Consider the following 72,089-nt stretch of genomic DNA (forward strand, 5'->3'; position numbering starts at 1 on the left):
GGATGAATATTTCTGGAGATTCTGAGCGGGATAACTTTTATCGACCACAGATCCAGTGCACCTACAGCTTTGGATGATATATGAAGCTTTCGTATGCCAGACGGGCTCTGCAATTACCCCAAACTGTACCCTACGTCTCGTACTTAAGGTCCTATTAGAAAATATGGGGGCCCGAAATATGCCGGGGAATACAATGTAGCAGTCTTCGATGCGTGCACCTGCAGGCAGCGCACTTCTCGACTTCTGCTGAGCACGGTTGCGCGGCTGCACGGCTGCATGATAGAGTAAGGAATCTATGCTTCAGTTCCTTCTGGTGACAGGGTGATCATGAAGCCTATGACAATATTTAGAATTACCGTTTGGATTGACACTGGATTATTGCATTGATTCATATGCACTAAAGGTTTCTTTTTTCTGAGAGTGGCGACGGTCTGGCATTGACGAAAGATTGAGGTGCTCCACCCAAAGGAGAGCATGCTTTGCGACTCCTTTTCAGGAGTCAATACAACCTTCGAACAATACTAACAGCTTCAGTAGGCTTCGAGTAGGTGGCGCTTTCAGATGTTTCGCTCCAGAAAGTCGAAATATTTTGCTGTAGCTCAACATGTAAGCAACCTATTTCACTGTATTGGTGGGCATGAGGACGCGGTTCTGACCGGTGCAGCCAAGCTCAGGTAGTAAATAGAGGGTTTAGGTTGGTCAGTCATCACTCGAATGAGTACAATTTCTCTGAGGAACATGACTAGTTCGCCGTAGTATGAGGGGCGAAATCGTCAGTCACAGCTTTACACAGATAACTATGACACGAGCGGCAATACTACAGTTTTAGTAACGCGGTAATTAGAACCTCAATACTGAAATTTTGCCACAGTACACCTCGACATTTGTATTAGTTTTTAAAGGACTTAGGGCATCACTCTAGTTGCTACGGACTCAAAATCATGGCAAACATTGAAATGAGATTGGATATTTTGCTGATGCTTCCACAAAATGAAAGCGTCAACAATGACTATAGATGCGCAAAAGCAGAAGGTACTTGGACAATGCATTCATTTTTATGTCATGGCAGCCAGCTGCTCATTACGGCAAAATTGTCTCTGTATTCACCTAAGGTAAGACATGCTTTAAATACATTTTCTTGCCAATATATTCACATTGTATGCGGAAGAAGCGTCCGCATGGTTTTAAATGGGTAGATGATCAATTTTAACAGAGAGCCGCATTTCTTGCAGGCCTCCTCATGGTGGCATAAAGATCTCCTGGCTCTTAAGTTTAGTAGACCTCGGCCTTAGAGGAAGATCGCTAAGTTGAATATCGAAATTTTTATATTTCAGGAAATATTCATGCAGACGAGTTAACGAAGGAGCGCGGAATATAGCCTCACGCAGAGAGTGCCGCAGGGCAGCATGCTAAGCCTTCGACTGTGATGGCGAACTCGTCACGGACGCTGCCTTCTGGCTTACACTGTTCACTATAGGTCGATGATACCTGCGTTTGTGTCTCTGGCAAGATTACAAACTACATTCAGTATACATCGCAAGCTGGCATAGATGAGAACCCCAGTGGCTTTTGAAAGGTGCCGAGGAAACCTGCATAGGTTGGCTTCCATTCCTTCCTGCCATTGAAGAAAGGAGAACACAGATGGATGGCAGGTCGCGAAAAGCCTAAGTTCAAGTAAACTGCATGTATAGATATAAACTGTCTGCAGTGAACAATAAAAAATTCGAGGCCTAATATAACATTTTTAGGGCTACTGGGGAGGACCGTAAATAACGTAGGGATGTTGCGGCTGGCAATGCTAATTCGTGCAGTACACATACCAATAAAAGTAGCTGTGTTGCCGTCCTCAACACGGATGGTAGATGAGGTAGCGGATGTGAGGACATTTTTGAAGCGTCGGGGGAGCGAGGAACTGATGACAGAAATGTGGGCGCAGTGTCAGATGCCATTGGCTAATTTTTAAACGAGAGATAGATAATGCTCGCTCACATCAAAAAAGCCGCTTTGCGTTTCACTCGAAAGAATCTGACCGAGTTCCGACCATTCCTTAAGATCAACCTATTTTCAGCGTCTATTAAGCAGTACCATTTTCTGGGTGTAGTTCTTGGCCGACGACGCTCATGGCTCTCATGCACTCCTAATATAAAATCTATCGAAGACCAAATGAACACTGTTGTGAACATGATTCGCAGGCTTTCACCTACGTCTTGGGCGATTCTTCGCCATCTCTGATCACATTTTACAAAGCATTCAATGTAAAAGAATTGTGTTATCATCACCGTTTTTAGACTTTCTGTCACGAACTGCAGAGCAACACCCGAAACGATTGTTAGCTATGGGTCACAGTGTGTATTTGGGAGTTCCTCAAGCAACCTCCAGCGTTCTGGTAATTTCTGAGGCCAGGCTGGCTTTGTTTGATCTATTACAGAAAACAGAGACCTGCATGCATATGTTCCGTCTGATAACCCATCATGAAAGGCACCCATTAGCTTCCGCACTTCATGAACGAGATGGACGTCATATATATCAAGTGTTTCAACAACACTATCACCTTCTTCCAAGTCATGAATTTTGGAAAGAGAATATCCCCCACGACCTTTAGTTACCCCTACAGTACAGTTATGTGTTGAAGGAAAAATTGGCTTTTTCGGCAGTTGTGCCAATCATTTAGAAAGTTGTCCTCATAAATGCTTTTAAAAAGCCGGCACTTACAATCAGCCATGACTTTTTTATTGGAATGGTAAGTGCCCGTTTCCTTGATGAGGAATCAGGGCTCTGGGCTTGGTTCTTCGCAGAGGGAGCTGTGTGCATCAAGGATGTAATTCAGGCAATCTCTGTCCAATCTTATTTTAGTTTTACTCAGTTAGAGCAGGCTTCCTTAGAAAAGCACACCCATCTTCAAAATCAGCTTCGTTACTCAGTTTTATGCGTACAGCGTGGGAAGTACTCGGCGAGCGAACCTTCATTTGATCATTTACGATGTGCAGATATTTGTTCTCGTGAATCGTTTTGTAATACCATTAGCATGCATTAGAGCCTGCGAACTGTTCTCAGGTATGTAAACCTCTGCTTATAAGTTTTCCTCCTATAGTACAAGCAGTAGCGTAACCAACGTCTTTATTGACGAACAATTATTAAAATTTGCACACAGTACAACTGAGCCGGAGGCCCATTAAACGCTATATTCTCAACCAGCCTTATGTGTTGGTTTGGTTTATGGGGTTTAACGTCCCGAAGCGGCTCAGGCTATGAGAGACGCCGTAGTGGAGGGCTCTGGAAATTTCGACCCTCTGGGGGTTTTTAGCCAGCACTGATATCGCACAGCACACGTGAGCCTAGCTTTTCGCCTCCATGTTAAAGCGGCCGTCGCAGCCAGGATTCGATTCCGCATCCTAGGGCGCAATAGCCGAGTGCCGTAGACACTGCGCTACCCCGGCGGCGCTCAGTCAGCCTTATAAATTTATATGTGGTGCGGTTGCATTTTTGCCAGCCTGTGTCCGCCCTACGAAGCAAGGAACTCGCAGAAACCTCCAGACCAATGCCCAGAAGATCGTACACCTCTGATGACAGTAAACATGGTTTGATAAACCTGCCCTGCGTCCTGTGTCTCATCGCGCACAAGTGTCGGAATCAACTTCGTCAAAAACTCAACAAATACAGAAAGTAGCAGGTGGGTATCACTGTCCATTCAACGTTAAGCAACAAAAGAAAAGTAATGCAACGATGCCTTATTTACGTTGATGTGATGTTGGCGAAGTACGTCGCATCAATGCTTTGGGCATACGCTGCACGAACTTTGGACACAAACTGCTGACCAACGTTTCTGACGATACATCTGGACAAAATTTGTAAATAATTTATTAACTTGAGAAGTTCTTATGTTGGCTTTTCATTAAAAGAATGGTCCGAGATCATATTTTTTATGCAGGATGTGTCGTGTGTTCTTACCAGAGGCTCACACAAATTTAGCCTCATATCTTTTGTGGTCTCATCTTTCAGTCCACCGCATCAAAATCAAAACCACTTTGCCTAATCATCGTACTTGCGTTAATGATGTAATGATGCATAATAATAACAAGTTATTATATTAGCGACTTCTAAGCAAAGTTAGACTACTGTGCCCAAGGACGCGGGATCGAATCCCTGTTCCGGCGGCTGCATTTCGATGGAGGCGAAACGGAGTGGCGTCCGTGTGCTGGGCGATGTCAGTGTGCGTTAAAGAACCTCAAGTGGTTGAAATTTCCGGAGTCCTCCACTACGGCGTCTCTCATAGACTTAGTCGATTTGGGACGTTAAACCCACAAACCACAAACCAACCATATAATCAAAGTTAAGGATCGGCATTTTGGTTACTTATGCTTCTTTTTCGACAGAGTATTGAATTGCTTTGGAAGAGAATGAAGGCAGGTTTTTTGTATGGTATATATTTGTAACAAATCAGCGAACAAATTTAGAAACCAAAATATGCCTATGAAGCTGAATCATCATCGTTAGCCGGACTATACCCACTGAAGTTCGAAGGTTTGTTCGATGTCACTCCAATCAACCCGGCGCATGCCATTCCACGAATGCAGTAGCACTGAAATGAAGTTGAAAGATGTAGCAAATGGCAACGCTCATGTCACAGAAGTCCTTTTACCATGGACTCTAATTTCCACAAAATGTTTGATGAAAAGCAGCGCCGACTAAAGTCCTAAGTATTCTTTGATCAACCAAAACTAATTTTCTCGAGGAAGAAGTACACATATGATCTTGTAAGAAGAAGCGTTAATAAGACGCTCCGCAAGATTGCCATCCAGAACTAGCTACTGAAACAATTTATTTTCTTTATTATGAACCGATTTTCGTACCCTGCACTGTGAAAAAGACCCCCTTGCCTTATTTATTACACTAGCGCTACTGATGTCATTATCGGATGTAAAACACACTTAGCGTAAAACTTGACATGTTATAACTTCAAGCTTAGAATTTGATTTCTATGAGCCAGAGTAAAAATAGATAAAATGGAGGGTGGCTACATGATTGCTGTTAAAATACATGCAATATAGACGTATCGCTAAATGTGACCTAGCACAAACTCGTGATTTACATAGTAAATTGCCTTGTTATAAGCTGGGTGCGTTCTGAGCATTCAGATTAATCAACAAAATTCGATGTTAAGGTCAGTGATATATTAACCTATGTTGTGATCAAGCACTCAAACTCGTCTATTATCAGGGTTTTAAAAATCGGCTCACCCTCTCTTTCAGTTGCTTTTTGTCAGCACAGATATTACGCTCATTTGAGTGTTTTTGTGCACTCCTTACAATTGGCGCTGCTCGTTTTTGTCCCCTAGTGCTTATTCCATTTGTATTTAATTTTTAAGAGACATTCTGCAATCTGCTCTTAAATGTGCTGGCCTGTATTTGTAGCCATCGTGCTCTTCACTGCACGTTTAAGTCAGGTCAGCTCTATACCCAGTGTAAACTGAAGATTGTTGACTCTGACCTTTAAACATTGTTGTGGTGCATACACACGACAGAGACAGGTAATGATAAGATGCTTACAGTGCTCTTTGTGTACTTTTGTTCTTTGTCCCTGTCGTGGGTTTGCGTTCCAATAATTTTTTGATGTCGAAGGTGTCTGTTGAAAGTAAAATGCACAAGCTCGTCGACATTTAAGCGCTGAACGCAGGTATAATCCAGGCAGTGGAGTCAAATTTGAGCTCATTCGAAGCAACACCTCCATGCTCCCATGGGCTTTTAAAAATTTGCTTCGGCTTTCGGCTACTGTGGGCACAAACCACGATTTTAAAAGAGCATCCACCTGCTCGCGCGTTTGCACAGACAGTGGACGAATCTGTACTGTTTTGTTAAAGATATGTAAACGGCACTAAGGGTCGAAAAATATGTTGTTATTCTTTCTAGGCAGTTTATCCCACTCAAAGCCTTTGTAATAATCAGAATCAATCCAGTGAGATCTTGAAAATGTCGCATGCTAAACACGTTCTTAAATGATCTCGAGCTGGATTGAAGATACTGGCTCCTGTCTAAATCCATACGTTCAGAAGGGTTCGGGTCAATAATCTCAGGCGCACGCGCTCACGGGGTAGCTGGTATAAAAGTAGGTTCCTTCTGCTCCTTCTTTCGGCGCGCTTGTCAACCGGGGATTGCGGTTTATGCGTACACGCCTTAAAATTTTCTTCGTCACATAGATCGTCCGTGCTCTCCAGGTTGTTAGTGGTTTTCTTTTTTTTTTATCGGTTTATTTCACCAGTACAACTAGAGGGATCTCCGGAAAAAAAAATACTTCTGCTGCTTGACGGGGCCTGGAGAACCTTTACAGAGTGTTACACAAAGCAGTGGCATCGGCGTGTAACAGAATTACTACTGGAGAATGATGCATGTAAAAAACAGAGAAAAATACACACTACAGGATACATAAAAGAATACACCCAATAAATGCAATAATTTGATGTAAACTATGCTGGTTTTCGGGTCACCTACTACAAGAATTAGAAGTATGTGTAAAACCATGTAGAAAATTCACCCAGACATGCTGACTGTTCCCGTGTACAGATTAAACAGATGTACATTCATAACAAGAAAAATGGACATATCAAATAATACGACACAACTGAAACTTTATAGACAAATGCATAATATTTGCTATGTAAATAAGTGTGCACCTACAAGATCAGAAGCAAAAAAAAAAAAAACTGCTATAAAAACTGCTCTGCGGCGATACAATCTAGTTTAAGCGCTTTTTGATAGCTGTTAGCCGCCGCCGCTTTTATTAATATGGTGTACAGTTTTCACGAGTTCCCTGTACAGCGCGTGCTACGCACCCATTCACGCTCATATATATATATATATATATATATATATATATATATATATATATATATATATATATATATATATATATATATATATATATATATATATATATATAACTTAGATAATCGCCGCAGACTTCCGCAGCCGTCGGTTCCTGCAAGCGCTACAAAAAGTGTCGAGAGACATTTCCAGTTCCCTTCACGTGGAAAACCACCACAGCTATACTCTCAGAGTCGCGCAAGCACATCTGGTGCGACGTATTGAGGTGAAAGCGTCTAAGCTCAAAATCTCGCGTCGGTGAGATTTGTCTGCGAAATGTCACCGAGATTACGCGAGTGACAGTTACTATCTCTTTCCTTTCCTGCAAACCAAATATAGAACAACGGTGAACTTTGATGCGTTCACCGTTTGAAGGAGCGCGCGATACCGTATGCTGCAGCAACTCTCAGCCTTTCGCGTTTCTGAACTGCATTTTCTGCAGCACTCTTAGAATTTTTCTTCTGGTCAACAACAATACCATTCGCCACTTCGCTTCTGAAATGCTTTCAAGCCATGAGTGATTGATACCTAAAATAGGCTGGAGATTACTGAGGCAAGCGTTGTGGAATGCTAGTAATATATATTCTGTCCTCTTCATCAGATTAAGTATTTCTGATCGCGTTGTTTTGTTTAAGTATTTAATTAAATCTGCACTTTTAACGCATACCTGCGTGTTGAGAATTCAATTAAAAATAAATTGATGAAACAGTGATCGACGGGGTTTACTTATTCGGCGTTTCAACTAGTGAAACTTGGTTGGCCTCAATGGCCTCGTGAAACACACAGATATCAAAAACTATTTTATTGCCGTCTGCTCGCGAGGCACGTGTGCGCACAGTGCGAAGCACTCAGGTTGGAATACGATGAGCGGGGGAGGCTTGAAGCGATCAGAGGCCCCTCCGCCTATGGTTCTTCACCGATGCTTTATACGGGGCTAAAATCTACGCTCGGCCCGGCCCTTTCCGCAAACATGGGAAGCAAGTAGTGTAAAAGGATGTGGTTCCTCTGCGACGCGCTAAGGACCGAAGTAAAGGCGTGCAGGTTCAGGGGTTCATTGCATCGAGCCGGCCGCTTAGGAGATAGCGCCGCGTCGATGATCCTCTTTAGCCATATGTGGAATGTCCATATGCATTTATTTCTTTTCTTGTGTGCATGGTGTCCGCTTGGCAGCAGTTGGCTGAGTCATTTATGACATCAGGCTGACGTCATGTCTAAAACATTTCTTAGCTGCCTTGGGATGTAGTCTGCTTACAGTCTGCATATTGGAGTGGGCGATGGCCCGTTAATGGCCAACCTGGTACGCCACCGCGGGCAGAAAAATGATCGAGAAACCATGGCCGAAGAGATCGGCCTTAAGTGGTGCCCAAGGTGGGCACTGAGCGATACCCGACAGCCGCCAAACGTGGTAGATGGCCGATGATGATTCAGCCGAGTATCCATGGCCGACCATGTCGGCTGCCGACCTGAAGCCGATGGTCCGCAATTGGTCGCGAATGGGCCAATTTTGCCTGGACAACCTTTATTTCCACTGCAGACCTGAAGTTCCTCTCTAAAATGCCGACGTCACAGTTACGTGGCTGACCCTGTCACCGAGCAGAAGCACACGTGGACGCTCCAATCGCAGATATTCGAACATCCCGCACTTTTTGACGACACTGCATCCGCCTCACGCGCATTCCTGCAGCGCGCCTACGTACTTTATTGACAATAACCATGATACTGGGGCTAGTGTGAAGGCTAAATGCTTTACTGAGGGAAGCACAGAAAATCCAACCTAGTGAGAGATTAACCATTTTACTACTTGCGCCATCTTTTGTGGTATCACCGTACCATTGCCATACCAGCTAGATTTTCCAGTGACCACAGCCTGCTGCAGCTAAAATTGCGAACATTGGAGCGGAAATATACGTGCTACTCACTTGACTTTTATTTCTTATACTTAGTTTTTATACTGATAGAAATTATCATCCGCTGACAGTCGTAAAGCAATGCGTACACTGGAGACACCTGTGTTTTTGGAAACAATATTTGTGTGCTCGCCTCGAAAGCTGAAGGAACTGTGCGCGGTTATGTGGTTGGCTGAGACTATTTACTTCTTTGCTCTCCTTCGGATTCTCGCGTTACCACCACGACAATGCCGATGATGGCTTTTTTTGCCACCAGGTGTGCTTAAGGCTGGCGAGTTAAACATTTCCCAATATAAACCCCCTAATTTGGAAAGTTACTGTTATGCTTCGAAGGTACATTGGGTTGAGCTACAAGGAAGAGCAACAAGGCGACATCATCCTACTCGTGAAAAGACGTAAAAGTCAGTAGACAAGGCCAATCATCGCTAGGACATAACTGCTTTTTTACAAAGGTCATGTCATGTCGACACAGCGCTGGCTCTTGAAGCGAAAATGTCGACGCGACTACAATGGCGCCGCTAGTTTCGCTTAGCTCCTCTTTTATAAATTCATTAGCACGTACGGCTAATCACGCAACAAAAAACAGTAAATTGGAAGTCGCATTTGTAAATTGCGTGCACTATTCGCAATTGCATTGCTTGTTTGTTCCCGTAGCTTGGATCATAATTGCTAACACAAAATGGATATGCATATCACTTGAGAGTGAGCTGCAAAAATTACCCACATTTCGTTTCTCCGCATATTCGGGACCCGGTGAGGATCCCACTTCGCCTATATTACATGCCAGGGCACTAAGAGACAAAACAGCAGTGTATCATAGAACAGTAGCTAAAATAAGGGGAGATATTTGGAAAAGTGAGCATGAAAAAATAAAAACACTTAGGCAATCTTTAAAACAGTAATAAATCTAATTGGCAACATGGCAATACAAAGCTCATATACTTTTCACGGCTAAATAGAATATATAGCGAAAAGCTCGAGGCCAAATTAATGCATGATGACACGGTATATCTTGTTTTATATTCGTCGCTTGCTTCATTTTCCTTATCTGTTGTGAGAGCTGTAGTATAAAATGCGGCGCATTTTCTCTGCAATCGCGTTCAAGACGAAGCCTGAATAACTCGACAAACTCCGAGATAATGCGTGTCCTACGGGTCTGTCTTGCGATATTCGTTGCATTTGCGGCACTAGTATGTGAAAAAGGTGTGCTTGCAGGTATGTTTGAGTTTTTCGAGCTGCCATTTATTAGGGAAGCGGAGTCCGTTTTGTGACATAGCCGATCCTCTCTACTCATGCTCCAATTCGTTGCTGCCTTTCACAACTTGATACCTTGTCGTCTTTCGTCTAATCTCTTCTCACTTCCGCGCCGATCAACTTTATCTCTATACCTTGTGAAGTATGCTAGTGAAGTTCATATTGTAACGTCGACTTGCGTCGTCTTCGGCCGTCGAGTGACCACTCCACTGGATACAATGCTGCCCGTATACACCGACGACGAAGATGAGCTTGACCTGGACATCGCTAGTTTTACCCAGCGTGCGGAAGAAGCACGGCAGCTGGCAAGGCAGCGCATATACCTACAACAGCAACTAGACGCTGACCGTTACAACAAGGGACGGCGCTTCGCTGCCTACGAGCCTGGAGACTATGTCTGGATTTGGACGCCCGTTCGTCATCGTGGGCTGTCTGAAAAATTGCTGCGCCGGTACTTCGGCCCATATCGTGTCCTCCGCCGCCTCAGCGACGTTACTTACGAAGTTGAATCCGCGACCCAAGATCCCGCAAGCCGCAGACGACGCAAGTTCACTGATGTTGTACACGTCGTCCGGATGAAACCCTACCACGATCGCCCCGCTGACTATTCTTGAGACTGATGGTGCCCCGTTTTGTGTTGTGGTATCCCACACCAACCTAGCATAACATCTGTCAGCTCATCGCATCAAGCAGCATTTGCAGCATCGAGGCGATGCTGCCAAGAAGGGGGGCAATGACACATGCCATTCATAGACGACGAAGATTTCAACCGGCGATTCGGAGAAGACGACGAAGCGAAACAGTGCTCCGCTTTCGTGCTGCCCTGACTGGCTGTTGGTGTCCTTCGGTGTCAGAGTGCCAGAGCGCCTTCTGTGTAACGTTACGTTACAATATTATCATATGATTATATATTATAAGATCATATTGAGGATTTCGACGGCAAATCACCGGGTCCGGATGGTCTGAGTGCTGTCTTCTACAAGTAGTTCAAGAATGACATGGCTATAGCCTTACAAACGGTATTCTCAGAATGCTTTGAGTGCACGGCTCTGCCGCTGTCGTTCGCCCATGCCCACACAATTTTAATACCCAAAGCAAGGATGAAGTTAACCTGCGTAATGTTGCAGGATATAGGCCCATCACGTTGACAAATATCAATAACAAATTTCTCATGAAGGTGTTCTCAAGAAGACTCCAATCAGTAATTAAGGATTTAGTCTGGCCCCATCAGACGTGCGGGATCAAGGACCTGACTATATATACAAATATTCATGTCGCTAGAAGTGCATTAGAACTTTGTGACAGTAATTTCCTCGGGTTTACCATGCTTCAGATTATCAAAGGCCTTCGCCAAATCAGAGCGCCGCACGAATTGCTTTTCCTTTTGATGAAGCATGTAGGTTAGGGCTCCATCATATGCGAAGGAATCAAACTGGCTTATATTAATTGCACCACAAACCTGATCATAAATTTGAGTTACCGGGACGTATAAAAGTTCTCTCTTCTGTTCGTGAAGGTTGCCCCCTTTCACCGTTGCTCTTCGCGTTATTTTTTTTCTTTTTTTTTTTTTGGGGGGGGGGGGGCGAGCCACTGTGTCGACAGGTTTCGCCGAGCGATGAGGTAAGGGGCTTGGGCCTACAGGCATGCGATGTCCGAGTACTGGCCTACGCAGAAATTGTAGGCTTTTATTTTTCTTTTTGCACGGGACAGGGAACGCATCGCAGCGATACTAAAAATAACATAACAATACTGTTACAAAAGCGGCAGCATGCTGAATTTATCTAAGTGTGTGGAATTGTTGTGGCATGGCTCGTGAGATAAGACACCAGCCGTTTTTGAGAAAGTCGAATGGTCTACCACACCGAACACTTATCTCGGAGTGTCACTTGACTGCTATCGAGAAAGCTGTTCGACCTAGACCAAAAAGGAAGTTGAGGTGAAAGAGTTGACTCGGTGGCGTGGCCGCAACTTGTCGGTATTCACACGGGCTGCAGTCTGTAATGTTTTTCTTGTTGCGAAAATTTGCGCATATTTTACAAGTCCTACATTGTATGCGGGGGAAATTCCGAAAATTTCATCTGCATTTTTGCAACTTTCGTGTGGGGAGGCAATTGGGAGCAAACGTCCTGAACAAGGATCTTTCGAAGAGTAGGGGACCTTGACCTTTGTCTTTGTATTTAAGGCAGATTGTGCTGCGCTTCATGTTTTTGCGCGAACAGCGACATCCCTTTCTTCATTATTTTGTCCAGTACATGCTGTCCAACGCCTTACCGGATTTAACCGTCTCATTAAGTGATGGCGTGTCAGTATATCCGAGAGGTGATAGCTGCTTATCGTTTTCTTGCCACGCGTTTCACTCGGTAGTATTTGCACACGGTAAAGGAAAAGCGCCTAACGTTGGACCTTATGGACATGGTCTTGCCAGACCCCATATACCGACCTATTTTCAAAGATACAGCTGGTCAAGATGTGTTGAATAGGGTGAGAAAAATGTGGGTCATGCCAGCAACCAAGACATTCTTCCATCTACACACTGGTATCCTACCTGCTAAAACTTGGTTATACGAAAAAGCTATTTATGTACCATTGGGGACAAATTGTATCCTGTGTAACAAAGCGGAAACATTTGAACACATTTTCATAGATTGTAATAACGCTATCTTTTTTGGGGGCATGTTACAGAGTACCATTAAGGAGAAGCTTCCTCTTACACCGCAAAGTATAAAGTTCTTTCCCCTTCACAACATTGAAGTACCATACGATGCCATATTCTTGTTGGGACTCAGTCTGTATGGCTGCTTGCTATGTATTATCGACATTGTGACCTTGGAGCGAGATCTGTGTATGAATACTTTGTTGAGAGTATTGTAAAAATCCTCGATGTTTTGAAAGATGCAGACTGTGGCGCTGAAACAGAGTTGGTGCTTAGGAAGCTAGCACAAATAAAACGATTCCATTTTTCACGGCCGGCAAACTGTCTGGCAACATGTAGATATATATGTGCTGTATATTTTGTAACTATGTACATTTCGCAATCAAGAAAAAAACGTCCTATCTGGGGTTTTAGGACACCAGTGTTCTAAACCGTGTTAGGCGAATGTGCATTCAGGTAGCCACAAAACCGTTCTTTTTCAGACTACACACAGCGACGCTGCCTGTCAAGGCATTTCTTCATGATAAGGAAATGTTTGTGCCTGGACGGTGAATTGCCGTTTGAGCAGCGGGCCCGATCGAAGTGAACATTGCTTTATTATCTGTCGAGATGCTATGTTCTTTTTGGACATTCTACAACGAACTCTTAAGTTCGTTGTAGTTCGTTGTAGAGCCACTAAGATCGTCCAAATCGGTGTTTCGTGAGCAGTTTGCTTTGGTGAGCAGGTATAGGCTGCTCGCGAAGAACCTCCAAACTGGCTGCCGTACCTTGATGCATATGTGCGCCTCCCTGAATTTTGATGTTTCGATGGTGGTGCAGTGTCGAGTTAGGGATATGGCGGGCTCGTAATAAGCAGCCCGGTAACTTCAAACATGAAAACATTTGAGCAATTGAAGATTTTCTTTTTTACCGAAGTTCTCCCATGCAATGAAGGAAACAAAAGTGGCAGAGGTGCAGTGGTTAGCGTAGTGGGCTGACGTGCAGTAGGTTCCTGGCTCGACCCCGGCGTGGACGATGCTTTTATTTCTCACCTACGTAATTTTATACAAATGAACTTTTTTTTAGCCTCCATCCGCATTTTTCTCAAAACGAAGGCCACCGATCACGTTCTACCCTCCCTATACCCTACAACTGCTAAAATCCGGTATGAATAGGTATCATATGTATGGTTCTTTCAATAGGCAGGGCTAAAACTGAAACCAGAATAATGCCACTTTGTCTACGAGGAGCTGCTATTCCTGGGCTATATTGTAAGCAAAGAAGGAGTTCTCCCACACTCGCTGAAAACAATTTCGATCGCCCAATTTCCACAGCCTGCGCAGATGTCTTGGGCTATGCGCTTACCACCGGCGATTTGTCAAGAGCTTTTCTCAAATCGCCTAACTGTTGACTCAACTTACAAAGGCTGGCGTACTTTTCAAATGTGATGCGCCACAAGCGGAAGCTTTCAATGAACTTAAGCGCCGCTTATTGACTGCTCCTGTGCTCGGGCACTCTGAAGAAAACGCCGAGACAAATACACACCGACGAAAGCAGCGTTGGCCAAGGCGCAGTTCTCGTTCAGAGAACTGAAGGACAACAAACGGCTATCGCGTACGCCAGCCGTTCGCTGTCTAAAGCCGAATCGAATTATTCGACGACTGAGAAAGAGTGCCGAGAACGACCGAGAAAGAGTGAAGGAATGCTTGGCCATTGTTTGGACGCTTCAGAAATTTCGGCCATATTTGTACGAGTGCCCATTCGATGTTATTATGGTCTACCAAACTTTATGCTGGTTGTCTTCACTGAAAGACCCCACCGGCCGTCTAGCACGTTGGTCGCTTAGACTACAAGAGTATGATATCCGAGTAACCCATCGCACAGGGAGCAAGAACTCAGGCGCAGACTTCTCGTGCGCGCCGCCTGACGTTCCGTTGTCTCCTGCCTCCAGCTCCGCCTTGTCTTCCTTGTTCATCGACAACACGCCTTCGGAACAGCGCAAAGACCAGTGGCTAACATCACTAACAGTCTTCTCCCAAACTCACCACTTTCGTCGGCCCCTCCTTCCCTTCGTCGTCAAGCGCAGAATTTCGCCCTTCGCGACCAGACGTCTCCTCTATCGACGCAACTATATGCCAGATGGTCATACGTTGCTGCTTGTGGTACCTCGCCCGCTGCGTAGTGATTTCTGCGAATCTTATCATTACGATCCCCAGTGTGGCCATGTGACTGTATTCAAGACTTGTGAACGGCTGCGACATCGCTTTCACTGGGGGGTATGTATACAACAATGCAAACACGGGGGCCAGTTGATTGATCATTCTGTGGAATACTACGCTACTTGATAGACAGAGAGAAATGGAAGACGACACACGAATGAAGCGCACATACCTACTGACGAAGGTATGTACACCTTCGTCAGTAGGTATGTGCGCTCGTGCATTGATTGCCAGCGTCGCAAGCCTTCTCCACCCATCGACCGGCTCCACTACAGCCTCTGCCGTGCACAGAACAACCATTTTATAGTGTCGGCATCGCTTTGTATGGACCTCTCACGTACACACCATTAGGGAATAGTTGAATCGTCATGGCCCTCGATCACCTTCCTCGCTACGTGCTAACAGCAGCATTTCAAGCCGCCACCGCACCCAATATCGCGTACTTTCTTCACTAGTTCATTCTGTCATTCGAATGTCAAACCATCCACCGTTCAGCCAGCGCTTACAACCCTCAAACCAACGGCATCACAGAGCGCTTCAATTGTATACCGGGTGACATGTTTTTAAAGCACATCTCCGATCACTCTGATTGGGAAAACATTATCCCATTGGTAACATATGCCTAAAACACCGCTGTTCAAGCAGCTACCTATGGCCGTAACTTTGTCTCTACTCGGCACCACCCTCCCCTACTGTCCTGACATCTATACCTTGCTTCCAGCAGCTGCCAGGCACGCTGAATAATGCCGCCAGCTCGCTCGTTCGCTTACTTCGGAAGAGCAAGGCCACAAGCAAGCGCACAGCGACAGCAGTCGCTCCCACAAAGTCTTTCCCGGTGCTGACGTATGACTCTGGGTCCCTTCACACCACCTAGTATGTCAGGAAAGTTTATCGCCAAGTAACACGGACACAATCTTGTAATACAACAGACTTCTGTCAATTACTTAGTTGAACCGCTAACCGCTTCCACCGACCTTCGCCGCCGTGGGCGTGAGATATTTCACGTCGACCGTTTGAAGCCCTATTATGATCCTGCTATCCTTTCGTCTCCTTGAGGCCACGATGGCTCCTCTATTCTGTGCGGCCAGACTGCAAAACACAAGTTACGTAGTGAAGACATTATGAGGATAGATGGCTGAGAGAAAGAAAGAGGAAGTGCTTTTAAGGACTAGCTGTCTACAAGCTAACCTGCCACCACTCCGGTTCTGACCGCTACCAGTACCTGAACTCCCGCTTAACAGAAAAAATATTTGTCATTTGTGAAGCTGAATTATCGACAAGAAAAAAAATGTAGAAAAATATTTCTGCATAAAACGCATCATAACTAAACTGCTTTAATAACAATGTCGGGCCGTTCGTTGTGAAATGAACCTTAGGCCATCAAAAGTGAACTTGACACAGTGGCATGCACAGTATTGTTACGCTGCTCATATGAACGACCAAATTTATTGTTTGTGACATGTGGCATTTTTTTAGTATAATGTCACTGTACAAGTCACAATACTCACGTGAGTACGCGTTGACTGGCCTTCACTGCGGCGCAACGTTTTATCCACATTTGTCAATCCGATGCAGAAGAACTGAAAAAACTGTTCCCATCCATCGTCAGCCTTGGCCAGAAGAATTGTTTCTGTTCCTAGAAGCAACTGCAAGGGAGAAAATACTCCGTTTGCATTTTTTAGTAGCTAGTGATTTTGCAAACAAGGCTGTTAATATAAATTAACATCTCGCGAAAACGTACGAAATACGAATCGGCTAACTCCCCATCTCCGAAATGCTATAAAGCTTCAAAAACGAAATTAAACAAGTGGGGAGCTTAAATACCAAGTATAACCTGATACTATCAGTATATCTAATCGTGGCAATTCTTACTAGTCATTCGCTACCACCTCCTCATCATGCGATATGGACACCGAAAATGACTTTCTTTTCTTTCTTTTATTTATTTTCAAAGGAGACGTCATTATATAAGACGCTCAAGTATCTTTAGCCACATGCTAGTCGTGGATCTCACAATTGATAGAAGTATATCTACTGACGGCTCAGGAAGAAAACAAAATACGTATTTACCTGTGCGGAATGAAACAACTACAATTCAAAACAATATTATACAAACGAAATCCCTATTACAAGACAAAAATAAGGCAAGGGAAAAAAAGGTGATTTTATATTCAGATTGCTACGCCACAGGTAGAGTATGCAAATAGTCACTTTATTCAGGCGCTTCTGTATGGAGTAAAAAATTATTCGGTGTTCTAAATATTCCTTTCTAACACGATTGCTTTAGACCACATCCTGTGGAAAATCCGATGTCGTAATCGTTGCCATCGTTGTGCGTGAATGATTATGGACATGAGTCTGGCTGGTGGTAGCTATCAGCTGTTATGGCCGAGCACTGATTGGTTTGTCGGGTAGTGCGACTTAACTAGACAATATGACAAAGTTTGGAGTTGCTGTCAACTCTGGTGCTGATTTGAAGTGGGAAGTATAGAGTACGAATCAACTTTCCAGTGCTCTTGAATTCCCAGTCAGGCACGCTATAGAGCTGGATTGGATGTTGGGTCATCGGTCCATCACGAGCCTACTCACCCCTTTTCTACTCTAGTAACAACGAAAAGACACGTGGTGACGTTTTTTCTACTATAGCACCAACTGCCATCCATTCTCTTACCACCACTTGAATTTCCTCTCCCTCTCGGCAACATTAGCTCTGTGCGGCCTACAGTTAACAGGAACACAGCTAGGTATCAGTTGTTACACGGCCGCTCTATTGAGGCGCTTCCATTGAGTGGCCATAGTTCTGGTCAGCTCCAGATGTTTATCGACCCTAGTTCCGCCATATTGGAAAAAAGTATTCCTTTTAATCATTCTTCACTCATAATCATTTCTACTAGCCCATCACTGTATTCCTTTCAAACTTAAACATGGTACAGTCATTTTGTTCCATTTAGGTCGTCATCTCCTGGTAGTCCAAATATACATTTTTTTCCTGCAGGCATTGACTTTCGTTTATGTTCACTTCTTTAGGTTTCGATTATAATGCGTGTTATTTCATCCTTACAAACCTCTAACCACGTGATATGTGTCTTATTGTAGCGATATGAAAAGCGTCTTTTTTCAGTACCCGTTGTCAGCTCGCACTACGTATCGTCTTTGTCCAGTTTGTTCGGTACAGGATTTAGCGAGTCGAAAGCAGCATGAATAACCACAATGCTATGTCGATTATCAATGACGACTTACATTGTCTGGCGACAGCAAAAGTGCACTATGCATTAATGTACTGTGCTTTCCTGTAAAAGTGTTCTGTGTGTTAGACTGCACTAACTACTGCCTCCAGTTTCCACTGAGTGAGGAATCTGTGACAAGGAAGTGTGTGACACCCAACAAAAACGGTGATTATGAGGCCGCGCACCACGAAACACAGACAGGAAGGGGGACAAGCGATCCCCCTTCCTGATGTCTTTCATGGTGCACTGCCTCATAATCAATGGCATACCAACTAACCCAATTATCCACTTTATTGAATAAAAACAAGCAGTTTGAACATAATGTTCGGGCATAAAAATAGCTTGCATTAATTAAACTACTTATGAGCAATGTTCTAAGGCCTCTGTAGAATACTGTACTGTTGTGTTACATCGATGCATTACTGATTCCAGTCAGCGACTTTGCAAATATGATGTTTCGATTGAAACTAGTTCTCGATGCTTTGCAAGGAGTTGGACTAGCAATCAAGTTGCCGCAATTTGTTTTTCTAATTAGCTCGTAATCCTGAACAACGAAGTAACGTTCATGGTGTAAGCAGCTGTTCTCACATTTCTCAGGCAGTTCATGCGACGTTGTCCACATAAAGTAAAGCCATTTAACTCCTCCAGAAAATGGATGCAAGCTTTGCAAGGAATGCCGAGTAGCGGTGGGCAGTCGAGCTACACCTACAGAAAAGCTGGATGCGCCAACTGTGCTGAAGTTGTATGACGCCAAAGCGTCGACTGAGCACCACACAGATGCAAGTATAAATGCCTGGCGGCACTGGTACTTAAATAGAATCAAGCAAGACTGTGGCACTTGATTTTTTATGGCTGATGCTGAAAAGAAATAACATATAATTAAACTTGAATAAAGGTTGCAAGGGGAGTATGGAGACTTCGTCCATTTCTATTGGGTGTTGCAAGTACTCTCGTTCTTGACTGGCTGGCACCTGCGTGTTGAAATGACCAAGGTATGCATACAGCCAAAAGCAAGATTTTTAGACTTGCGTTAGCAATCGAGGTATTAAGTGAAGGAAACGGCAGGACAGGAAGTGGCTCACATACATTACTTCAGCTGATGATGTACGTTCTTCATGAGACATTTGATTGATTGTTCTCAATCACAGTCCAAAAAGCCTCCACCTGAAAATCCCACCAATGAGCTTTGGGGATAAACTATAAGTCATTTTGTTGTCTTCCCCTGCCTGGCCAGAATTGCAGTCAAGAAATCTACAAAGGATAGGCCAAATCAAAGAAGAGCTCAATTCAAGGTGTTTGTTATTGATCAAACTGTGCTTTAGATCGAATTAGATGGACAACTTCTCTTCGTATCTACAACAATTATGCGCAAAAACTACGTGTAAATCCATGATATACAGTGACGTTTTAGCAACAATTTAACCGTGCCCTGAATCAAGAAACTCTATTGGTTATCCAGTATGAAAAGCTATATGCGTCAGCGCAATCAAAAATAATTCCAATTATGTTTTTCAAGGTGCCTAGTGAAAAGACATTTGGACATTTAAATTCAGTACTGTCAGAAAAGAACTTTCAGGCGGTTCAAATAGGCCGTCTTGGTCCGTTTGCAAGGAATTCGAAAAGGAATGTATGGGTTTTGGTGACTAGGTTATCCGCCCACATTTCTAATATACCTAGTGAGTGAGGCATTCAAATTAAATATAATATTGTTGACAGAGTTTTATTGCAGGATTTGGCGTCAAGGATGACATCATTGCAATTCGCGGGCCACGCTTCCGTTCTCGTAGTTTAGAGGCATTTTGCAAAGATGATGGTGTAACGCATACGGTTGCCATCCTCTAAGAGCTGCTAATGAGGAGCGAGAAAACTTACCTCTCAAGTCTAGCGCTGTTGTCATGATTCAATATCACCATGCACATAAGGACCGGGGTTAGCAGAATGAGGGCATACAATTACCAACAAGCGTTAGCCGTTTTAGGCCTCTTCATGGTTACCGGCAAAAATCCAAGATAGCATGCTCGGATAACTGGGCACTACGGAAATGAAGATTTCACTTGTCTAGGATCAAGCTTTCAATTCAGAATAAGAGACCAAGAAATAGTGTGACAAGCATCTTTTCGCAGCAAATAATTTAGTGTTGGGGATGTTGTGTTTATGCCTTGAATGCCTGGGCTTCCTGGGAACCCGACTAGTAAGTACAAAATGTTCGGAGCTTCACTCAGTGTAAATGAGGAGCTCCTGACTGATGTTTGCCAAGTGAATGGGATGACGAGAAAGACACGAGTCTATTCTACAACCACCCATGTCACAAAGTTGAAGAGGGTGGGAGGGACTTCTCTGCAGTCTTCTGATGAAGGGAGAAACGACGAAGAAAGTCTTCAAAGACGCTCCACCAGAATACGCCCAATGTACCAGTATCGGTACATTTATGTGCTCTGAACCGAGGCAGTTCATTTGTAAGGAGGAACCCAGAGTTGTCAAAATAGAAAACAAAGCAAGACCGGCTGCTTGCCGTGGAACACGGGAAAAGGAAAAGAGAAATAGAGGATAAGGAAAGGAGAAAGAAGGAACACGGAAAGATGGAAATTAGACGTGCGACTTGTGCTGGCATGGAGCTGTTTTAGCACTCGCAGTTATTAATGTGACGTTTGTTTAAAAGCCTCTTGGCATGACACTGAGAAACCCAACAGACTAGAAATTTTTGGGGAGCTCAATAAAATGGAAAATAGATAAAGCGCTTTTCACGAATTATTACATGATATGTGGGGGATCTTAAGCAACGATGACAGATGGCAACCTTCCATGACACGCGTTTAGATTTTGCATCTTTTCAGATAATTCGTGCACCCTTCCCTAGAAGTGAGGGTTACGCGAGGTCATGCAGCTGGTGATATGTAAAGCAACAAAAGCATTCCATACTTTTTTTCTGTACAGAATTCTAGCAGCTAATGTGAGAATTTTATCCGCCAACCTCTCAATCAGCGACCAAATGACCTTAAAAGTAAACATTGTGTCTGTTATCTTTAATTCAGCCTGACATCTCTCGCGGTAAAGGTCCCGGTCTGCGGAATATTAGCTGTCATTGGATTACGAGCAATAAAATTAGGTGCGGTTTAGCTTGTGGTTAAGCCTGAAGTTACGCGAGAGCAATCTGTATGGCTACGCTTAGGTTCGGCTTGAAAGTAAAGGCATGGCTTTTACATATAGTATAGTTTACTCTATGGTTTTAGCTTTATTTATGCTATAGGGGAATCATTTCACGTATGAGCACCCCTTGCCTCTCGTCGTTGACCATTCTCGTTTGAGTGTAGAAGACTTCTGGTGGTATGACATCGTCACTACACCGCCGTCACAACGTTCGAACGAGCGAACATTCTGTCCAAGCAACTCGCCTTCTTGTTCTTTTTCTTTTCCTTTTTCGGCTCAAAGTCAGTGCGACCACGGCCAAGGTGCGACCACAACGAAAGTGGGATCAAGACGAAGAGGCTGGCGTAGTGCACCTCTCGCTACAAAATCGAGGACATGCCTGTGGTAGGGTTTAGGTGGCAAGTGACACGGCACTGCGTTGTCGATTTTGTGACGCCACGAGACTACATGAATTGGCCGCGTTGGCAGGAGCTCGGAAACTCGGGCATCCTCTTTTAGTTGGGAGTGCGAGAGCGGAATGCAGCTCTCTAGGACACGAGTTCCTATTTAGAAACGCTTCCCCTGAACCACGAAAGCAGATTCGCGTGGCTAGGTTAATAACTTCGCTTTATCATATACTTTGTGATATTCTTGTAGCTTAAATCTGTGTACTACTAAGCTTGTGGGCTACAACGGAAGCACAAATTAAACTTAGGGATTAGGCAAGTGCCATAGTCAGAGGGGAGCCCTAACCGCTGTTGAGACATAAGCTTACAGGTGGACATTCGTGTTCCCTCATCCTTCTGAGTGCCGAGATGCTAATACTGCGACAGCTTCGTAAAGGACCAGCTTTATGCTGTTGTCCTAATTTTATATTGTTTTGTCTCCCTAAACTTGTCATTATATGCTGGTTTTGTATGTTCGTGAAACTAGACCATGAAGAAATACCGAAGGAAGGAAGGAAGGAAGGAAGGAAGGAAGGAAGGAAGGAAGGAAGGAAGGAAGGAAGGAAGGAAGGAAGGAAGGAAGGAAGGAAGGAAGGAAGGAAGGAAGGAAGGAAGGAAGGAAGGAAGGAAGGAAGGAAGGAAGGAAGGAAGGAAGGAAGGAAGGAAGGAAGGAAGGAAGGAAGGAAGGAAGGAAGGAAGGAAGGAAGGAAGGAAGGAAGGAAGGAAGGAAGGAAGGAAGGAAGGAAGGAAGGAAGGAAGGAAGGAAGGAAGGAAGGAAGGAAGGAAGGAAGGAAGGAAGGAAGGAAGGAAGGAAGGAAGGAAGGAAGGAAGGAAGGAAGGAAGGAAGGAAGGAAGGAAGGAAGGAAGGAAGGAAGGAAGGAAGGAAGGAAGGAAGGAAGGAAGGAAGGAAGGAAGGAAGGAAGGAAGGAAGGAAGGAAGGAAGGAAGGAAGGAAGGAAGGAAGGAAGGAAGGAAGGAAGGAAGGAAGGAAGGAAGGAAGGAAGGAAGGAAGGAAGGAAGGAAGGAAGGAAGGAAGGAAGGAAGGAAGGAAGGAAGGAAGGAAGGAAGGAAGGAAGGAAGGAAGGAAGGAAGGAAGGAAGGAAGGAAGGAAGGAAGGAAGGAAGGAAGGAAGGAAGGAAGGAAGGAAGGAAGGAAGGAAGGAAGGAAGGAAGGAAGGAAGGAAGGAAGGAAGGAAGGAAGGAAGGAAGGAAGGAAGGAAGGAAGGAAGGAAGGAAGGAAGGAAGGAAGTTTATTTCAATTATGGGAACATACTTTAGAGTGAAGGCAAAAGGCATACAAGCCTGACGAGTCCCATCCCCCTTAGTGCCCCTGGCGCAGTAACATAGCGTAACATGTGCAACAGTAATAAAACATGTGAAAGGAGCACACACGAATTACAAAGACAAATTACCATAGGCACATGAAAATATGATAACAGAAGTTTAAAAGACACTTTTAACATACATTAGAGATGTTTTCACCAGTGTAAGTTTATGAGGGTTCTGCTGAAAGCATGTCTGCAAATTTTTTTCCATAATAAGCGCTCATTTCTATATTTATAGATGAGATCTTTTATTCCTTTGGTGAAATTAAGAAGAACTGTTATCTGGTACAGCGTAGCTTGAGAGCCATAATGTTTTTCTTATTCTGGGTGGTCTGACAGAATAATTTCTTATCGGTAGTCTGGTAATAAGAGCGAGTTGGCGGGCTAGTAGGTTTTGCATATTTAAGGAACAGCGCAAAGGACGGGACACAGTGATACAAGAAAGCACAAACACAACGCGCCTTGTGTTTGTGCTTTCTTGTGTCTCTGTGTCCCGTCCTTTGCGCTGTTCCTTAAATAAGGTAGTCTGGTGTTGGACAGTGTGTATGATGTGTGGAAGTGTTCCTCTGTAAAACAAGTGGTGAGCACGACTGGCAAGCCGCAGTGTAATTAGTTTATAAATATTTAATATATTTAAGCTACCCCAATGTGGAACTGTGGTCTCTATATATGGAATACCAGAGATGACTGATTGCTTTTTTATTGTAATAGAAAGAGTGATTTCAAATTTGTGTCAGATGTGCTACCCCAAACCACAAGGCACTTATGAAGATGAGATTATACAAGCGCATAGTTGTTTTTTTAACCAGGTGGGAAGAATAGACCTAAATTTATTGATGATACCAATGGATCGTGCGAATTTCAACCGCACAAAGTTTATGTGGTCATTCAACAACAACTTTTCATTAAAAATGACTCCGAGGAAGCACACAGATTCAGCACGTTGGATGACATTATTTCGAAAGATAATACTTCGTTTCATGTCTGTGACTTTGTTTTTGGGTTTCAGTTCAGTCGTTCAGTCGCGTCCGACTCTTCGTGACCCTATGGACCATGTCACGCCACGCTTTCCGGTCTCTCACTATCTTCCTAACATCACATAACTTCATCTGCAGTGCCTCAAGGATGCCATCTAACCATCGCGTTCGCTGCCTACCCCTTCTCCGGCGACCCTCAACCTTTCCCAACATCAAATCTTTCTCCAGCGACTCCTCTATTCTCATCAGATGACCAAAGTAGCTGAGCTTTAACTTTAGAATTTGACCCTAGAATGAGCAGTCAGGGTTTATGGTCGACAACATCGACTGATTTGATCTTCTGGCAGTCCAAGGAACTCTCAAGAGTCTTCGCCAGCACCACAATTCAAACGCGTCAATTCTTCGGCGGTCAGCCTTTTTCACAGTCCAACTCTCGCATCCATACATCACAACTGGAAAGACCATAGCACGAGTTATACGGATCTTGGTTGGCAGACTAATGTCTCTGCTCTTTACTAGGCGGTCAAGGCTAACCATTGCTCTCTTTCCCAGAAGCAGGCGTCTCCTAATTTCATGACTGCAGTCTCCTTCCGAGGTAATCTTGGAGCCCAAGAAGAGAAAATCTGTCACAGCTTCCACTTCTTGTCCATTGATGCTCCAGGACTTGATAAGGTTTAAAGGTTACAAACTTTGTTTTGTTTACGTTTAACTCTAATCTATTAACATTTCACCAAAAAGAGAGCTCGTCCAGCCAAAGACTGCATTTCTTAACTATAGTTTCAATATGCTCCCCACTTAAAACACGTTTATGTCGTCGGCATATAGAATTATTTCAGGAGTGTTGGGTATGTTAATAATGTCACTCATATGCATCAAGAAGAAGAGTGACCCAAGAATGGAACCCTGCGGTACGCCAGTACGTATTAGGCCGTATTCCGAAGGAACACCATTAACAATAGTACATTGCTGTCTTGATTTTAGATAGCTAGAAATTATATGGAGGGGGGTACCACGTACTCCCTAAAACTGAAGTTTGCAAGTAATAAGTTGTGATGAACTCAATCAAATGCTTTCCTGAAGTCAAAGAACAAGCCGAGCGTAACCAATTTATTTTCAATAATATTCAGTAATGTGTCCTTTATATTTAATAAAGCAGACTGTTGATTTTTCTTTCTGAAAGCCATGCTGCAAATTTGTAATGATAGAGTATTTATCAACACATTTTTACCAAGCGAGTGTTAATAACTTCTTCAGCAACTTTCGCAAACACAGACAGGACAGATATTGGACGATAGTTGTTGGGATGATTTTGAGAACCTCCTTTGTGTATGACTGATATTCTTGCAATTTTCAGCTGTTGTGAGAAAATACCTTCTTTGAGCATTAAGTCACAAATATGTGACAAAGCGGGAGCTATTATTGTGCAAACTGCCATCACCGTTTGGGCTTTAATGCTATCTACTCCTGCAGCTGAGTTATCTTTCAAGTGCATGATATACTGCGCGATTTCTGATGCTGTTGTGGGGCTCAAATAAATTTTACGCTCTTGATAGTTGGTGAAAAAAGTTAACGGGTGGGGGTGGTGTGTTGTGAATTCGAACTATCGCCTACTGTCAGAAAGTGCTCATTGAACCTGTTCGAAAGTGCAAGACCTTTGTAGCTACGACCGCCGACAAGAATCTTATGGGGCACTGTTGTAGGTTTCCTGCTCAGTAAATTATTGTTCTTCAGATTTGTTCCGAGTGGCGATTGTTGTAAAAGGCCCTCTCGTAATATTCTTGGTTTGCTTTCTTAAGGTCAAAGTTCAGTTTGTTTCGTATTTTTTTAAACGTGTGTAGAACGGTTATGTCCTTGTTTTCTAAAATGCGGGAAAAGAGCTTATTTTTATGTAATATTCGTTTCTACAGTTCTTTCTTTATCCAAAGCCTTCTTAAATTTTACGTGGTTAACAAGTGGGAACGCTGCGCTGTACAATTTCTTCACCTTTAGTGATAAAAATATTGTAGGATTTATTAGTCATTTTCGTTGTATATACTTCTGACCAGTCGTCCTCAAATACAAGAGTGTGAAATATATAATTGTTTCAGCATTGATATTTCTACACTTGTTAGTGTGACTTACACCGGTAGTTTTTTTACGGTGAAGTAAAAGGATAAAAAAAGGAAGATGATCACTGAGGTCTCATGCAAAGAAACCAGAACGCACTTCAGGCTGAGGAAAATCTGTGAAACACAAATCAATAGTTGTTTGAGTACTTTGCGTTAAACGCGTGAGCACATTAATAACATTTATGCAACTGTAACTAAGCATCAGTTAAGGTAAAGTTCTAGCAGCAATACTGTCCCTTTCAGCATCAATATTAAAATCTCCTAGGGCAACAATGAACTTGCTCACCAACACCAGATCTTGTAGTGTAAATTTTCAATGTACGTCAAGAAGTTTTTTAAACTGCCTGATGGTGGCCAATACACCAACATAATTGTGATACCACACGAGTCCACGACCAGAATTTGAACATTTTTTCAATAAAGCCTGAAGTATCCCTTGCCTAAAATACAATGATACGCCACCTCATTTTTTGTTCTTTTTATAAAGCGAGACTTCAGAGTAGTCATCTATATTAACTATGTCTAAGCTGTTGGTGAACCAAGTTTCAGAAAAGGCTAAAACATCAAATTTGCTTTCAAGAAGATTTATGTATGTAGAGACCTCATTAACTTTGTTCCTTATAGACTCCGAGAATTAAGGCAAAACATGGAATAGAGTTCATCTTTTGAAGCAACCGGTTGTAAAAGTATTTTAAAATCATCGACACTATAATATATTTTATTGAAAGGGAGGCTTTAATGGCACATTTCCATTCTGTTCAGGAATCGAGGATTTACTTTAAACAAGTATCTTACTCAACTACTTCATTCTGAGTGGCATCAGTGGCGAGAGATAGTTGGCGTATCTTAGATAATTCAGCTTCACTAGTGATGCGCAATGCCAGACCACCGGGAGCCCTTTGAACAAACACTCTGCCGTCGTATTGTTATGAGAACTAATATCCCATCTCTTGAGCGCCTGTGCATGCCAACCAAAGCAGGCGCTTGTTCTGCGGTGTCAGATTATCATACAAGCTCACTTCGGGGCTTTTTTTGCGTCACATTATCATACAAGCCTACTCCTGAGCCAGTTCTCCGCTTTTGCTTTGCTTTTTCTTTCCAATTTTTGTTCGTTTTCCGCGAGGCAAAACGAATCAAAACCGGTCGCCCATGCTCACTATTTGATTGAAGGCGATGCAGGCCGTCCAGGTCTCCTTCCTTCCTTGAAGGAACACCAATGGTTGTTGCCAACTCATTCACTTTGGCAATTAAGTTCTCATTTTCTGGAAATTCAACACCATGAATGTCCAGGTTATTTCTCCGACCATATTGTTCTAGGTTATTGAGTTGTTCTTTGAGGCGCGAAACTTTTTTTTCTCTGGGTTGATTTTCCCACGCGCTCAATGCGAGCCGCTGTTGGAATTAGCCTGATCTTGCTTTGTCAGTCTATCCAGAACCTCATCATATTCGTCTGACATGTGCTGTATGGAAGCTTGGAGACCGCGCACTATTTCTTTTATTTCCAGTAGAGAGTCGAACTTTTCCACCAAGGGCATTATGATACGCAATTTTTCATGCATGGCCTTGACTTCGGTGGTAAAGTCCTGTTCGCGCGCTGAAGTCTGCCCAGTGGGAATGTGGCCGCTGCGTTCGTTTCCAGTTGTGCCTGTTCGGCACTTCCATTGACTTATACTGCCATCCCTTATTTTGGCCTTGTGAGCTTTCATTATTAACCCTGAACAATTACCGATGTTATAGCTGTTATCCATTTCAACTTAGTGACATTTGGCAGCAGCAGCAAGCATGCGAAACAAAACATAAAAGGCACCAAAAAGAGTAGAACCGTGACCTGAGACTCGTGCTCACTGTGTTGTTGCTGCTGCCAAGGTTCAAAGAACACCTTGGGTGGCTACAGGAAAACATCTTGGCAGATGGCGCTCACAGTAGTTCGCAGTCAGGCACGTCAGCAGTGCGGTTATCGGTTTTGTGATGACACGAGCTGATGCGTTGACGAAAATGCTGCGGAAAGTTTAAAGAGCAGACTATCGATGAGGGCTTGAAATACGTAATTGACAAGGGCAGTACTCTAAGGTAGCTGCTCCAAGGTATCTGCTCCAAGGCGACGGGGACCAAGTAAAAGACGGCTGCGTCCAGTACCTGAAGAACAGTGGAACCGTGACCTGAGAATCGTGTTCGCTGAGTCGGTTCATCGCAAGGTGCTCGTGTGCTGTGCAATGTCAGTGCACGTTAAAGAACCCAAAGTGGTCGAAATTTCCGGAGTCCTCCACTACAGCGTCTCTCACAGCCTGAGTCGCTTTGGGACGTTAAACCCCACAAACCAACCAACCTTCTTTCCTTCTTTTCACAATATATTGCGACGTCTTGCGGACAAATCGCGCGAGCGCATCTCGTACAATCTCGCAAACGCCAGAGGTGCCCTGGTTACACAACAAAAAGTGCCTGTTGTAAATGTTTAGAGCGCAGTGATGGCGTAGAAATAGCACAGCGCCCTCGTTTGTAATAGGACTGTGGTTTGCATCCCAGGGCCGGCCAACTCTCCACCGGATTGCAAAAATAAATCCTCGTGGCTATGGAATCCCACAAATCGGTCTGGAATGCGACCTGATCACGATGAACAACACCGCAAATACACTCCATCACCAGAACAGGATTTGGCCACAGCATCCTAATGAATAATCTAATAAACCCCCGTCCCTCAGCCCAAGAGAATGTAGAACACCTCACCACGGCGGTGATCAGACCTGTGATGCAGCGAAGGGTGCAAGACTGATCAATTGGCGGCGAAGTTGGTTCATAATGCTCACAAAGATGGAACCAACGATGAAAGGCGCAGGGCAAGAAGAGCAGGTACCCGCAATATACCGCTTGACTAACAGCTGATCTTTTACGAAAAATAAAAAGAAATAACAAATGAATATTTTCTCTACAGGGAACTGCTCCTACGAAAAAGAAAGAAGGTGACAAAAAAAAACGAAATTCTTTTTGGCTATTATAGCTGATGGAACTCATGCACGTTAGCTCATAGTTTGTTCTAGCCGCTCACAAGGCTGAGCTATGTACACGAAAGGGGTCCGCTGGCATCATGCTCTTACATGAGAATTTCTTGTAATTTAAGACTACTTTCTGCAAAGACCTTTCTTCTGTGACAATCGTCTTAAACGGGTAATCTAGCTTATGTGTCTGCAGTAAAGAACATGCGCATGGCATCCTGGTCCCTATTACTACTATTTTTCACGACGCTCCGAATTTAGCCGATTGAGAAGGCTCAATGCTTTGCATGGTTGTAAGTCTGGCTTCCTCAAGTTTTTCATAGTCTCGTTCGCTTTTAACTTCCACTAAGAAGGAAGAACCACAAACCCACCTTTGCCTGCTTGCAGAAGCTTTAGACAGTCCTATTCGAAGTGCATGGTTGAGTAATAGGCGCCGATCTTTGCCTCCATAATGTAGTCCAATCCATAGCACCATTAATATAAATTTATGAATTAGTATTAACGAATAAAAATATTATAAGCTGGATCAAAGTACCCCAAAATAAGGAGCGAGATGAGGGAACGACGCAAGGTGGTAAACGCGTCGTCGCAGACACCTAGCCGACTACATTGATCGGGAATTCGCCGCGCAGAAGGTCCTTTCATAGTTGACGGCTTGGGGAACTCAGCGAAGGCATGACGTTCAGCAGGATCAGAAAGCACGCCGTTCATTGAGACGGCGTTGCCTGAAATCGTGAATTTGCGGGCATCCAAGTGACACTCTTCAGTTCAGGTTGTAGCCCGGCTTAGTTAAGCATTTCAACAAGCTGTGCAAGCAGAGACGGTTGGTCTCAAAATTAGAAGAGGAGAAAATGTCATCTAATTAGCACAGATACGTTTTCTGCTTCAGACGATGTAAATCAAATTTCTCTTGCGACTCGAAAGTGGCCGGTGCATTATTAAGTTCGAAGGGCATGACGTTGATTAGTAGTAGCCACCAGGTCTCCCAAAAGCAGTTCTGGGGTGGCCCGCAAGCGCCAGGTAAGCTCCGAATATCCCGACCGTAAAACTAAAGAAAAGAGAATTCAGCTCATTGTAAGCAGCCGAGGGCGTCATCAGTGCGACGCCGCGGCTAAACGCCTGTGTGCAAGATGTTAAGGCGTCGATAATCTACGCGAAACTGTATACAGCCATCATGTTCCTTCCACAAAATGACAGGCGAGGCCCCCGGACTACTAGAAGATTGAATTACAGCCCGCTAGAGCATCCGCTTGATCATCAATAATGTCCTTCGGCCGCCAGCATGTAGCATGGGCGTTGACGCAGCGCTTCTGGGTACCGATGTCGATCTCACAGCTCATAGCAGACGTATGGCCCAGTCGGATTCAGAAATATCTAACGTGAACCGATACCTGTTCAGTAAGTGAAGAAGATGGACACGTTGATGTGGGGTGGTGCGGCCCGGGTTCGGGGGCCTAGGCTTCACCACAGTGGAACCATCAGGAGTCGAGATGACTGAGCAGAAGCAGCCAGGGAGGAGAGGCAAAGAGAGTTTTATACAATTTTTTACATGGTGGGATATTTACAGGTCAAGAGAGGAAACGGAGCTCTCTGTGGAGACAATTTCAACCGCTTAAATACAGTCTGTTGTCCCCACTTCCCTAGCTGGGGAAGCAATAAGGTTCAATCGGCACAGTACAATCACTGAGGCACAAGAGATCGCTGGAGGTGTCGCCCACTGTGAGGATGGTGCTCGAACCTCCTCTCACATCTTTCGGTGGTGAGGGCAAACTTCTCTATGTCGATGACGATCTTTTGCTGCTGGTGGAGATTCTGCACCAAGCCAAAACATCCCGCGAAGTCGCCCGCTCGCGGCGGTCATTTCACCCGCGTAATTCCAAGGAGGTCACCCGCTTGCCTCGAGAATTCGGCGAGGGGGGTCAGTGATGCACGGCGACGCGCCTCTTGCCCATTCAGCACAAGGATAGGTTCCCTGCTGTCACCGCCGTGGCGCCAAGGGGATTGAGGCCCGAAAGGCAGCTCGTCTCTATCCCGAAGGAGGGGAGGCGGGAAGGGTTCGTCGCCGCAGCTGGAAACAAAGGTCACTCAGCCGCCGTCGCCCCCGCCTCGCTGCCCTTGGCGGCAGTCACTCGCCGGCGTCCAGGTTTCCCGCTGTCGCCGCTGTGGTCGACAAGGGGGTTAATACCCGAAAGGCAGCCCGTCTCCGTCCCAAAGGGCGGGAAGGGTTGGCCACCGCAACCGGAAACAAAGCGTCACTCCGCTGTCGTCGCCGCCGCTTCGCTGCCTTTGGCGACGGTCGCTCGCCGGCGTCCCCTAGGTGCGCCTCCATTTTCAGCTGCTCGAGTCCGCGCATATTAGCCGGAACCCCGGTCACAACAGGGGCCAGACTTGCGTCGGCGGAACCAGAAAAGCCTTCGGCTGCAGCGGGAGCAGTAGGCACAGAGTAAAAGACTGAGCAGGAAGAGAGCCGGGGAGGTCAATGCAATGGTAACGAAAGATAACGTATTGATTAGCTGGACATAGTGTAGGCACTCACAAGGGAGAAAGGAGCAAAATATCAGAAAAAGGTTTGGTTTGGTTTACGGGGTTAACGTTCTAAATTGACAGGCTATGAGACATCTGATAACGTATTGATTAGCTGGACATAGTGTAGGCACTCACAAGGGAGAAAGGAGCAAAATATCAGAAAAAGGTTTGGTTTGGTTTACGGGGTTAACGTTCTAAATTGACAGGCTATGAGACATCTTAGTGGAGGGCTGCGGAATTTTCGACCACGTGTGGTTTAGCGTGCACTGACAACACACAGTACACGGGAGCCTACCTCTTCGCCTCCATCGAAAAGCGGCAGCCGCGGCTGGGATCCAATTCCGCATCCTTGGGCACAGTAGTCGAGAGCCCTAACCACTCTACTACCATGGCGGGGAGGATCATAAAATGTTTGAAGACCTGAATCATGCTGCAGCCCTCTTGGACAGTGAGCACAGCGGATGGTAAAAGCAGGCCGTGGCGCGATAAGAAAACGTAGGGGGGGGGGGGGGGCAATCACACTGGGCGCCAGATGAAGTCCTCGCCTTCAAAATACGGGCCCATGAGCCATGGTCTCGCGCAACGAGTGAAAAATCCTGTCTCCTAAAAACACTGGTTTATTCCGGATTGTTGTGGGCGCCACTGACAACAGCATCCCAAGCGGCAAGCTAACCAGGCGGACCGCCAGAAGACCCCGGCATGGGCGACCGCGCCAAGCAGAGCGAAATCGGGCGCCATTACCAGATGTAGAAATAAACAGTTTTGATTGTTATACCGGCTACGTCTACCACATGGAGGCAGCGGCGGGATAACCAACGCTGCATGACACCCAGAACGACAGCGAGCCCAACGTAAGCGGCCGCAGCGTCATGCCAGACGCAGCGCGAACGAAGAGCTCGCGAGCGGCACTCCGAGAATGACGTTCAACCCGCTCGCCGTGGACAAAGCTCGATTTCCGCAAGCCCGAAGATTGGACATGATGGCACCGCAGGTGGGAACGTTACCGACTCATCTCCGGTCTGGCAGGACAGGATGAGACGACGCAAATCAACACATTACTCTACGCCATGGGCGAAGAAGCGGAGGACGTGCTCGCTGCTTTGAAACTGACAGACGAACAGATGGCATCATACTTCGCCGTGGTGAGTGCTTTTGAAAAGGATTTTCTACCTCGAAAAAATATCATCTATGAGAGAGCGCGATTTAACTCTCGGAAACAAGAGCAGCATGAAAACGTCGACGCATTTGCGACTGAACTGTTCAAGATGGCCGAAATATTCGATTACGGAACTCTCAAAGACGAACTGATTCGGGACAGGCTCGTGGTCGGCTTGCGATACGTAAAGCTCAGTGAGAGCCTGCAGCTAGACGCAGAACTCACTCTCGAAAAAGCAATCACAGCTGCCCGCAATTAAGAAAGCGTGAAACTTCAACACAAGGAAATTCGCTCCATCGAACAGCCAGCTCTCGACAAGGGAGAAGTTCGCGGCCAGACAAACGTCAAAACTAGCCGGAACGAAGTGAAGGTGCCCTTCAAGTCGCGCCCTCAACGTGCACACAAGATGGGAGACGAACTCTGCAAGTGGTGTGGTGGTGTGCGTAACCACACGAAGACACAGTGTCCCGCGATAGACAAGACGTGCAACCAGTGGGGGAAAAAGGCCACTACGCCCGCGTCTGCATGTCTAAGCCGAAGGACGAGGCCTCGAGCATCCGACAACGACCAAAAGATCTCGGAGAGCTATATCTAGGCGAAATCAAAGTGGGAGTGAACACGCTGTGGAGGATTACTGCTACCGTAAACAACTTGCCTTTTACCATCAAGGTCGACACAGGCGCGGATGTGACTGCAATCGCACACAACCAGTACGACAGAACCGTCATGGGACCCATCAAGTCAACGCAACAGCTGTTGATAGGTCCAGGCCAGACAGCAATAGCCACTGTAGGCTACATCGATGCAACAGTCACCTGGTGCAACACTGAAGTCCAAGAAGCAGTCTTCATCATCAAAGGATTAAAAGAACCGCTGCTCAGTCGACCAGCTATAGAATCACTTGGGATTCTACAGCGCCCTCTTGAGCTAGAAGAAACCCTCGCACAATCAACAGATGTCCCCAATTTCTTGGCGTCATACCCAAAGCTAACGTCTGGCCTTGGAGTCATGAAGACTGAATACCGCATCAAAGTCAAAAAGGATGCTGAGCCAAACACAGTCAGTTATCCTAGGCGCGTGCCTCTTCCACCGCTTCCACTTGTGAAGAAAGAACTAGAAAGGATGGAAGACTTGGGAGTCGTCCAGAAGATCGACCGAGCAACCGAGTGGTGTTTTCCAAGGTTGTCGCACGAAAAAAGAACAATGAGCTGCGCATCTGCGTGGACTATGGTCAACTCAACCAACAAATAATACGCCAACGTGTGCTCATACCTACGGTGGACGAGTGTCTTGCAAAATTAGCAGGTCCAACAGTTTTCAGCCGCCTAGATGCACGAGCAGGGTACTGGCAGGTGCCACTGTCCAAGGACTCCCGCGAATACACAACCTTCATCACACCAGTTGGCAGGTTCCAGTTCCAGAGGCTTCCCTTCGGAATCTCCACAGCGCCAGAGTTTTACCAACAAAAAATAATCCGTGTGCTCGAAGGACTTGATGGTGTGAGTTGTCTACAAGATGACATCTTTGTCTCAGGGAAGAGATAACACAACACCAACCTACTGCTGGTGCTGAGGAAGCTGGAAGATGCAGACCCTCAACATCGACAAGTGCTCCTTTCGACAAACAGAAGTAACATTCTTAGGACACGTCGTAAACTCAACAGGAGTCAGCGCCGACCCGGAAAGGGTCAAGGCCATAGTCCAGCTCGACCCACCACGTGATGTGTCAGAAGTCAGGTCTTTGTTGGGCGCTGCAAACCACCTAGCGAAATTTCTTCCAGAGCTATCAGACTTTACGAAGCCTCTCATAGACTTGCTCCACCAAGACGCCGACTGGCACTTGGGCCCCGCTCAGCAGCAGAGTTTTGACAAACTCAAGCAAGCTTTAAGCAGGAAGCCGATTCTTACTCACTACGATGCTCAGTCGCCTCACAGTGTCTGTGGATGCTTCTTCATACGGTCTTGGGACAGTACTTCTACAGCAGTTGCACGAAAAGCTCCTACCTGTGGCATATGCATCACGCTCCCTTACGGATACAGAACAAAGATATGCCCAAATCGAAAAGGAGGCACTGGCAATCACATGGGCTTGCGAACATTTCCGCAAATACCTGCTGGGATCAACCTTTCACGTGTAAACTGACCACAAGCCGTTAATACCACTGCTGATGACTAACCGACTGGACGAGCTGAGTCCTCGCCTTCAATGTTTCAGGATGCTCCCTTTGGAGTACGACTACACCATGTCCCACACTCACGGCAAAAAGCTGCATACAGCTTAACTTTGTCCCGGAAGTCATCTAGGAAACCAGCAAACAAAGAACTCTCGAGTGTGCAGTGCGCGAATTTGAAGAATTAGCACTTGAACAGCTCCCTGCTTCAAACCAAATGCTGGACAGAATCAGGACAAGCATCCAGTCAGACGAAACACTTTACAGGGTGGCTACTTTGTGCACTACATCATGGCCAACTGTGCATAGGCTGTCACCTGACCTGAAAAGGTACGTCGAGGTGGCTAATTTCGCTTGTTGATGGTCTGCTATTCAGAGGCGACAGAATAATCATCCCGCCAGACATCAGAGCAGAGGTTCCGGAAAAACTCCATGCAGGCCACTTGGGTACAACGAGGTACCGAGCGAGGGCAAGAGAATGAATATGGTGGCCAGGCATAGGCAAGCACATTGAAGACTACGTGGAAAAGTGTCCAACTTGCAGAGAGCACAGAAAGCCAGAAACAGAACCCCTGCTTCTAACCCCATTGCCAGCACACCCTTGGGACACAGTCGGCATGGATCTCTTCACCATCATCATCAGCAGCAGCAGCCTGATTATACCCACTGCAGGGCGAAGGCCTCTCCCATATTTCTCCACTTAACCCGGTTTTGTGCTAGCTGCATCCACTTGACCCCTGCGAACTTCTTAATCTCATTCGCCCACCTAACTTTCTGCCGCCCCCTGCTACGCTTTCCTTCCCTTGGAATCCAGTTTGTTACCCTCAGCGACCATCGGTTATCCTCTCTTCGTACTACATGTCCTGCCCATGTCCATTTCTTCCTCGTAATTTCTACTAGAATGTCGGTAACTTGAGTTATTTCTCTGACCCACTCTACACTCTTTCTATCTCTTAATCTTACCCCTACCATTTTTCGTTCCATAGCCCTCTGGGTTGTCCTCAACTTAAGTAGAACTCTCTTGGTTAGCCTCCACGTTTCAGCCCCATAGGTGAGTACAGGCAAGATGCACCTGTTGTATACTTTCCTCTTGAGCGATACCGGTAAGCTAATAGTCATAATCTGCGAGTGCTTGCCAAATGCGCTCCATCCCAATCTTATTCTTCTTGTTATTTCCTTTTCATGGTCCGGATTTGCGGTTACTACCTGTCCTAAGTAGACATATTGTAGCATGCGTTGACGACAAAGAAGCGCAGAAGTGTGAGAGGAAGAAGTGTGCTAACCTCGAGCCTGAACTCTGACGCTGTTTGTAGAACCTTTGCCACGCCTTGGACCTCGGGCGCAACTGTAAAGGTCGCTGTTTACGCGACATCTGGTGGAGCTGCCGGGTACGATTTTCATGAGCCGGACGTCCCCTACAAGCCCAGGACGCACCCCTAAGGTGGAGACCCCAGTACACCAGAGCAGCCGCCGACTGCAAGGTCTGCCTCCCGAGTTTGGTCCTCTCCCTGACCACAGACCAACAAGGAGCGTTTCTCTCAGCGCGATGAATCCCCCGGTATTGACAACTCCTGTCCTGCTCAACCACCAGCGGGATCCACCACATTTCCACGGCCTGCCACATGAGGATGCTGAAGACTGGCTGGAGCAGTTCGACCGGGTGGCTGCCTTCAACGCCTGGAACGCTGACTCGAAGCTTCGCCATGTCTACTTCGCACTGGAGGATTCTGCTAGGACATGGTTCGAAAATCAAGAAGCCGGACTCCGAACGTGGGATACATTCAAGGCAGAATTCTTGCGTATGTTTACCAACACGCTTCGCAAGGAAAAAGCGCAGTTGCTTTTAAATAGCCGTATACAACATCCGAATGAAACTGTTACGGCCTACGCCGAAGAGATGAAGCGACTCTTTCGACGCGCGGACCCAACCATGTCGGAAGAGAAAAAAGTGCGCTTTTTGATGCAAGGTGTTAAAGAGCAGTTATTTGCAGGCCTGGTGCGAAGTCCACCAACAACTGTCGCCGAATTCATAAGTGAGGCGTCTACCATCGAGAAGGCACTTGACATGCGCGCCCGGCAATACCAGCGCACTACAGTGTCTATGAACGCCGCGAGTGCAGGTGAAGCCGGACAGTTTTCGTCAGAATCGCTGCGTGATACGATCCGGGCGATAGTCCGGGAAGAGGTGGCCAAATACCTGCGGATTCCTCCACAGCCACAGGTTGCCACAGTTTCCGATATCATCCGTGAGGAAGTACAACAGGCGCTGGGTGTTCCCGCACCCGTCACCGTGCACGCACCCGTCACCGGGCCCGCACCCGTCGCCGCGCCTGAACCCGTCGTAGCTACACCGCTGCCCCAGACCCTGAGCTACTCCGCGGTCACCAGCCGCTACCTGCCGCCTTCGACAGCATCCTACGAGCCTCGCGCACCGGTCGCCCATGTGTCTTCACGGCCGAGCGTACGCCGCCGAAGGACCGATATCTGGCGAACGCCCGATCACCAACCGTTGTGCTACCATTGCGGCGAAGCTGGACACCTGTGTCGCCGCTGCCCCTACAGGGAACTCGGCCTCCGTGGGTTTTCTTTTGATGCCCGTCGTCCGTTGCCTGGTCAGCAGCCACGCGAAATCGCAGAATACATTTCGCGTTCCAACACAGGCCCAAGCCGCCTCCGATCGCCGTCGCCTCGCCGTTACAGCTCTCCTGGACGCCAGGAGCAACTCCAAAGTCCCCATAGGGGAAACTAGATGCAGCAGCCTCTGGAGGTGCGGCTGCTACAGTGCGAAAATTTCAAGATCCTCCACAGACCCACGACAGTTCTTCACTGCAAACTACAGTTCGTTACATACGGCCACCAGCAGAATCGACGCCGCTACGAAACTCCGCTGATCCTCAACGTAACCACGACGCCGACAGTCGCCCCACCACTCCTTCAGAGCATCGAAGTCGAGACCGAACCCCACGAAGCTGTCGCCGCCCGACACAACAAACTGCCGACCTGCAGATCTCCGTTGATGGCGTAGACGTCACTGCTCTAGTCGACACTGGCGCTGATTATTCAATTCTAAGTGCACACTTCGCCAAAGCTCTCAGAAAGGTCACAACATCATGGGGTGGCCCGCAAATACGCACAGCTGGCGGACATTTAATTATGCCCACGGGAGTGTGCACGTCGAGGATCACTGTACAAGGGCAAACTTTTCTGGCGACGTTCATCGTATTGGCTCAGTGTTCCCGTGACGTCATCCTCGGTATGGACTTTTTAACCGAAAATGGCGCCATTATCGATCTGCAGAATAAGTCCGTGAGATTTTCAGTTGAGAATGCTATCGAATCCAACAGCCTGCTCCCCGCTGCACTCCACATTATTGATGATCATGTTAGTGTGCCCCCACGTTCAAGCATTATGGTCTCCGTGGGTTCCCTCCCAATCCAAGATACAGAAGGCGTCGTCGAGACAAAACAGAAACTGCTTATTGAAAGAGGCATCGCCGTTGCCAGGGCAGTTGTTTTTGTTGAAAATGGCAAAGTTGATGTTCTTCTCACGAACTTCAGCAATGAACATCAACATCTGAACAGAGGGACAACCGTCGCATATCTCGACGCCATAACTGACACTAGTTATGAATGCAATTTCACCAGCGCTTCAGCAACAGAACCCTCCGACAACACTGAACCTCTGTACGATATAAACCCGGCCTTACCTCGAAAGTATCGAGAGAAACTACGGCACCTCCTCCGTCGCTACTCTAATGCATTTGCCAAATCATCACGCGTCGGTCGAACCCACCTTGCGAAGCACCGCGTCATTACAGACGAAACTGTTCGACCACTCCGCCAGTCGCCTTATCGAGTTTCCCCTAAAGAACGTACTGCCATCCGAGACCAAGTGAAGGAAATGCTCGATAACGATGTCATTCGCCCTTCCCGCAGCCCCTGGGCTGCACCTGTGGTACTTGTGAAGAAAAAAGATGGCACACTTCGTTTCTGCGTAGACTATCGCCGACTGAACAAAGTTACGAAAAAAGATGTTTACCCTTTGCCCAGAATAGATGACGCCTTAGATCGTCTGTGCAACACAAGATACTTCTCCTCCATGGATCTCAAGTCTGGATACTGGCAGATAGAGGTCGATGAAAGGGACCGCGAAAAGACTGCTTTCATTACACCTGACGGGCTATACGAATTCCAAGTCATGCCCTTCGGCCTTTGCTCCGCGCCCGCAACCTTTCAGAGACTCATGGACAGCGTTCTTGGAGATCTGAAGTGGACGACATGTCTTGTATACTTGGACGACGTAATTGTGTTTGCCCCGAATTTCGAGGAGCACCTCCGTCGCCTAGACGCAGTACTAGACGCCATCCAAACGTCGGGCCTCACTCTGAAAGCCGAAAAATGCCATTTTGCTTATGAAGAGCTGAAGTTTTCGGGCCATGTCGTGAACCAAGCGGGAGTTCTGCCGGATCCTGAAAAAACAGTTGCCATCGCCAATTTTCCGACGCCGCGGGACCAGAAAGAGGTGCGACGCTTTCTTGGACTATGTGCATATTATCAACGTTTCGTGAAAAACTTTCCTAAAATAGCCGCCCCCCTTACACTTCTTACTAAGGCTGATATGCCGTTCACATGGGGCGACCAGCAAATGGACGCATTTCAGGAGCTTCAACGTCGCCTGCAGTCACCTCCAGTTCTAGCACATTTCGATGAAACCGCAGACACCGAACTCCACACGGATGCAAGCAATGTCGGTTTGGGCGCTGTCCTAGTACAGATACGGAACAGTGAACAACGTGTGATCGCCTACGCTAGTCGGGCTTTGTCTAGGGCTGAGACAAACTACTCTGCCACTGAAAAGGAATGCCTGGCCATCGTGTGGTCTATTTCGAAGTTTCGACCATACCTGTACGGCAGACCCTTCAAAGTGGTGACCGACCATCACGCGCTTTGTTGGCTGACAAGCCTTAAAGATCCTTCTGCACGTCTCGCCAGGTGGAGCCTACAACTTCAAGAATACGACATCACTGTAACCTACAAGTCAGGTCGTAAGCATTTAGACGCTGACTGCCTGTCTCGTGCTCCTGTACAACCAGCTTCGGACGCCTCAGGTGACGACGACGCATTTCTGAGTGCAATTAGTTCAGACAATTTTGCCGATGCCCAACGGAATGATCCCGAACTTCGCCAGGTAATCGACTTTCTTCAAGGTGCCGGCAGCATGGTCCCTAGCCCTTTCCGTCGTACTTTGTCTTCTCTGTGTCTCCGTGATGGCGTTCTCGTCAAGAAGAATTTTACAGCCAACAGTCGCCAATACCTCCTCGTTGTACCAGCAAGCTTAAGGGATGAGATTTTTCAAGCCTGCCACGACGAACCCACATCCGGCCACCTGGGAGTCACTCGGACGATATCTAGAATTAAAGAACGGTATTACTGGCCTCGTTTGCCAAGCGATGTAACGCATTATGTTCGAAGTTGCCGTGACTGCCAACGTCGAAAGGTTCCGCCTCTGAGGCCAGCCGGTCTTTTAAAGCCCATTACGCCACCGTCCAGACCATTCCAGCTAATAGGGATGGACTTGCTCGGACCGTTCCCTACTTCCACCTGTGGGAACAGGTGTATTATAGTAGCTACTGACTACCTGACTCGCTACGCAGAAACCGCTGCTCTTCCTTGTGCTACCGCTTTTGAAGTTGCGAAATTTTTCGTTCTTCAAATTGTCCTGAGACATGGCGCACCAGAAGTACTCATTACTGACAGAGGAGCTGCATTTTCTGCAGAGCTCATCCAGCATATCCTTGTTCTTAGTCGCACCAATCATCGTCGCACGACTGCATACCACCCGCAAACAAACGGCCTGACAGAACGTTTGAACAAGACCATTGCCGATATGTTGTCAATGTATGTGGACGTCCATCACAAGACATGGGACGAAGTATTGCCGTACGTAACATTTGCATACAATACCGCCGTTCAGGAAACTACCAGCATGACTCCATTCAGCCTAGTTTACGGCCGACAAGTGACGACCACGCTCGACGCCATGCTGCCCCACATAGACGAAGGTCCAAATGATGATGTCGCCTCTTTTCTACAGCGTGCCGAAGAGGCCCGTCAACTTGCACGGGTGCGAATACAGCAGCAGCAAGGCCGAGATGCACAACGCTACAACCTGCGGCGGCGGACTGCAGACTATCTGCCAGGTGACCTTGTCTGGGTTTGGTACCCCATTCGACGACGCGGACTTAGCGAAAAACTCTTGCGCCGTTATTTCGGCCCCTACCGCGTTCTTCGACGCGTCAGTGAACTGGACTATGAAGTCGTTCCGCACGAGGAACCAGAGCCCCGGCGTCCCAAGCGTTCTGAAGTGGTCCACGTGGTCCGCTTGAAGCCTTTTCATGCCAGATAGCGGCCCCTTTTACTCTGTCCCTCTTTCAATATCGCATCGGGACGATGCTCTTCGCACGGGGGGGCTAATGTAGCATGCGTTGACGACAAAGAAGCGCAGAAGTGTGAGAGGAAGAAGTGTGCTAACCTCGAGCCTGAACTCTGACGCTGTTTGTAGAACCTTTGCCACGCCTTGGACCTCGGGCGCAACTGTAAAGGTCGCTGTTTACGCGACAATATTCGCCTACTACTTCCAGTATTTCGCTACTTAATGTAAACTGCTGTTCCTTCCCGAGGCTGTTGAACATTACCTTAGTCTTCTGCGTATTGATTTTCAAGCCTACCTTTCTACTTTTCCTGTCTAGGTCATCAATCATTACTTGCAGTTCATCCCCCGAGTTCCTTAGCAAGGCAATGTCACGCTGGAGGGGAGGGGATCTCTTCACGCTGGAGGGGAAAGAGTATGTTGTAGTAGTAGACTACTACTCCCGATTTTTCGAGCTAGAACAGCTGCCGAGGACAGCTACAAAAAACATAGCCCTAGTCTTGGAGCCAATATTTGCACGGTACGGTGTTCCACGGACAATACGCACAGACAACGAGCCGCAATTCACTTCCACAGAGTTCAAAGGACTAGTGCATCACTAGGGAGCCACACACACAACCTCAAGCCCTTACTACCCGCAGAGCAACGGTATGGCTGAGAGGGCTGTGCAGACAGCAAAGCAGCTTTTAAGGAAGTCTTCCAACATGCACGAAGCGCTGCTTGCCTACAGGACCACACCCAGCGTGGAAGGGTTTTCACCAGGAGAACTCTTAATGGGTCGTCGTCTGAACACCACAGTACCAACCACTTCGAAGCTGCTAGCCCGGAAGTGGGACGACAGCGAATTCAGACAAAATAATGAAGCCTACAGAGCTCGTGCAAAACGATCATACGACACCCGGCACAAGGTACGGAGCCGAGAGCGCTTGCCACCAGGCACAGCGGTGCGCATCCTTACTGGAGCTGCATCACACGGCGTGGTAACACAGCAAACATCAGAACCCAGGTCCTACGTTGTACAAACCGACAGAGGACAAGCACGACGTGCAGCAAGACACCTGCAACTGTTGCAGGACACGAGCACCACAAGAAGTGGACGTGTTTGTAAGCGAACAGAACGCCTGGACCTGTGAGATCAGACCTTTTAAGAAAGGGGGGTGTTGTGGGCGCCACTGACGACAGCGCCCAAAGCGGCAAGCTAACCAGGCGGACCGCCGGGAGACCCCGGCATTGGCGACCGCGCCAAGCAGAGCGAAAACGTGCGCCATTACCAGATGTAGAAATAAACAGTTTTGCTTGTTATACCGGATACGTCTACCACACGGATAAACATAAAAGCACTGAATAAAAAAAACATCAGGCGCTCCTGCGCTGAGAACATGCTGTTCATGCGCGCGACAATAGAACACCGAAGCGGGAAAGATGTCACGGCTTTACCGCGGCGAGACAGAACACACTGCAGAGCGAACAGGGCGAGCAATAGGGCCAAAGCGCTATCGGCGGCACAAGAAACATTGCTCCTAGCGTGACAGCAACTCACGCGAAACGCCTAGGCATTTCTGCAGGCGATCCTTCCATCTTCGTGTCGCCGGGCTTCTTTCCGTCGTCCGTGCACACCCCGCTGGCCCATGATGCTCACTGCCTGCCCTGCGCTGGCCTCCCCGCCGGGGCAATAAGGCCTCAAGCCTTCCTTCCGACGCGCTTATCTACGCGCTTATCGTCTTTCGTCGCTAAAATCCCGTATGATTATCTGATCGCTCATGCACACGATCGCGCTGCCCGCGCAATCACAATACAAAAAAAAACAGTGATGTTTAGCTCGTTCGTCGCCAATCTTCGGAGGGGCTGAAGCCTCTCCAAACGTGGTCATTCGGCAGTGAAGAAGCAGAAGACGATAATCTGATGATGGTCAGGAGGAGATATATATTTACAGAAGCAAAATAGTATACATAGGCAAAGTTACAGCAACAAGTCACACAGACAACTGTAACTTAAAAGAAAATGAAGACTCTCACACAGAGAAGTCACCTTACAGGCCCTTACTTTTCTACCGAGCGTTTCGGTTAAAGCCTAGGGGGTGTAAATACGTGCTAAGCACGGAGCCTCAATCTTGACTGTCGAACATGGTCCGAGGACCGCTTTTTGATACCAGACATCAACAAAGACCCAAGGGCGGTCACCTTAGGTGATCCGCCCCGAAAATGAAGCAGCCAATCAAATTATTTAAAAACATGCCACAACCCCAGTGGGTTGGGAACAATCTCGGACCCAGGTCCTTAATTACGTCAAATAAAAATACAACATTCAAAACACACACTCTTTCCACTCGCCGGTCCCCAAACCCTCTCACACGGCGTTGTCTTTCCTTCCCCTCCCCGGCGTGTTTGCGACGCGACCTTGCAGCTGACGCCTTCCTGGAAGAAACGCCGCGGGGGATCTGGGGACTAGGCCGCCCAGCCGTCCCGTTCGAGAAAAGGGGGAAAGGGGGGGGGGGGGGGGCAGCACCGTCCCAGAGAACTGTAGCGTCGCCGTTGCTCGCACCCGATGAGCCGCTGCATGGGGGCTAAGTGCCGCGCCTATTGTCGCCTTCTACAGGGCGTTTAGTGAGCGCTTGGGGCACGGCGAACGGCTTCGCTAGCGGGCTCTCTCTGCATCGATGTCTGGCGACACAGCGGGAAGCCGCCGGGCTGAGTCGCTGCTTGGGAGGCCAAGGTTCGCTCCTATTGTCGCCTTCTGCGGGACGTTTAGTGAGCGCTTGTGGCAGTGCAAAACGGCTTCATTATCGTGGTCTCTCTGCCCCGATGTTTCGCGACCCAGCGGGAGAGATCGCTGGGCGAGCCGGCCGTACAGTGTTTCGTAGAAGCGTGCTGCTGTTGTTCCCTGCCGATAAGGGCGCGTCTGCCGTCGTTTCCTCGCGACGCCTTTGGGGCAAATGGACGAAACAAACCAGGCCTCCCGCGAGCCGCGGCTAGCACCCGAGTAGAGGGGAGAAAAGGAGAAAAAAAAACGCTGGCTCCTTGACCTCGACGCGCGGAGGTTCGACCGCCAGCTTGACTCCACGCGCGAGTCGCTTTTCAGTGCGGCCTTACAAACACCTAAAGGGGCTGCGGAGCCCCACAAGGTGCAGATAGGCAAGAAACAGGTAAGAGGAGAGATCAGCATGGAGGGACTTCGCCATTGGCAGCCACAGTCAGCTTGCTAGCGCAGGAAGCAAATCATTCATCCATGCAGCGCTGCACGGGAGAAGCTCTAATGTTGCGCGAGAGCAGTTCATGACCGCATCATAAACTGAGAGGAAGTCCCAACCTAAAATGATGCCATGGGAGCATGACGAGAGAAAACGACAAGTTCTACGGTATATAATGAGCCGTTCATGACGACTCTGACTGTGCAAGCGGCCATATACAATACACGCTTGTCATCAGCGGTGAACAGCGAAAGGTGAGGTAAAAGCGTTGCCATTTTTCGTAACGTGCGGCGCAGTTTCTCACACGTCACAGGCACAGCAGTGCCAGTATCGACAAGGGCCATGACAGTTAGGCCCTTCACAACATCAACTACATCGCGGAGACGAGACGATACCTTACATTGGTCGACGCATTCTCAGTTCTTGCCTCACAAACTACGTTAACTAGTTTTTCTGGGGCATAATAGGATAGCGACGCAGCAGTGTACCGAGCAACGGCACGGTGATGAAGACTGACGGCGAGCAGACGGTTGGTGCCAGAGGTATCAAGGCCGTCGACCTAAGATAGACATGGCAGGATTTCAGGAGGCGCGCAGATGTAGAGCAGTGGCCCTGTGCGGTGGCGGCGACAGTGATGCACCACACGCATAACAAAACGGGGGGTTGTCATGGCTCATGAGTGCGCCAAGAGTCATGACGAAGAGGGTTCGCCGCGTGGCAGCGAAGGAGGCTGGCTGTGGTGCGGGGCTGAGCGATTAAACGTGACAATCAGGGGTCTCCTGGCTGTTTTTCTGCGTCATGGCTTTTCCCGCCGCTTATGTCGGGTTACTCGCTCGTACGAAGCAAGCCAAACCTCCACAAAGTGATCATCGCGTTCTTTGAAAGTGACCGCGTCTTCCTGTCTGACAACGCCGGGGCAAAAGACGGGCGTAAGTGAGAAAGCAGATGTTTGCCTCGCGTCAGTGTTCATAGTTGATTCAATGTTTAGGCTTCGGAGCTTCAGAAATCAAGACGAAGGTTCCACCGCGCACGCTGCAATAAGTTGTAATAGCGTTTGTGCTCAGAGAAGGTAGGCCAGGGAAGACCAGGTAAAGCTAGAAGTCCCAGCTTTGCCGTCAAAGCATTGATTTCGCGCCTTGCACTCGCGGTGTGACTGCAAGTCAGCAGTGTCCGTCTTCCTTTCTACAAAAATAATATTACGTGGGTGGTTATTATCAAGAGTTTTGTTGGGCGCTAAAAACTGCATCAAAAATCCACGAAACTACCGACTTACCTCCAACATGTTTTTCACTTTTGCTTGCACCATTTGATCACTTCGTGGCTCTACCATTGAGGATATGTCTGAAAATGGCAAGCATATTCAAAGCATAAGAAACCCGAAGTGGAATACTTGCTGCTTTTAAGCCCATATATAATTTTGTGACACACAAGATTATGCACAAAGTAATTATAAACTAACCATCCTCATTGAGAATCACGCATGAGAATGTCAGAATTGTAACGTCAAAGTGGTTCCTAAGTGGAGCCCAGTACCGTATTATTCCTCGATGAGGCAGTAAATACAATGCAGGAAGTAATTCACAGTAAATTTCAGACAGAACAAAGTATGGTCCTGGAAACCTCAATGTAAAATAGGTTGTAACAATTCTAGACAAATCAAGCGGCTTCTGAAAGCTCTAGACAAAAGGCTGCCTTAAAATGTTTTAGAGCAAAGAAATATATCAGCTTTTCTATGGTGGTATACCTTACAAAGCATGATCCATATCCTGGACGAAATACGAAGAGCGGTAGGTCTTAAAATTGGTGGTTATTGAAACATATTTAACGTTCCGCACTGTGCGAGGGCCGCAGCAGTTCACAGTAGGTAGCGATGCTCTTGAAGTAGAAGCATAGTCCAACACACGATTCAGACTGACCAACGCACATAGCGCTAACTTCCATCAATGGTCTATTTCGCAAACAAAAAGTCATTTTTTATAATGACGTATCACAATTTCACCATCACAGCATGCGTTAGCAGAGCTTCCCGGCCAGATACGCGAGCTCCTTCGGCAACAGCGCGAAAGCAGTACTACTAACGCAAGCTCTTGTGAAACGCAACTAGAAAAAACAGGCCATTACGCCAAACACCCTACCATGATTTGCAGAAAGAACGTAGGCAATTCGAGGTCAAATGAAGGAAATGTTTTGTGATGACGTTATTCTGTCATCAAATAGTCCCTGGGCGTCGCCCTGTTGTTCTTGTGAGAAAGATGGCGCTCTCTAATTCTGCGTCGATTACCAGCACTTCCTCAAAGTGACGAAGAACGGTGTCTACCCCTCCCTCGTATCGAGGACACGCTTAATTGGCTCTGCAACACCAAGCACTTCATATCCGTGGACCTAAAGAACGATTACTGGCAAATAGAGATCGATGAGGGAACTCGAGAGAAGACCTCATTCATCTCCCTGACGGCCACTTCGAGTTTAAGGTGATGACATTTGTCCTCTTTTTACGGATTACGAAAAAGCATTTGACTCAGTTGAAACCTCGGCGGTGATGCAGGCATTGCGAAATCAGGGGGTAGACGAGCCGTACGTGAAAGGTGCTGGAAGATATACAATATATACAGTGGCTGCACAGCAATCATAGTTCTACATAAAGAAAGTAACAAAATTCCCATAAAGAAAGGTGTTAGGCAAGGAGACACAATCTCCCCAGTACTATTCACAGCTTGCTTAGAGGAAGTATTCAGAGACTTGGAATGGGAGCAGTGAGGGATAAGGGTAGATGGAGAATACCTCAGTAATCTGCGATTTGCTGATGACATTGCCTTGCTAAGCAACTCGGGGGATGACCTGCAAATAATGATTGATGACCTAGACAGGAAAAGTAGAAAGGTAGGCTTGAAAATCAATATGCAGAAGACTAAGGTAATGTTCAACAGCCTCGGGAAGGAACAGCAGTTTACATTAGGTAGCGAAATACTGAAAGTAGTAGGCGAATATGTCTACATAGGACAGGTAGTAACCGCAGATCCGGACCACGAAAAGGAAATAACAAGAAGAATACGATTGGGATGGAGCGCATTTGGCAAGCACTCGCAGATTATGACTAGCAGCTACCGGTATCGCTCAAGAGGAAAGTATACAACAGTTGCATCTTGCCTGTACTCGCCTATGGGGCTGAAACGTGGAGACTAACCAAGAGAGTTCTACTTAAGTTGAGGACAACTCAGAGGGCTATGGAACGAAAAATGGTAGGGGTAACATTAAGAGATAGAAAGCGTGCAGAGTGGGTCAGAGAAATAACTCAAGTTACCGACATTCTAGTAGAAATTAAGAAGAAATGGACATGGGCAGGACATGTAGAGCATAGAGAGGATAACCGATGGTCGCTGAGGGTAACAAACTGGATTCCAAGGGAAGGAAAGCGTAGCAGGGGGCGGTGAGATTAGGAAGTTCTCAGGGGTCAAGTGGATGCAGCTAGCACAGAAATGGGTTAAGTGGAGAAATATGGGAGAGGCCTTCGCATTGCAGTGGGTATAATCAGGCTGATGATGATGATGATTTGTCCTCTGCTCCGCACCAGCGATGTTCCAGCGAGTAATGGATAATGTGGGAAGTGGTAAAATTGGCAGGTAAACATGGATGACGTCATTATCTTTTCATTATATTTTGAAGATCACCTGCAGTGGCATAAGGCAAGGCTGGACATAATCAAGACTTGCGGACACCCTAAGGTATGAAAACTGTCTCTGCCTGCCAAGAGGAGCTGTTTTTGGCCACATAATTACCAAAGACGGCCTAAACACTGACCTGCAGAAAGCAGCCGCCATCGCACAGTTCCCATAACCAAAAGACAAGAAAAATGTTCGCAGATTCCCTGGACTGGGTGCACAGTAGGATCGTGGCCATCTTCTCACGCATCTCCAAACCACTGGCGTTAATGACAAAGGGAGACAAGCGATTCAAGAGGGAGCCACAGAGGCCCAAGCGTTCAAGAAATTTCAGCATTGATTACACTTCCTGCCAGTAGAATTTATGTTGTCCGTTCCTTTTCGGAAGGTTCTTTAAACCCTTCCTGTTACGTAGTTCGGCGTAGAGAAGACCAGGAGGCGTACTTGAAGGTGATGTTGGTAGAGCATATATTTACAGCATGACATATATATATACAGAATAAAACTGGAACATGAAATGAATTTACAAAAAACAACACTGTGCGCTACTTTACTCTTCGGCCTAACTGGTTAGAGCCTAAGCAGAACAGCCACGTTACATGCCTACGCATGGAGCCTCAGCTCAGACTGGACTGAACTCTCTTGGATCACGTCTCATTTTACATATTCACAAAACAAAGAAATAGGGGCAGTCATTTTCAGAGGCCAGCCCCACACATCAACTGTCCAATAGGAAATACGGTATATGGGCACAGCCCCATGGGTTGGCCTCAGCCAACACAGGGACCCGCAATACAAATTACAACAAAGCACGGCGAAACTCTTTCCCTGGTGAGGGTGTCGAACCCTCTCCTCTCGCGAGACTTTCGTCCCACTTGTCTCCCGCACACCGCCGTCCCATCTACGCTGCCGCTGCTGGCTAAATCCTTTCCACCGTGCATTGCCCTGCGCCACCCGTGTTTACCACTACGAGCAACGACATGGAAAGGGGAAGAACAACCAGCCGCCATGCTGAAGGCCTGGCGCCGGATTAAAGGGGAGCTTCTGGCTTGCCCGCTCTGAGAACAATAACCGAGTCAAATTCTGAGTGCTTCTTCGGGCGCTCTTTGTCGCATCTGCAGACAGGATAAACGAGACTGCCTTTCGCACTGCTCAGTTGCAGTGTAAAAAAAAAAAAGGCTTAAAGGTCATTTGGGTGCTCGCTACTGGCCAGTACGAAGGTAGTCATACATGCGTGCACCCGGCAGCACGTTCCGCTGCGCCTGTCCCCATGAGTGACCTTCGGGCTAAAACGGTCCCGCAAATCCGGCGCCGACGGTCCGGCCGGCTTTCCCCACACGCGGCACGCTTGTAGAAGGGGGACCGCGTCCACAATACAAGGAGCAAACAGGCGGGTGGCGGCAGCATGCAGAGACTCGCCCCTACAAGTGATTATCCTCGGGCGCGGCCCTACACGCCCCTCCTAAGAGTATAACCGAGCTTGCTATCAGCTCGTTCGTACTAACTACTTCACAAGGGACGCACTACCTTCGCGGCAGCAATGTCATTCCTGCTGGGACGCCAATGTCTATAGGTCACCGCGACACACAGAGAAAAACTCATAAACGGAAATAAGCAAATCAGAAAGCACAACATTGGTGCATACTGTTGTCCAGGTCTGCTAAGCAGTCAGCAATATCACTCTGCAGGGAGTCCACATTCATGTACACAGGTGTACACATGAAGTCATATTGTTCATCGCGGCTGGCAAGTTCGCGCACACAACACTGACGACAACAGCTGAATATAAGCGTGCAGGACTCTCTTCTAGGGTTCCGACGTATCACACACACCTCGCCACGCACCGCATCGGCTGAGTGGGAACGTTCACGCCTGTCTAGGCTGGCATGGTGGCGCCGCTAGTACTGAGTCTCAGGTCAGTCTGAGGAGCCATGGATAGCGCATCTGCATTTCCATTCCCGATGACTTTTCTGTGTTTCACCGTTAGGTTGCAACGGTGGAGCGCCAGCTCCCACGTATCCAATTTTCCCCGTGTGAAGTGCACGTCGTTAGGCGGTTGTCAGGTTCGACATTGGCCTCAGCGCCCAAGAGCCCATACTCGAGTTTCTTTAAAGCGCAAATATTAGCGAACGCGTCGCTCTCCTTGGTCGACCACCTCGCCCTAGTCGCGCCGAAGCGATGACTTGCCAACACTATAGGCCTTTCATAGCCCTTTTCCGTCATCTGCGCCAAGCAAGTCCCAACAGCTGTTGCTGATGCATTAGTGAGCAGCCAGTATGACTCGGGAGGTTGCGGAGTGCACAACGCCACTGCTCTGCAGAGCGAGTCCTTCGGTTGTTTTAACGCGCGCTGCGCATAATCCGAACATGGGATCAAGTTGGAGACTCCTCGCTCTGTCAGTGCCGTTATTGGGCCAGCTATTTCAGTATGCTCAGGTACATTCTCCCCTGCATTTCTCAAGCTTTCTTTGTCGACCCGCACTGTTTGAAACGTATCACGCTGGCTAGACAATGAAACTGCATCTTCTCTCTCACTTGAATCAGTTTCCTCTCGTGGATTGTCGCTTTCAGTGCCTCGCTTACCTCGCATATCAGTGCCTCAGAATTCTGATTTCATACAGTTGACACTTCTGTAACCGGCCGACCACTGACTTGAGTACTCGTATTTGTGCGCGCCGCCTCACTGCTCTCATTTAGCAGTTGCCAGTCCTCTAACGACAGCAAACAGTTAACCTCATCGGTCAGTTCATCCGTAAGGGCACATACTATGCCTATTTTTTTATCTGCAACTGTTCCTGGCTTAGATATTCTGATAGGAATCGTCGCCAACTACGCCTGAATTGAGCTGCCGAAAGCCGACATTAGCTTCACTGTCCCTGATGGTTGCGTCAGCTCATGTGGTAGTATGCTCTCTCGTATTACGGTTATTTCACTACCTGTATCAAGAACTGCCTCTGTGCGAAAGTCTCCGTACACCAAGTCTACAAACTGAAGTTTTGATGAGGCTGCCTTCGAACTTTGGATCGGCACTTCAACTCTAGCAGTTAAACCCGTAATTTCGTTAACCACTGTATTTTTTACCTCTGTCTGATCGACCAGCGCGACCTTCTGCACCCTCTGCCCGTGCCCATTTTCTTGTTTCAGGCGCGGTTCACTTCCTGTTGCTTGCGGGCAATTCCTAGCAATGGGCCCCTGCCCATGGCGTAGGTGGCATTTTACTACGCGCTTGTCAGCATTAATCTGTTTTTAGCTCACTTGCTGTACTGGCATCGTAACCTGCTTTGTAGCCCGGCCTTTACCTTTTGCCTGCTCAAAGATTTGTAGTCTTTGATAGCTCTTTAGGCTTCAGCCAACTGTCTCTTTCGCGAAGGCGCACATATTCGATGCCTTCTGAGCTGAGACCTGCCTTTATTCGATCAGACACCATTAAGTCAGAAAACCTCTCTAGCCTGGATGTAGTATGCTAGGTACGTTTTCACGCGTGATGCTAACTGAGTCCATGTCCCCTCCTTCCTTTTTTCTGCTTTTTCAAATCTTTCCAGGTACTCAGTTGGGGTGAGTTTTAGCTCAGTTATAGCCGCTGCTTTCACAGCCTTATAGTCTGTGCATTCCGCTCCATCGAGGTTACAAAGCAAGTACCGGACTCGCTATGTCAGTGCCGGCATATTATTAAATGCACTCTGTTACTGTACGACACACTGAAAGTGACGAACAACTTCTCTACCTCATCAAACCACAGTGACACATCAATGGCGCATGGCATTTTCTAGACTTTCAGGACTTTCGCACACTGTGTTATTGAATCTGAGCCTATACTTCGCTCATCACTCCGTCCCGACCCAAGCGGTGACAGTCGACCACTCGACAGCCCAAGCTCCATCTGCTTTAAGGCTAGTCATTCCCGAGATTCAGTTTCACGCATTCGTAGCTCCATTTGCGTCTTTAACTCCATACGACGAATAGCCATCCTCTCCGTCTCCGCTCCTGTCGCGTCTAGTGACAACGCCTGCTTCTGGTCGCCGGCCCTACACCGCCCCCTGATCCTTGTACATTCGATGAAAACGCCGGCACAGATGCTCATACCAACGCAAACAGCCTCAGTCTAGACGTCATCCATGTTTCAGGAAAGAGATTAGGTTGAAAACGCAATCTGCGCTAGCCGATTCCTCTCGAAATTCGAACTACTTTACTCGACGACCAATAAAGGAATGTCCTGCACTATGTGCAAGTTCCAAGTTTCTCCCGTACCTATACGGTTGGCCATTCATGGAAGTGAGTGACCACCACACGCAATGCTGGAACGCGTTTGAAAGATGCTTCCTGCCGTCTTACTCAATGGAGCCTGCGTCTTCAAAAACTGGGCATCAATGTGGTCTACAATTCTGGCCGCAAGTTTCAACGCAGGCTGCTTATCATGAGCCATCAGCGACATGCCGCCGGAAGAAGACGCCGACACCTTCTCGGGACCGGTAAGCGGCAGCAGTTTCGTATAACGTCAGCGCTCAGATCTTGAATTAAAAAATTACCTGGAAGGAGAGATTCCTCATTCCCTGCAGTGTTCAAGAATCAGTTGTCCTTCGTCTGGCATGATGCCGTCCTTATGAAGACGAGCTGCTCACGCAACAAAAACGCACGTCATCTTGTGTCTCAAAAAGTTCATTCACTTCATTATATTCCGATGGGAACTTCGGCTGCCATTCCAAAGTATGGCTTCTCAGGTTTCCAAGCACGTTGCGTAGACTCCTAAAGAACTATTATTGGTCGCGGTGAGCCGCCTACGTTGAGCATTACGTGACAACGCGCTGTGAGCATCAGCAATGTCCACTCAGTCCCATATCAGCCGCGACCAAGCCCTTTGCACATATTGAGATGATCCTCCTCGGCCTCTTATCAAATTCATAAACGTGCAACAAGCGGGTCTCGCGGTGTTACTCGTTACACTGAAGAAAATTCCCTGCCAACTATTACTGCTGCGGAAGCCCGAACGTTTTCGTCGAACAGATAAAATTAAGGCACGGCTCATCAGAAGATTTCATCATATACAGAGCCAAAAATGTTTATGGTCGAGCGCCTCTACAAAACGATTGCGGACGTGAGTACCATGTATACATACAACCGACTGCAAAATAAGTCGGGGCACGCGACAGGTGGCACAGATCAGATAACACTGCAGTGCCGTGCTGTCTAAAGTTGCACTTCTGGTTTGATATACTAGTGCGCATGCGCTCCCTTTCATTCTCGCAACCTTGTTTTTTCCCTGGCTTGCAGCGTGCAAGCTATTTACTTACCGTGTTTGGCGCCAGGTATCGCTTTGTTCGTTTCCTACGCCACTCACATAGATCAGCAGGAGCATGACTAAGGGCGAAAGCGCGTTGCTTGTTTGGCCCTGATAAGAGAGAATTCACATAGCTGTGAGAATTCTCTGCTCGTTTTTTTTTAACATTGATGTAGCCTCCGAATCGAGCGGACGCGAATTATATCGAAAATATGTAAGTGGATATGAAGTCATGCTTGTCCACAAAAAAACCTGTCTGGGGCAACACCGGAGACGCTGTGGAACGCCAGTCGTGAATATTTGGAAGTTCCTATAGATATCTTAGCAAAACTACAAGCCGGGCTTGTTGGTTCATGGTTATTAAAAGTATTTGCAGCGCTAAAGGACGACCCAGAGAACAAGAAGCACAGGACGGCGCTACACTTTCAACAATACTTCATTTCATGCAAACACACAGAATATATGCAGCAGGTGATGGAAGATTAGCAGAAGAGCAGGAAGATTATAGCTCGTCTAAAGATAACGTCTATCACCTGGGGCCGAATTACGGGACTCGCTCTAACGTTTTACAGCGTGACGTCAAAATGGCGACGCCGTGACGCCTGGGCGAGACGACAACGCGTGACGAAAATCGGAATCAACCAATTATCGCCAGGGTGCCACCCCGGGCCGCTTATTTTCACGACAAGAGATTCATTCGCACGTCAAGGAGCCGTTTGCTAACTTTTTTATCGATAGCGCATGTGAATAAATTAACTAAGGCTTTATTTTTTCATGAAGCCGAATTTCAAGTTCAACGTCATCAAAGAAATTATAAAGTAGCTACAGTTTTGCAAATGAACGCTCTCGTGGGCAGCTTCTTTTGCCGCGAGGGCACGCTGGCAGAAGTAAACAAACCATGAAAATGGCGCTTTTCAGCAACACAGCTGATTCCACTGAAGTCAAGGTACTGTGTGATGGTCCTAAATGCGCGGAGAAATCATATCGAAAGCAGTGCAATCGGGGCTTTGTTTATGTTTCGTTAAGAAACAGAAACAAAAGAAAGATCGACCGCGGAGCACAGGCAAAATAAACTTTTATGTCTCCACGAACGTCTCACACACAAATGCTTCAGTTAAAACGAACACGGAGAAAAACAACACGGTTGAGCGTACACTACCAACCTCGCTCGTTTTCATTCGTTTTGTGCTGATGTCGCCTTCGCCTCCGCCTTTCGCTTTGGGTGCACTGTGGAGCCCAACCATCCTTCAGCGCCAACTTTGCAGCAGTTAGGTTCAGCAATTTGACGCACGCACTTGCTCACCGTCAGTTATAAGAGGCCGACTACTTGCGGCGACTTGAAATCCTCCGGAGGCAAAAAAAAAAAAAAGGATCGAAGAACGCATGACAGCCGCACCGACAGAGCAGTCGACTCTGAGCTTCATCACAGTTCATCGGCGCATTCTTCGAACCACCATTCCGCTTTCGCATTTTCAAGTCGAAATAGGCGTCGGAACAACTCGCCGAACAAGTAGAACGCATTCTCGCACACCGCCCTTCGTCGTTGCTTGCGCCGGCGTTGCCGCTTCAGCGCCGCAGCCATCCCTCCACCGCGGACTCCGCCGCCATTTTCGCTCTAAACATGCTCTACAACATTGTAGACCGTCTCATCGCGCTCTACAAAAATAGTCTAAAACCACGGGCATAATTAGGTGCGCGACGTCACCTGTTTTTTCGCCTCCGCGACGCAATCGCAGCATCCCGCGACGCAACTTTTCAAGGTGGCGACGGCGACCAATTAGGAGCGGGCGTTTTAGAGCGCTCTCAAATATAGATCGGCCTGTAATACGGCCCCTGCTGCATATATTCTGTGTGTTTGCATGAATTAAAGTCTTGTTGAAAGTGTAGCGCAGTCCTGGGTTTCTTTTTCTCTGTGTCGTCCTTTAACGCTGCAAATCCTTTTAATAATCCTTCAAGGTAACCTGGAATATGCGGTCGTGCTAAGCTAGGAGGATGCCGGGAATATGTCACAGACCATTTCCGCAGCCGATCACTTCACCGGCTACTAAATGTACGGGGGACACTGAAGACACAGCATCGATGCCATTTTTTTGTGTCGGTCATCGACTCATCGCTGCGTTTGCTTTTGTTCTTTCATGTCCAACCTATGAACACGCCGACACCCGCAAGCGTTATTTTTCCCTCGTCTACTAGCTTGTTATATTTAATGTGTGAGTGGCCTTGCTGACTTCGTCTCATCTGATGTTAAATCGACCTTTTCTGCTCAATTACTTTTTGTTGTCGGTGCGCTCGTTCTTATATTTTACACATACGATATATACACATGCGATATTTCAACATCACACGATATCATTGAATCAAAAATATAATCGAAGGAACGGTAAAAAAAATGTATGCGGGGCCAGTTTGTCACGAAGGCACATAAGATGTGCTATCAATTTAATCAGGGAAAATTGAGCTGCGCACGCTTCGCCCTCGCCGGACCCCGCCGCGAACTGCGCGCATGGCGTAGTGAATCAACAAAGCGGCCTCTGGCGCCAAGTGCCCCATCCAATCAGCTCGTACTCTGGAAGCGAAGAAAAAGACCCTTCTGCGAGAATGAAATGAGCCGCAAGAGCATTGCTGTGTTACGAAACCAGGAGTGCAACGTCAGGAGGCGCGGCGATGCAGTTTTATCTGATCTTTGCAGACTGTCCTGTGCCCCGACTTATTCTGCTGCTGCCGGTTGTACGTTGTCGCTGAGCTAAACACAAGCTGCGGGCCGCCCTCCTGCTCTACGAGCTCTTCAGCTATAACACAGCCATCCAGGAGACAACGACGTCAACACATACAACACATACAACTTTCGGCGCAACGCTGCCGCACGTCAGAGACGAGAATAATTTAAGACATCGGCACCTACCTTCAGCGCATGAGGAAGTCCGACGTCTGGCCCGGCTGCACTCAAAGACTAGCTACGCACCGATACCTTCGATTGTTAGGCTGTGCTGCTGAGGCTGATATGGACTGTTCTTTGCTGTAGAGTGTTTTTCTTCTGTGTTGTTTCGTTCTCACTGCAGATGAGTGAAAACTGAGTTGACGTGCTATCCGACCTGGCTAGGTCTATAGGTGAAAAAGGCGCCAAGCGCCATAAAGGAGCTGTGAAAATTTCTGCTCGATATGACAAGCAAAATTGTGAATGTAATTTCAGAGTTTAAAAAAGAAGTAAGCAGTGTGACTTTGGCAAGCAATTCGGTGAGGTTAGAACCTGAATCGGTGACAAAAGTAAGAGCTTCATTAATGAGCACTTTGAGGAGTTCAAAGTCAAAGTCAAGAATTTTCGCGAAGTAATCACTCAAATGAAAAGCCGCACCACTGAAGGCGAACAGGAAACGTGCAAGTTAGATAAGGAATTCAAAGAAACCAAGAAGCAACACACTTAATTGAAACACTGTAGTAGAAGAAACAACCTTGGGGTGAAGTGTGTCCCAAGTAGTGAAAAATAGGACCTTAGAAAGATAACAGTCACGAGTGCATCATCTCTGCATGTTATCCTCCGTCCCGAGGATATTGATGCAATTCATCGGATCCAGACTAAAGGAAAGGGTCCAAAAACATTGTGACAAAAGTAAACTGTAGAACTGTGCGGGACGAAATGCTCCGTGCAGGAAAGAACAATAGGCTTTTAGCATCCAACATTGGTTTTGAAAATCATGTTCTGTGCCCAGACAACCGGACTTTACTCGGAAAAGCAATGAAAACCAAACGGGAAATGGACTGGAAGTTTGCATGAGCTTCAGAAGGCAAGATTTTAATGTGTAAGCTTGAAAATTGAAAAATCATATCACTTGCGAAGACTTCACCAAAATAATATAAAATCAGTTTTTCAGGTCCCACACCTCTATATCATAATATTGATATGATGTACAGAACTAGGGATGTAGACGAACCATGCATAAACAGAGACTTACCAGTATTTCATTGCAACACACGCAGCGTTAGAACATGAATCTGCTTACTGCATTTTTATAACTACACAAGAGCTCATTTCACGTTATCTAAATAAAGAGCGCGTATTGTTGCCAGGCTACTCAATGGAATCACGTCCACGTGACTCGCCTTATCGTGGCGGCGGTGTTGGTCTTTTTATAAAAGGTGCACTCATTTATAAGTTGCACTCCGCCACGATCTCGTCCCCTGATACTGAATCGCTCTTTGTACAACTGGAAGGGCGAAACATAGTAGGCGTGCTCTATCGCTCTCCAAATTCAAAACTTGTAGCCTTTTATCACCAGTCCGAGACAATACTTTCAGAGCTCGAAAAAAATAACGCTCCGGTAATAATCGCACGGGATTTTAACATCAATGGTAAGCACGATAACAATAAGGATATGTATTTATTGGAATCTTTTAAATTTCGAAAACTAATATCTCAGCCAACACGTGTAACAGAAACAACAGCAACAATTATTGATCACGCAATTACCAATATTGATAAAGGCATTTTAGATGGTGTCTACACGAACCCTATCTCAGATCACCTTCCAATTTTTGTTACTGTTGACAGTGTTTGAAATACCCAGCGTTGCACTACCAAAACTCTGACTAAAACTGACTATGATTTGCTGCGCACACTCATTACATTGCCAGACTTTGAAACCATTTACGACAATGATGTTAATGCTGAATTTCGTGGTTTAGTTATTATTCTGTGTTCACTGGTAACTAAGAGCACCCCGAAAATTCGACCGCATTCACATTCAGTTCCTATTTGCCCTTGCATGACGAAGAATACTTTAGACATCTTGAAGCAAAAAGACAACTCGTACCAAAAGTGGATACATAATACGGATAATGAATACGTAGGGGGTGTGTTTATTCAGTCCACGCAGAGGGATTCAGCTGCTCAGGATGAATTCGCAGCGGAGCGTCAGGCGTATCGTATCACGAAGACAACGACCAACTTCTTCGTCCTCGAGAGCGCCAGCACGCGATGCATGTCAGTGGCAATTGCTACTGACAACAATGCTGCAGATAACCAGCGCATGCGTAGATAGTCCCTCTTTCCTTCTTCCCCTCCTTTCTTTCCTTCTCTATATATTTCCGAGCCGGAAATAAAGCGTCGTCTTTTCGCTCTGTGAATCTGCCTGGTTTTCATCGCGTAGCTGCCGGCCTTCGGCGGGTAGAACGCAACAGTGGCGACGAGGATTCTGCTGCAGCAAGGAAACCAGCAATACGCCCAAGCACGATAGTCACGCAGAAGGAACCCACCGCCAAGGATCAGCCATGGCACACAGGCTACCGGAATTCGAAGACGAAAAAGATAAGTGGCAGCCGTACCTTGTCAAGGTTCAAGCTTATTTCGAAGCGAATGATCTGATAGACGATGCTAAGAAAAGAGCCCTGCTGGTAGCGGCGCTTGGAACAAGGACAATAGAAATTTTGAACGCGAAGATAGCACCGCGAAAGCCTAACGACCTTGCCTACAAAGAAGTTGTGGAGACGCTAAGCAGCTACTACGACCCGGTACCGAATGAAATCTCTGAAAGTTTCAAGTTCTTCCATCGCTGACAGAAGAAGGGGAATCTGTACATGCATTCATTGTGGCAATACGGCAGATGGCACACAATTGCAATTTTGGAACGATGCTAGACAGAATGATAAGGGACCGTATTGTGTGTGGTGTCAGATCCAAGAATCTGCAGAAGCAGCTGTTAGCGAAGAAAAATCTGAATCTCGAAGAAGCCGAGGCTCTTGCCCTCGCCGCAGAGAACTCTGAACGCGATTCGCAAGGGATTGTTACTGACCAAGAACACGCGAGATTGCTAAAGCTCTCTGGCCAATACGAATCGCGTACGAAGTCACAGGGCGTGCAACAATGCAAATGTTGCGGTAAGCATGGTCATAATACAAAGGCTTGTCGACTAATCAAGCGCAAATGTTTTAAGTGTGCACGGCCAGGGCATTTAGCGCGAATGTGTGCAGCAAATGAGACAAACAGGACGCTAGCACTAACAGCACAGACTCCAGAAACCGAAAAGACTGATAGTAGCGCGTCCCAAATCTAGTCCTTGACCACCACGCGCTCTCTTATACCCTCCATCAGAAAATCGTTTGCATGGAATGGCATCGAAATAATGATGGATATTGATACCGGCTCCACTGTTTGCGTCATTCCCAAAAGCATTTACCAAGTGCACTCCCATCAATGGCCGCAGCTGCAAAAGTCGGAAGTACAGCTTTCATGCTATCTCGGAAAGTTGCCACTCCTCGGTACACTGACCATGCCATTTTCCTATGAAGGTACCACAGTACAATGCAGTCTGAAGGTTTTAGACTGCAATGGCCCCAGTCTTTGCGGTTGGGACCTGCTGAAAAAATTGACAGACGAACGCATTCAGGTGCTGACCATGTATTCGAAGCCTTCCGTATCAAAGCAAGCCAGGGAGGACGTGCCGATGCTGCTCCTGCAAAACTGCGACCTGTTCACTGAAGGCGCTGGTCTCATGAAAGGTCCGCCAGCCCGACTGCACATCAAGGCCGGAGCAAACCCCAAGTTCTTTAAGGCAAGGAAAATTCCTTTTGCACTTCGTGATAAAGTGTCTAAAGAGCTTGACAGATTAGTCTCGGCTGGCATAATATCACCAGTTCCTCATTCTGAATGGGCAACGCCCATCGTGCCAGTCTTGAAGAAGGACGGAACAGTGCGCATTTGCGGGGACTTTAAGATTACACTAAACCCTGTGTGCGAGGTTGAGCAGTACCCCTTGCCTGTCATAGACGACATTTTTGCAAATCTATGTGGAGGAAAAAAATTCAGTACTTTAGACCTTCGCGATGCTTACAATCAGGTTGAGCTAGATGAAGACTCGCGGAAATTAGCAGTGATAAACACACACAAGGGGCTCTTTTGCTACAACAGGTTACCGTTTGGCATCGCTTCAGCGCCAGCGATATTCCAACGAAAGATTGAATCGGTGCTGCAAGAACTAAAAGGGACTCAGGCTTATCTAGACGATGTCCTGGTAGCCGAGAGCAGCGATGCTGATAATGCAAATCTGCAAGCGGTGCTACAGCGTTTCCGCGAGAACGGTATCAAACTTTGTTATGACAAGTGCAAGTTTGGCGAACAATCGGTGACGTATCTTGATCATCGTATTGATGTTGAAGGGCTACACCCCCTCGAGAAGCACGTGGATGCAATCAGGCTAGCCTCTTTACCGCGAAATGTTGCCGAGTTGCGATCCTTTGTGGGAATGGTTACATTTTACAAGTTTTTGCCAAATCTTTCCACTATGCTTGCACCCCTGTACAGCCTTCTTGAAAAAGGTGCAAAATGGGTTTGGCACGAAAAAGAAGACGCGGCATTTAAGAAGGCCAAGGATGCTTTGTGTTCAGCCCCAGTGCTAACGTACTTTAATCCGCAGCTGGAGTTGATGTTGGAATGCGATGCTTCACCTTACGGTGTCGATGCTGCCCTTTTCCACCGAATAAATGAAGACAGGCCAATTGGCTTCCGATTACGGACGCTCACCTCAGCTGAGAGAAACTACTCTCAAATTGAGCGAGAGGCTTTAGCCCTGGTGTTTGGCGTGACACGGTTTAGCGATTACCTGTTGGGCCGGGAGTTCACGCTTGTAACGGACCACCGCCCCTTATTAGGTCTACTCCGACAGGATCGTCAAACTTCTGTCATGGCTGCCGCCCGAATTCAGCGCTGGGCGCTTTTGCTAGGGGCATACAAGTAGAAGCTCATTTGTAAACCTGGAAAACAGATACTAATTTCTGACGCTCTAAGCCGTTTGCCTCAATCGCTGCAGGAGCCGCAAGCGGAAACAGAAGATCTGTCGGAAATGGTGCTTATAATCGACGAATGGGACCAACCAGCGGTCTCCCACCAAGAGATTCAAGCGCTCACAGCAGCTGACGGGCTTTTGAAAGAGATATGCAGGTACGTGACTAACGGATGGCCCTCCGTCGTAGAAGGTGACAGCAGGGAAGTGGCGGAATTCCGGAAAAGGAGACATGAGCTGTCTGTGGAGAAGGGGCTGTTGTACTGGGGGCATCGTGTGGTGATACCAAGTGCGGCGCGTGAGAAACAGTTGACAATGCTACACGAGTCTCATCAGGGTGCGTCAACCATGAAGACAAGGGCGAGGGCTAAGTTTTGGTGGCCCGGTTTAGATCAAGGTATTTGTAGATTGTCGAAGCTGTGTGCAGGCTTTGCCCATGCCCCCTAGGAATCATGTCAGCTGGCCGATTTAAAGAGAGATGTGGTCACGGCTGCATGCAGACTATGCAGGGCCTATTGGAAACAAAATGTTGTTGGTAATTGTCGATGCACACAGCAATTGGATAGAAGCCATTCCAGTATCTCGAGCAACCACTAAAGCCACTGCCGATTGCATGAGAACCTTGTTTAGCAGGTTTGGATTGCCCCGCACCATAGTTACCGACAACGGTACACCCTTTACTGGGTTAGAGTTTGCGGTGTTCCTACAGAAAAATGGAATCGAGCATATTCGTACCCCGCCTTATCACCCCCAGAGCAATGGTCTTGCGGAACGGGCCGTAAGAATAGTCATGGAGGGCTTGAAGAAAATGCCGGGCGTGGAGTTGACAACTGCTCTGGCGAGAATTCTTTGTAACTACAGAAATTCGCCAAAAGCTTCAGGCTCTACTCCGTCCGAACTTCTTCTGGGATACAGTTTGCGTACAAAATTAGATGTGTTTCCCTCCCAGGAACTACGAAATGCCCAAGCATTCAGAGACTGATTCCGCCAGTTGGTACTTCACCCCGGGAGACGCAGTCTGCGTGCGCAACTACGGCGTAGGAGAAAAGTGGACACCAGGCAAAGTGAAATCGACGAGTGGTGCCCATCTAGTCACTGTGGCTACTGAGGACGGAGTCGTTCGACGTCATGTCGACCAGATCCAAAAACGCTCATCAGACACCGACGGAAGTAGAGAAGTATCAAGTCCTGCAGAATCGCCTCCTGCGACCTTAGGGGCCCCGACAGACGAGGCTCGCGACCTTCCCGAAGGGCCTGTTCCTGAGCTACGCCGGTCCACAAGAACTAGAAAGCCAGTGGAGCGCTATGGCTATTAGGGGAAGGAAATGCTGCTAACAATGCTGCAGATAACCAGCGCATGCGTAGATAGTCCCTCTTTCCTTCTTACCCTCCTTTCTTTCCTTCTCTATAAATTTCCGAGCCGGAAATAAAGCGTCGTCTTTTCGCTCTGTGAATCTGCCTGGTTTTCATCGCGTAGCTGCCGGCCTTTGGCCGGTAGATCGCAACAGCAATAACGATGAAGATTACCACACTACAAATATTATTTGTTGGAATTCAAGCTACACCATAAACATCAGTATCATTGCTGAGGGCGTGCAAGAAAGTATTTTATTCAAGTCGTGTTAAGCAAGTGCAAGGCAATAATAAGCGACTGTGTAGTATAGTAAATGAAGCAACTCTAAACACTCGTAAATAAGCTATCCCGCCACCGGAACTCAACAAATCTGTGGTAGAGAAATGTAATCACTATTTCACGACTATAGGACCATCCCTAGCCAAACTGCTTCCTGGTCCGCGTAATGAACTCAGATTGCCATATTTCGTCCCTGAAACGTTTGTTTTACACGAAGTAAACATTGAAGAAATACAGTCCATAATTGCTGGCATGCCTGTTAATAAATCACCTGGCCTTGATGGCATCACAGCGAGGCTTATTAAAGAACATTTTGACATTCTATGTCGACTGTTTAATCACTCATTTCAGTCCTCAGTGTACCGATCATCATTGAAGACGGCGAGGATAGTACCAATTATTCAAGGATGGGGATATCTCAAACCCATCTAACTACAGGCCTATCTCGATTATTTCAGTCATAAATACTATTTTTGAAAACATTGTCGCTTATAGATACAAAATTTTCATTGATAAATATTATCTAGTGTGCCCTCAGCAACATGGTTTCCGTTCACACTACTCGACATCCTCCACCGTTTTATGTTTCGCTTAGAAAATAAATATGGCAATACAAGATAATAGGCTTGTTGCAGTTATCTTTTTTTGGCCTGAAAAAGGCTTTCGACACTGTTGCTCATACTATATTGCTGAATAAAGTAGGGTGCTATGGCATTCGAGGTAAGACATTTAAATTATTATCCAGTTACATTGGTAGCAGATGGCTGAGTCTTCAAGCCTATTGATAACTACAGTGGTTCCGCAGAGATCTGTGCGCGGGTCAATATTGTTCACTTCATATATAAATGACCTGTCTTCAAGCACCGAATCTGCTGAAATCCTTATGTACGCAGATGATACGTGTATTATAAGCACGGCTGATAATCTGGCGGAATTCGAGAGTCGCACCAATAATGAAATTGAAAAACTGGCAGCCTGGTTACATCCAGTAAGTTACCTGTTAACGCGAAAAAGACTAAATATATCATATTCCAACCTTGGCAAAAAACGTGCATTCCGTCAATAATTGCGAGCTGCAACAGACATGCGCATTTAAATACTTGGGCATTATATTTGACAAGAACTTGCACTGGCGTGAGCATATACGTTCTGTCTGCTCACGTCTAGCTGCCAGATGCTCCGCATTGCGGGAGTACTTCCGCATTCCGGGAGTACTTCGATACAAGTATTTTCGCGGATCCTCTATTCCGCACTCCTTTAATCCCACTCTACGTATTGTGCTTGGGGTTTCACCTATAAGACTTACTTAAACTCGATCTTAACCATTCAAAAGCGGGCTTTAAGAATTATCAGCTTTTCTAAGTATACTGATCCCTCAAAACCATCATTCGAAAAGCTTCCGATTTTGTCATTTTAACTTTTGCGCGATAAAAACATGCATGGTTCAATGCGTACATAATTTCGTAAGGTATATCTGTCCTTTTCATGCCTGTCAGTTTCACGTCTCCGATCGTATAAAGAGAAATTTATATCTAGGAAACTTCAATTTACCCCTGATAACAACATCTATGCGCAACGATTATTGGAATTTGTGGTTACTAAAGTTTGGAATGGGTTGCTGCTTCACATAAAACAACAATCTCATTTTTCTAAACATCGTAAGCATTACTACTCAACAAAGAACTCAACTGGGTTTACATCAAGTGTTTATTTTCAAAATTGTAGATTCTTCTGCATTACTATTCACAAGGTTCTCTACACAACTGTTAATCTTCCACGGCGCTCGACTACTGTTCCCAAGGACGCGGGATCGAATCCCGGCCTCGGCGGCCGCTTTTCGATGGAGGCGAAAAGCAAGGCGCCCGTGTGCTGTGCGATGTCAGTGCACGTTAAAGAACCCCAGGTGGTCGAAATTTCCGGAGTCCTCCACTACGGCGTCTCTCATAGCCTGAGTTGCTTTGAGACGTTAAACCCCACTAAACTAAACTAAACTAAACTAAACTATTTTTATGTTTTCCATGAAGTATTCTTTACCTAAACTGCACTTTTTTTAGCAGTGTCATTGGCACAGTGTACTGCACAAGTGTCATACTTGCAGACTGAATATATATTGATGTATTTGCATATACATTTATTTTATGTAACTTTGACTCGTGACAAGCACGTTCATTCCGTTCTTATTGATTTAATTAAGTGTAAACTTTTATTGAACATCGTGCCTGTTGAATACGTTTCTATACAATCGGACCTCAACTGGCCTCTAGCTAATGGTCCGAAAAGTGTTTGTGCATTTTTCTGAGAACTCTGAATAAAATGAATAAATCAATCAATCAGTCAACTAAAGGTAGGGTCCCACCGTGGAAACAGTTGGTCAAATGTGATCGGCAACAGTGTGTTCGCGTAGTGTTGCCGACCCTGTCACATCACTTCAACACGAACATTCGTTCTCACCTGCGGAATCCGATTCCAAGTTTGTAGAGATCTCTTCATATGATCTATCCCTGTGTTTACGCTGAAGATGCATTGGACACACCACGAGGGTGGCATCTCACGGATCATCTCAACAGTGCGCGCTTTTGGATAAAAACCGACAGCGGTTGTTTAGCAGTAGCAAGAGCTGCCATGGCAATACGCCCACTTTCCTGCCAAAACCAGCGCGGAGTCGTTGCTGGCTGTCGCGCCAAGTTCAAGCTACGAGACCAGCCGCCGCTGGTCAAACCATGGAAGACGCGACCAATCCTACATACCCATAAGATAGACACGTGGTGTCAAAGAAGCAAGGATCTTTTGGAACGCCACACTCGTGAGGATGCGCGCTAATTTGCACACAAGAATAGGACAGTGATCAAATGGTAACCCCGCAGTCTTCCACCGTTTGTGTCAGCGACACCATTCACGCTTTCTTGCGCGACACCGCACCGTAGCACGCAACAAAGTTATTAAAGGAAACATTTTTCAAATATTGTTTGCAAGCACGGAGAGCATTAAAGCGATCAGTCAACGTAAAGTGCATGCTTTCTTGGTTGTGTTGTTGCTGAAAGCTTCACTCGGCTGATGAACAAGGCAAAACACTGTTGAAAAACGTATTTTAGGTTTATTTTTCGTTGCCCAAGTCTTTCGTACCGAGGCAGCACCTGAAAAATTTTATATTTTGTTTGCCAGCTGTTTGTGGTGTGACGCAAGCTCTTTGGAAACAAGCTGGTTTGAAAAGATATTTACGGCTTGCTGGCGATCGTGTCTAGATAATTTCGCTGTTGTGTTCGCGAATTGTGACTCAGCCTTAATACGCGCGCTAAAGGCCCTTCAATTTCTAAAGCTCTAATGTTTATGTTTACGCTTTTGTGCTTATTTTGAGCAACCGCGACAGTCTTTTTTAAGTGGGAGTAATGCCATGGACAATTGTAATCTCCATGTGTTACTGTCACCAGCCGAGGCCTTAACACTTTGCTGGTAACGCGCGAAAATACGTAACGGCGGGAAGATTTTGTGCTCTTTATGCGCGCGGAGAGTCGCCGGGACGCCGCTTTGTCCCTTTGAGGCGCAAGAGATTTACTTCGGATGAGCACAGTCGAGCGTGACTGCTTGCACATTGCTCCAGATTGTTCTATTTTCCTTTGGCTCATTTGTCTGTATGTCTCTATGCCGACTTTAAATTGAGTGTTGCCGGATGCAACAGGCATTTGTAGTTTGACGACCAGCGAGCACTTTTGCTGCTTTCGGTGACAGCGAGTTGCTTAGTACCTTACGGCGCAAGTCGGCCCAATAAAGAACTGATCATAGCGCTACACCTGTCAGTTTGATTCCTACAGACTTGTCGCCACCACGTTACACTATTTATTTATTTATTTATTTATTTATTTATTTATTTATTTATTTATTTATTTATTTATTTATTTATTTATTTATTTATTTATTTATTTATTTATTTATTTATTTATTTATTTATTTATTTATTTATTTATTATCCTCAGGGTCCAACGGCATTATTGAGGTGAGTGGAGATATTCAAGAGATCAGTATATGCAGCAATGATAAAGAGATGAAAACACATAGAAATAGCCGCAAATAAAGACGGCAATATGCTCAGAATGCAGTGGGGATATATTAAAGCGCCCTTTTGGGGAGTAAAAGGCAAATATTGTCATAGTCACAAGAATACAAACATTCAACGGGAGAAATTTCTTTGCGAAATTCATTTTAATTTACCCTACAAACGATATTGTGAGGAACCTGATTCTAGGTGGCACAATTTCTAGGTATGAATGAATTATGAAAACATTTTGTGTCACAAATGGAACCCCAACTTCATAGCTGCGATTAATGCGGGCCGATATGTAATGTGGTCTTGTCAGTTATTTGTCTTCCAGAAAGCTGTTGTGGTAAATTTTATGAAAAAGGCATAATGACGCTACTGACCTGCGGTGAGGTAGAAGTAGGAGGGAAAAACTTGATTTCATGGCAGTTACACTACTTTTTTGGTGATTAAAAAGTATAAAATGACAGGCGGGGAGCGATTCTGCGCTGCTTTCAAATCGGAAACAAATGAATCAATGCCGGTGCTTCAAACAGATACTAAATATTCGAATTTCAGCACATCGAAGTTTTATAAAGTAACAATTTGTTGGTTTGTGGGGTTTAACGTCCCAAAGCGACTCAGGCTATGAGAGACGCTATAAAGCAACAATTCTTATGAAGTGAATGAACGAGACAAAGTTCTGCGAAAATACCCAAGCATGCGCTTGACGTTATTTATATATGGACACAAGCTATAGTCGACGACGAAGCGGAGACAATCAGTGGCTAGTTGGCGTAGACGATGAAGTGGTTGCTGGTTGGCGCAGACAACGAAGTTGGTTGCCTGGAACCGCGCATAGACCGCTGCTCGGACCGCTCTCGGGCTTCGGCAGTCTTCTAGGCTCAAGGCGCTGCCTGGACGTTTGGCGCAATGCCCGTTACGGTCTGGTGGAGGTGTTGGGTACGCTTTCCTACGCTTACACGCTTCACGACGGATCTGACTCCGGTCCACCAGCGACTCAGTCGCCGGCCTCCGCGGACAGTCGCCTGAGGTTGGGCCCCCTTCCTCCCCTACGAGGATCACGCAGCCACAACTCTCGAGCCACCTGGACATGGCCACTGATCCCAGGCTCTCAGCTCCGATCCATTGCCACCCGCCGCGAACACCACCATCTTTTCGCGGCGACGTCTTCGAAGACGCTGAGGATTGGCTGGCTACCTTCGAGCGAGTGGCTCGGTACAACGGCTGAAGTGACGAGTGAAAGCTCAATAATGTTTACTTCGCCCTAGAAGAGTCTGCGCGTACGTGGTTCGAAAACCACGAGGGCGCTCTTACCACCTGGCAAGCATTTTGCCGTGAATTTCTGACCACTCTCCCTAACGCCGACAGCCGCGAAAAAGCTGAAGCTGCACTTCAGTCCAGAAACCAGCGGCCAAATGAAAGTGTGCTCATGTACTGTGAAGACATGACCAGTCTTTTCCAGCGCGCAGACTCCAATATGAAGGAGGAGAAGAAGCTTCTTCACCTCATGCGTGGAGTTAAGCAGGAGCTGTTTGCGGGCCTCGTTCGCAGTCCACCGCGTACCGTTGCGCAATTCCTCGCGGAGGCAACGACCGTGGAAACGACGCTCCAACAACGGGCCCGGCAGTACAACCGAGATGTCAGCAGCCTGGCCCCAGATGTTTTTTCGTCGTGCCATGGAGGCGGTGCGGACGCCTTACGTGACCTCATTCGGTCGGTTGTTCGAGAGGAACTCCAACGTTTCCGTCTGACTCAGAGTGCGCCAAAGACATCACTGACCGAAGTCGTCAGAGATGAAGTACGCCAGGCTGCTCGTGAATTCCCGGTCACCGACGTAATGCCCACACACACATCCGTTGTTCGTCAGACAGCTGCCTACGATCCTGTCGCTACCATGCCTCCACGGGTCGACGACAAACGAACGTACGCGTTCGTTGCACGTCAGACAGCTGCCTGTGATCCTATTGACCCGACACCGGTGGTTAGCCACATCAGTCCGTATGACGCATCGGCTCAAGCTGTGGTGCCTGTTCCACGCCCTCGCAAGTCGAACGTGTGGCGTACGCGGGACCGCAGACCAATCTGCTACCACTGCGGGGAGGCCGGTCAGCTTTACCGTGCATGCCCGTATCGCCGAGTGGGACTTCGCGGCGTCGGACCCGATGCGCCCTGTCCACGGAACGGCGAACGGCCGCTCGAAATTGTAGCTCAACCGTTGGCCCGTCAGAGGCTTGGGAGATACAGGCGCTATGACTCAGGATCGTCATCTCCGCTGCGGTACCATTCCCAAAGCCCTCGCAGAGACGTCAGCAATACTGAGAACTAATTCCAGCGGTCTACGGAGGCAAGGCCGCTGCTGTCGGAAAAATTGAAGATCCTCCGCCGCCGATACTCCGATACGCTGATTTCTCACAGGGGCAGGGTAGCGACAGCATCCGACGCGCTACTTCTGATTTGTGCGTGACACTTGACGAAACTGACACGATCGCTTTACTTGACACCTGTGCAGACTGTTCAGTTATGAGCCACGCCCTCGCCCAGGAATTCAGCAACGTTTTGACGCCATGGTTGGGCCCTAGCATTCGTAGGGCTGGAGATCACCTCATTAACCCGGCCGGAAGGTGCACAGCCCGAACTAGCATCTGCGGTTCCATCTACGTCGAGGAATTCGTTGTCTTGCGCAAATGTTCGAGAGATTTGATTCTGGGGCTCGACTTTCTGCAGGTAAACGGTGCTGTGATCGACCTACACGAGGTACGAGTCACATTCTCGACTAAACGGGCAGTGGCACGCTTCGACACCCGCGATCCCTGTAATCATGATCTGCGTATTGTGGAGGATGATGTCACGGTGCCACCACAATGCAATGTCGTAATGCGCGTGCAGAATGATCTATTTCATTACTTTGAGGGTATGGCGGAGGGTCATATCCCGCTGCTGCTTGAAAGGGGTCACATTGTTGCCCGAGGTCTCGTCCACCTACGGGATGGCTGCACTACCGTTCTGCTCACCAACTTTTCGAACGAATTTCAGCACCTCGTCAAAGGCACGGTGATCTCATTCCTCCAAGACGTCACGGGGTGTCCACATTTGTGCACCGTGGAAGAAGCCCTTCAAAACGACACTGGACCTCGTCACGTTCCGGTTCCGCCAACTGTCGAAATAAACACCGAGTTATCGCCGGCTCAGAAGGATCTGCTTTCGGCTGTCTTGGCAGATTTTGCAGACTGCTTCGCAACGTCTTCCAAAGTGGGCCGAACGCCGGTCGCCAAGCACCGTATAATAACAGACGAGACCACGCGCCCCGTATGCCAACGCCCATTCCGCGTTTCTCCAACTGAACAAGCAGCATTCAGAGACAGGTCACCGAAATGCTTTCCGACGATGTCATTCAGCCGTCTACAAGCCCGTGGGCTTCGCCGGTTGTTCTCGTCAGAAAGAAGGACAACACTCTGCAGTTCTGTGTCGATTACAGAAAACTTAATCTCGTCACTAAAAAGGACGTTTACCCACTTCCCCGCATAGACGACGCACTCGATCGACTGCGAGATGCCCGATACTTCTCGTCGCTAGACCTAAAACGTGGGGACTGGCAAATAGAAGTGGATGAGAGAGACCGGGAGAAGACCGCTTTCGTGACACTCGATGGCTTGTATGAGTTTAAGGTGCTACCGTTCGGCCTATTTTCGGCACCGGCCACGTTCCAACGCATGATGGACACCGTTCTGTCTGGTTTGAAGTGGAGGTCGTGTTTGGTTTACCTGGACAATGTCGTCATATTTTCGATACCTTCGACCAACACCTAGAAAGGTTACTCCTTGTGTTAAAAGCTCTCCGAGACGCCAACCTGACAATCAAACCGGAGAAATGTCACTTCGGCTTTGAGGAACCTCGCTTCCTTGGTCACGTGGTCAGCGCAAAAGGTGTTCGCCCGGACCCTGAAAAGACAGCTGCCGTTTCTGGTTTTCCGCACCCTACTGACAAGAAAGCTGTTCGACGGTTCTTAGGTTCGCGCTCCTATTACAGACACTTTGTACGAGACATTTCGCACATCGCAGAACCGCTAACCCACTGACTCGAGATGACACGCCGTTCCTGTGGGGAAGTGAACAAGAGGCCGCTTTCCTTGAGCTTCGCAGTCGCCTACAGAACCCCCAATACTAGGCCATTTTGACGAAAATGCCGCAGCTGACGTTCACACTGATGCCAGCAACGTTGGGGTTGGTGCAATACTGATTCAGTGACAAGACGGTGCAGAACGGGTCATCGCTTACGCGAGCCGAACACTTACCCGCTCCGAAACCAACTATTCAACAACTAAGAAAGAAAGTCTGGCGGTAATATGGGCCCTCACCAAGTTCCGACCATACCTCTACAGCGACCTTCCCGCGTTATAAGCGACCACCATTCATTATGCTGGCTCGCGAGCCTCAGAGACCCTTCAGGACGATTGGCTAGATGGAGCCTTAGATTACAAGAGTATGACGTAACAGTCGTATACAAATCAGGACGGAAGCATCAGGATGCTGACTGTCGCGCTCGCCCATCGCCATATGTCCAAAAAAAACGGCCGATGATTTTCCCTTTCTGGGGGCTATTAGTACAACCCAAATGGCGCAGCTGCAGAGAATGGACCCAGAGTTAGCGTCTGCAGGGCGTCGACGCCCGTATTCCCCGTGTTTTTCATCGTGGACTTCAAACGTTCACTCTGCGGGGTAACGTGCTCTACGAGCGAAATTTTGCTAACAGTGAAGAGACGTTTCTCCTTGTTTTGCCTTCCGAGTTGCGCCGAGATATATTGAGTGCCTGTCATGATGAACCCAGTAATATGCGTTGTGGGGCTAGTTGGTTCATACTTAGATAGGTCTCCCTTGTCTTTTTGTGTCGTCTTTTTGTGCGCATAAAACCTATCTAATTATGATCAACCCACCACCGACCACCTGGGGGTGAGCCGTACACTTGCACGAATTCATCAAAAGTATTATTGGTCCAGGTTACTCCCATCGGTGCGGACCTATGTACGCTCATGTCGTGACTGCCAACGTCGGAAGTCTCCGTCATTGAAACCCGCTGGATTTCTTCAGCCTATTGCTCTGCCGAAGACCCCTTTTCATCAAGTGTGCATGGATCTTCTCGGTCCTTTTCCAAAGTCCTCGTCTGGCAACCGTTGGGTAGTCGTCA

The sequence above is a fragment of the Amblyomma maculatum genome, chromosome 5 (assembly GCF_055883805.1).
Source record: "Amblyomma maculatum isolate TAMU_Amacu chromosome 5, ASM5588380v1, whole genome shotgun sequence".
In the NCBI taxonomy this organism is placed as follows: Eukaryota; Metazoa; Arthropoda; class Arachnida; order Ixodida; family Ixodidae; genus Amblyomma; species Amblyomma maculatum.